General features: G+C 45.2%; 1 protein-coding gene and 1 long non-coding RNA gene across 2 annotated transcripts; one reads left to right on the top strand and one right to left on the bottom strand.

Moving 5' to 3' along the window:
- Positions 1 to 36,633: 36,633 nt before the first annotated feature.
- CYP24A1 (cytochrome P450 family 24 subfamily A member 1) lies at positions 36,634 to 48,045 on the bottom strand. The gene is made up of 12 exons (XM_075901168.2): positions 47,587 to 48,045; positions 47,169 to 47,359; positions 46,397 to 46,490; positions 45,851 to 45,947; positions 44,482 to 44,573; positions 43,383 to 43,494; positions 41,787 to 41,932; positions 40,990 to 41,156; positions 40,717 to 40,795; positions 39,758 to 39,952; positions 39,522 to 39,633; positions 36,634 to 38,583 (listed from the first exon to the last, which is right to left on the bottom strand). The coding sequence occupies exons 1-11, from the start codon at positions 47,857 to 47,859 to the stop codon at positions 39,523 to 39,525; spliced, it is 1,557 nt and encodes a 518-aa protein (XP_075757283.2). The 5' UTR covers positions 47,860 to 48,045; the 3' UTR covers positions 36,634 to 38,583; position 39,522.
- Positions 48,046 to 59,879: 11,834 nt separating this feature from the next.
- On the top strand, positions 59,880 to 65,531 carry LOC106732448 (uncharacterized). Its single transcript, XR_016347029.1, has 5 exons — positions 59,880 to 60,059; positions 60,234 to 60,309; positions 60,969 to 61,073; positions 62,717 to 62,842; positions 65,356 to 65,531. It is a non-coding gene; the product is annotated as an uncharacterized LOC106732448 (long non-coding RNA).
- Positions 65,532 to 71,798: the final 6,267 nt, after the last annotated feature.

Genomic DNA, 71,798 nt, shown 5'->3' with positions numbered 1-71,798 from the left:
ACTGGCAATATTCTTGTTAACAAATTTTGGAAGAGATATTAAACCTCATTCTTCAGGGTTTAAAACAATTTTCAGCTGAGGATTAGGAGGTGACAATGTGAGGAACACATTATCCTACGTCTGCCCAGTGAGGTTTCTTGAACCTTTCTCTGGAGAATCTGGAAACGGGACGCTGGACTTGATGAAGCACAGGCCTGACCCACTACAGAAGTTCTCATGTTCCTGTGTTCTGGCTGTTCTGAGAATTCAGACAGCACCCCTGATAACTGAGCTGGAAAAGCCTTCTTGATTTTGACCGGCAAAGGAGCACATTAACATTCCAACTTTGCTTCCATAGTGTAACCCGGAGGCATTGAGACCATGGACAAGGGGCAGTGAAGTCTGTTCTACAGCTTTTTAGCTCATGCCATAGCAGCATGTTGCTTTAGCCCTTATTGTCGTAAATTCAATCCCTCCTGCTGACTATGCTTTATAAGTGGCTGGGGGGGGGGGGGGGGGGGGGAAAGGGGAGGAAACAGAGGGGATGACTCATCAGGGATGAATTGCTGGGTGGTCTCAGAAGCTCAGGCCATGCTTCCTTAGCTGAGGGAAGTATGTAACCCAGAGGCACTAAGGACATGTCTTCACTCACCTTGCCAGAGTTTGCTCTTTTGGCATTTGATTTAGCTGGTCTAGTTAGGACCCATAAATCAAGTTCTGAGGGCAGGCCCCAGCCAGTGCCTATATATCTCATAGTCACAAGGAATAAGGGAAGCCAATGGGAGTATTTGCTCCTGTCAGCCTTCCTCTGTGTAGATGACGTCAAGCTCGGGTTAAGGTAAACCAACTCCACCTATGAATTTTATGTAGTTGGAGTTGTGTACCTTGATCTGACCTTCCAGGTCTAGCATAGACCTGGTCTGAGACCACTGACAAGGGAAAGTGAGGTATGCTCTCCAGCCTTAGCTGAGAGCCATTTGCCTTTTAGCTCATGCAGTAGAGGCATTTGGCTTTAGCCCCTAAATTCACAGGTTCAATCTCTCCTGACAATGACCAGGGTCGGTTAGCTCTATTGTAGTATTTCCAGCATAATATCCTGAGAAAATTATATTCTGCCACTTGTAAACCTGTGGGTTATTTTTTAACCATTCACTCAGTTCCAGTAACTACAACACTGTTAAGTGGCAAATAGTGGAGTAAACTGACTTTATTCTGTGCAAATAGACTTCCCACTTATAATTGGCCCATATACCTGACTCTACAGAAAAGGCTTTTGAATAGAGCCATAAAAAACATGTTTAGTTTCATCTGCAGTTCACTATGTTGACTTTTGTGTGATTTTTTTTTTAGAGTTAGGTTATGAAGTTCCGATTAGAAAGAACACAAAACCTCAAATAAAATTCAGCGAAAAGTGCTGAGTTCTTCCTGGAATCAGTCCAAAACTACAGTTTGTGCACAGTTTTCCACCTGAATCTATCAGTCAGCTACAGATTGGCTTTAAACTTGGCCTTGGGATTATAAAAAACACAATCCAGGGCATCTGGAAAATGTTACCTTAAAATTTGGCCTATGCACACTTGTTTGTACACCTGGTCTGTGCTCACCTGAAGCTCACCTAATCTGGTCTTAGAAGCGGGCAAAGGTTTGAGTATCAGGACCAGTGGTATACAACTCTACTTCTAACATTCCTTCCTGCACTACTATTGCCAGACAACAAGCAAGTCTCTGCCCTTCTATAAAAATATTTGTGCCTTTTTTCACCCGTGGCAGTCTGCAGTAAGTAAGGGGACTTATTTTTTAGGTCTCGGGAGGTGTTTTGGAATGGAAATGGGATACTCTGCCTTTCTACTCTGTAGCTGTCCGCTTTATGAGTATGTTCTCAGACCACACCAGGGAGTTCTTGGGAAAGAATTTCGGCCCCCTTAGCTGATTTCAGCTAGGTACAACTGTGCTAAGCTGCAAAACAAAGGGTTGCATGAGGGATGGGGAGAAGAGATGAAGATAGTAGAATGTAACCCAAATAGAAAAATCAAACTGAAAGTGGCATTTTTGTTATTTAATTGTCTTTAGGCTATGGACTAATAGTCATCTTATTAAATACCTTTTTTTGGCTTAAAGGCAGCTTTATGTCAGTTTCTAGTTCCAGCATGTACTTTATTATTAACTGTTTTATGTTAAACAGAACTGTCAAGGAGTAAAGGCGTAGAGTTGGCTAGTTAAACTGACTTATGATTCTTTTGAATTAGCCAAGCAGTTCAAAGTAGTTATCCCACACTAGAGAATCCAGGCTATAAATTTTTACTACAGATAAAGAACCAGACAGACTCTAACTTGATGTAAAGTGGTGCTGCTCCACTGACTTCAGTAAAAATACATCAGTGTACACAAGATCAAAAGCTGATCCTTTTTTAATAGTTGTTTTAGTAATATGATTTGGTTTTGTGCATCCAAAAGTTACTCTTTTAACAAGTCTCTTTCCGTGATAAGATGCCTTTACAAATAAAATGTATTACTTGTTTTCTAGGACTTCCAGCTGTGGGGTCATTAGGTGCATGTTGGAATTCTCACCTGAGGTTAATTATTTAATACAACTCATATGTCAGTGTTAACTCATTGCAACATCAGAACAGGTCTGACAGGTGACTCACACAGACTTCTTCTCAGTGCATTAGAATGACATATTCAGAGTGCAAAAAAGGTTCTAAAAGGGAGTTTTCCATCATCTCTTTTCCTGTTGTCTTGAGTGGTGTTATTGCCAGTTGTGTAAAATGATTAGCCATTGCTTATCAGAAAAATACTGCACTGCTCTATCTACTCTAGTCTGTGGCCTGGGTTTAAAGAGGACAAAGTAGTTATGGTATTTATAGTTAAAGTGTGACTTCAGTCAGAGGGAGCGTGCATGTAATGAGAAAATGGGAACAAATGTCACTGAGTGCAAGTGATAGAATTGTGTCAGGTCTGATCCTAGCTCCTCTGAAATGAATAGAAAGCATCCTATTGACTGCAGCAAGCTTGGGAAAAAATGGTCTCTAGCAGACAGGTAGCCATTTTAAACAAGAACATCCTAGAACTCAATGCACACTTTGCATGTGAAGAAGCCTGCCTAACACCTAAAATTAGACCCATGCTGGCAGAGAGCGATGGTACAATAGTTCCACAGGAGTCATCTGTATTTTATAGAATGCCTTAAATAATATTTCCCTTTCTTGTTTTTGTAAGTAAGATCATAGACAAGGGCTCTCGGATGGAAGGAGGCTGCTGAAAGTAGCCAGTAGATGTGTAATACTTTTTTTCTTGCCACTAAAACAGTTTATTTGTTTGAGAAACTCCTAGATAACTGAAGTCCTGAATTCACACTGGCTACAAATAATGGTGGATGCTCTCACACAGAATATTACCCCTGCCAACAGGTCAGTGTGTGTGACAGCTGGGTTTCTGGTCTAGAGCGAAAAGTGAGGTTGCAGTTCTGAATAATAAGAGCTACCACACAAGAATAGGCACCATTTGGGCACAGAGGCTATAATGCCCTGGAGCTAACCATTAACATCTCAGTAAGACTTCCGTAGAAAACATTAATAAAAGTGTAAAAATAGTCACAGGCAAAGGCAACTCCTTGTTATATTAGAGAGAGTGATTAATTGGGCCACACTTCCATTGGAGACTGAATGTTCCCAGTCAAGTCTAGGCTGGAAATACACACAGCTCTTTTAGTATACAGCCAACAGTGTGGGTTTGGCTATTGCATAGTAACACATTCTGGAATATTGGCCTTGTATTTTCCTGTCTGTCTCTGTAAGAGTTATTTATAGCTGCCTGCTTCTTAGGAAACAAACACCAGTATAAAATGAATACATGTACCACTTGTTTGTACAGTATGTAAAGCAGGTGACTTTGTAATGAAATTTGCGGGAAGTCACTTGGTGACCTTTTAGTTTTCTGTTTGGACAATGTGACCTTTTTGCTGAGCATTTAACCTGGAAGTTTGTTAGTCACAGGTTAGGGCCAGTCTGCAGATAATTCTAGTATGTAGTATCCCACAGATGTTACTAAAAAAGAAATAAAAGGAGAAAAAGATAGCAAGTGTGTGGCTATACAAAGATAGTATAGCTGTCTATTAGGATTATACTGTGGTGGGGTGGAGGAACACAGGTTTATGTTTATAGACTAAGGGTGATCAAAATTTTGCTAAAACTATTTTTCAAGACTGCTACATAAGAACGGCCATATGGGGTCAGACCAAAGGTCCATCTAGCCCAGTATCCTGTCTGCCGACAGTGGCCAATACCAGATGCCCCAGGGGGAGGGAACACAACATGTAGTCCTCACGTGATCCCTCCCCTGTCACCCACCTCCAGAGAAATAGAGGCCAGGGATACCATTCCTACCTGTCCTGGCTAATAGCCATTGATGGATGTAACCTCTATGAATATTTCTAGCTCTCTTTTGACCCCTGTTAAAGTTCTAGCCTTCACCGCTTCCTCTGTCAAGGAGTTCCACAGGTTAACTGTGTGCTGAGTGAAGAAAAACTTTTTTTGTTTGTTTTAAACCTGTTGCCTATTAATTTCATTTGGTGACCCCTAGTTCTTATATTGTGGGAATAAGTAAATAACTTTTCTTTATTCATTTTTTCTATACAAGTCATGATTTTATAGATCTTTATCATATCCCCCCTTAGTCTCCTCTTTTCTAAGCTGAGACTACTATTCACGAAAAGTGTCTGTTTCCTGTCGAAAAAGATTAATAAAAAAATGAGCGCCTATAATTTGAAGTGTTTTGGCTAAATACCAGAACATTTCCATTTGGAAATACTGCAGATATGCTGCCTGGGAGTTGTTCACCTACCTCTTGTCCCCATTCTTCTCTAAAAGCTGGGCTTCCAACCAGGCTCCCATGTGGGCTGCACTAAACATCACATGCACTAAACATCACATGGTCCTTATAGCTCCAAGGGGTCATTCCATCATCCAGGAATTGCCAAACCATAATGACACCATGACAATATTTTCTTTTTCTCTGCCAAATCCCCAACATCGCGGTGATTCATGGGGCGGAGGAGGATAGTGATAGTAAGCAAGCTCCGTGTTTCCATGGTGAAAGAACTTTAGGTGACCGTCTCAGTCCACTTTAGGTGTAATTGAATATGTAAAGACATAAGACTCTATGGTTCAGAGTATTCTTATGGCAAATTATACTTCAGGCACTCGGATTGCCACAAACCAGATGTGAAAACAGAGGAGCTCTGTTTTTGTTTAATTGGTGAGAACAGATTCCAGTGGAAATTCTAAATAAAACCAAGGGTAAATATAAACAAAAGAGGATAAATTTAGGGACCTTTCTGTCTAATGGTCTCTAAGGGATTGGATGGCCAGTGGAATGGAAATAGACACAAAATCTCTTCTTTCTTTGTGGTTGGTAGTGGTAGTGTAGTGAAGGGTAAATGGAGGTTAGTAGGAGTGAGGGAGGGGAAGAGTGGCTCTAAATAACCATTGTGGATTTGTCTTGATTACAATTTAAGGCAGTGATGTCTGGGCAACCTGCATCCCATGGGAGGCATGTGTGGCCTCTGGGACATTTTGTTGAACACTGCCCATGCACGGGGTAGCCAGATTACACTGGTTTCCATCCATGTCGGTTTTTTCTACTGGTTTTACTAACATGACACCCGTGTAAAGCAAGGGTACATGAAGTGAGGCGCGTGACTGGGAGAGCCGTGTGTTCTCTCTGCATCCAATTAAAGCACTATTATGGTTCAGTCAGCGCACCCCGCAAACTCTATGTACAAAAGTGCAGTTAGCAACTTTACCCTATCCCAGGAGATCATGTGGGTTCTGACAGTTTTGCAACCTGCTGAGAACCACTCATGTGGGCCACTCACTAGCCTAGGTTGCCCCATGCTGATTTAAGGTGTGGACTTAGCTAACATGTTCCAACTTCCCCAGCTTTGGACTTCATCTCAACCATTTTAGTAGATGGTGCTAAAGTTTGAGGCCTTTACACTCCTCCCCATCCTAGTCAAGAGATCTAGTTGAGCCAGCTGCCACTTCTTCCAAGAGCACATTATGTCAGCTATGAGGGTACGTCTACACTACATGCCTCTGTCGGCAGAGGCATGTAGATTTGTTTATTCAGCAAAGATAAATGAAGCCTCGATTTAAATGATTGCGGCTTCATTTACATTTACATGGCTGCCACGCTGAGCCGACAAACAGCTGATCAGCTGTTTGTCGGCTCACCGCTAGTCTGGACGTTCCGCCTGTCAACATCAAAGCCCTTTGTCAGCAGCCCCGGTAAACCTCATTCCACGAGGAATAACGGGGCTGCCGACAAAGGGCTTTGATGTCGACATGGGGAACGTCCAGACTAGCGGCGAGCCGACAAACAGCTGATCAGCTGTTTGTCGGCTCAGCGCGGCAGCCATGTAAATGTAAATGAAGCCGCGATCATTTAAATCGCGGCTTCATTTATCTTTGCCTACAACCCTAATCTACATGCCTCTGCCGACAGAGGCATGTAGTCTAGACACAGCCTGAGAGTTGGAGTTTGGTAATTTCCCAAAGCCCTGCTTCTTATGTGGAGGGCTGCAGGGGGCTGTATAGAGCCCACTGGGGTAATTCTCACTATAGTATTGGCCTGTATTTCCATAATAATGGGCAGGGCTCGACAAATGATTCAATCTACTCACCCGTGGCGAGTAGATTTTAAGCCGGCGAGCAGCGTAGCACGATCAGCACATGTGCAGCACGGTCTGCGCATGCGCAGCGTTCGCTTCCATGCGGCTGGTGAGCGGGGCTCGCCGCCGCTTGGCAAGCCCTGATAATTGATATGTCTAGACTGCATCCCTCTGTCAGTAGAGGGATGCAGATTAGGCAGGTTGACATTGCAAATGAGGCAGGTATTTAAATATCCCATGCCTTATTTGCATAAAAATGGCCACCATGTTTTGCCGATTCAGCACTTTGTTGATAAAAAGCAGCAATCTAGAGGGGGATCTGTCGAGAAAGAGTCTTTTTTGACAGATCCTGTAAACCTCCTTGCAGGAGGCATACAGGATCTGTTGAAAAAGGCTTTCTTTCTTGACCGATCCCCCTCTAGACTGTCGCTTTTTGCCAACAAAGTGCTGAATCGGCAAAACGTGGTGGACATTTTTATGCAAATTAGGCATGGCATATTTAAATCCCTGCCTCATTTGCAACGTCGACCTGTCTAATCTGCATCCCTCTGCCGACAAAGGGATGCAGTCTAGACATACCCAATGAGAAAAGATGTTTAATTTGTTAGAGCAGGGAATGCCTTTGCCCCCATTTAGCTAATATATATATGACCCTCAGACTAGTTAGGAAAGGCTTTCATAGATACATGATTCTGGCCCATATATATCAGCATAATCCAGGAGCAACTCCATTCATATCAAAGAAGTTACATGTGTATCAAGCCCCTGTGAGAGCAGATATATAGGTGTAAAAAAACCCAAACTAAAAAAAAAAACCCATCTTTTCTACCAATCATTATTTAAAGTAGAATGACAAGACTTGCTGAATCAGCTCAGAACTTTGCCTTTGGAAATGGATCACAAGGCAAATCCTGACTTTCTGTTTTTGCACTTCACTTTTGAGGAAAACATGCCAGTCAAACATGCAGCCTTCTGAAATTAGTTATATGTTTTCCTATTATCTTATTGTTATTCTTATAAGAGGAACACAGGTTCTTTTTCAGGGGAAAAGGCAATATTCCATGTTTATTGCAAATCATTCACACACACACAAATCCTGCAGCTGGTGTCATAGGGTATGTCTAGACTACATGGCTCCGTCGACAGAGCCATGTAGATGAGTTTACTAGACATAGGAAAATGAAGCGGTGATTTAAATAATCGCTGCTTCATTTACATCAAAATTGCCGCCACACTGTGCAATCAGCTGTTTGGCGGCACAGCGGGGCAGTCTGGATGCGCCACGGTCTACAAGAGAAGCCTTTGTCGACCGCTCCGGCATGCCTCGTGCCTTGTATCATTTGACTGGAAAATTGCTAATATGGTTGCTATTTTTAAGAAAGGGAAAAAAAGTAACCCAGGTAACTATAGACCTGTTAGTTTGACATCTGTAGTATGCAAGGTCTTGGAAAAAGTTTTGAAGGAGAAAGTAGTTAGGGATATTGAGGTTAATGGCAATTGGGACAAATTACAACATGGTTTTACAAAAGGTAGATCGTGCCAAACCAACCTGATCTCCTTTTTTGAGAAAGTAACAGATTTTTTAGATAAAGGAAATGCAGTGGATCTAATCTATTTCGATTTTAGTAAGGCATTTGATACAGTACCACCAGGGGAATTATTGGTTAAATTGAAAAAGATGGGGATCAATATGAAAATTGAGAGGTGGATAAGCAACTGGTTAAAGGGGAGACTACAGCGGGTCATATTGAAAGGTGAACTGTCAGGTTGGAGGAAGGTTACTAGCGGAATTCCTCGGAGATTAGTTTTGGGACCAGTCTTATTTAATCTTTTTATTACTGACCTTGGCACCAAAAGTGGGAGTGTCCTAATAAAGTTTGCGGATGACACAAAGTTGGGAGGTATTGCCAATTCAGAAAAGGATCGGGATATCATACAGGAAGATTTGGATGATCTTGTAAATTGGAGTAATAGCAATAGGATGAAATTTAATAGTGAGAAGTGTAAGATTATGCATTTAGGGATTAATAACGAGAATTTTAGTTATAAACTGGGGACACAGCAGTTGGAAGTAACAGAAGAGGAGAAGGACCTCGGAGTCTTGGTTGATCATAGGATGACTATGAGCCGCCATTGTGACATGGCCGTGTGTGTGTGTGTGTGTGTGTGTGTGTGTGTGTTACACAACTACCTCCAGTTTTGATCCTTTACTCAAGGATCGAAGTAGAACCGTTTATTTTTTAGGTAGGTAGTACTGAGTATAAAGTTCATGAAAAAATGTGGTCAAGAAATGGATTTTTGTTTATCATGCTCTGTGAGCCTGGTTACTCATTAAAGACTTTTTCTATTAATAGTGAAGCGGCGTTAGACTGTCAAGAGTGCGAGTTCACCTAGTGCCATTTGCTATTAAAGTGAGCTAAAAATACACTTGCAAAAGTCCAATCCAGGTAGAACTTTAATTTCTGAGTTAATAATATATACTATACTAACTTTATAACTCTGTGATGCTAAAAAGCTGTGCTCAAGGGTATTCATACATCAGCTCCCTTTTAAACTACAGAATAAATTACGATTTTTGGTGCATAGTCTCTTCTGTTTTTAGCCTTTCTTTTGGTGTTATTCCCCAGACTAAAAATAGCTCAATGTGTGGTTTGCTTACTACTGTTTTGCAACTATGAAGTTCTAGTATTTTTGCCAGTAGTTTGAAATGTGGCTCAAGGCGAGGGTCACAAGGTTTTGATGTATAGGAGCAGTACTGACTTTCCATTTAGCTAAAACTAGGCTAAAAATGTTCATTAAGGCAGACTGTAATCTCATCAATTCACAGACACTTACCTTTCTTCCTTCCCCCCCCCTCCTTCCTTCCTTCCTTACCTTCCTTCCTTCCCCTCTCCCCCCCGCATCCCCCTCCTGTTCTGAAATGTGATTTGTCCTTTTCATATGTGTTCACTTTTTTTAAATTGTATCCTTTGGTATATATGGTTGTGACTATTTTCTTCCACTATTTGATCTGAGGAAGTGGGTCTGGCCCACGAAAGCTCATCATCTAATAACCCATCTTGTTAGTCAAATGCATGCATCTGTGGGTCTTTGCCCACGAAAGCTTATGCTCCAATAAAAGCTTATGCTCCAATAAATCTGTTAGTCTAAAAGGTGCCACAGGACTCCACATCGCTTTTGCAGATTTAGACTAACACGGCTGCCCCTCTGATACTTGAGCCATGTTGTTTATCTATAGTTGTCATAAAGAGTACAGTAGTCCCAAGTAATTTGTGTTATTACAATATACCATGACTTTTTTAGTTCTTTTCATTTTTATCTGGTGAGGCAGTGCTTAATGCAGTAAAGAAATCAGAGCTTTTGACTCCGGGTCTGTGCTGATCTAGAGAGAGTCACAGAATGCGAGGACTGGAAGGCTATGTCTACACTCGCAGCTTCTTGCACGAGAAATATGCAAATGAGGCTAAGTGTGGAATATCGCTGAGCCTCATTTGCATACCTAATAAGCCGCCATTTTTGCAAAAGAGACTCTTGCACCAGAAAAACCCTCTTGTGCAATGCCACTATGCCGATTATTTTCAGGAATAATGGCATTATGCAAGAGGGTTTTTCTTGTGCAAGAAGGGGCAATGTAAACAGCTCATTTGCATATTTCTCGTGCAAGAAGCTGTGAGTGTAGACATAGCCAAAGGGACTTTGAGAGTCATCAAGTGCAGTCCCCTGCACTCATGGAAGGGATACATACCATCTAGATCATCCCTGACAGTTTGTCTAACCTGCTCTTAAAAGTCTCCAATGATGGAGAATCTTCAGGATGGATATTTGGCTTAATCCCCCCAAATTTTCCAGAGAAAAAGGAAGAATAAATAAATGAAAAGCAGAAAATACTTTGAAGAGCAGAGGCACAGTGACTATATCCCACTTTCCCCCGGTGAGCTGCAGCAGCAGTAAGTTGCAGGAGTCATGAATCATCATTTTGTCTAGACATACAAGGCAAGTTCCTTTTTCACCAACTGCTTAAGGAAGATTCTGGACATTTGGCATCTTTTCTTCTGTATCATTCCTAAAATATAAAATGCACTAAGGGTAACAGGTTCATGTACATCCCTCACCTTCCTGCACACTGGCCTGCTAGGGTAGGACAGCTCTACACAAACATAAGCAGTTGAGTCATAATGTGACAATTCAGTTGTGTGTATTCAGTGTCTGCTTTCATCTTCTTTTCCCCTGCACCGCTGTTAGTTTTGCTCACCTCGCGTCATGAAAGTGATGGCCCTGAATAAAAAGTTTGAGTGAGTGATGGCAAATAGGTGTAGGGCTTTGGCCCCACTGACATATGTTGTCTAAAAACCTGGCAAAGATTGGGATGATTCACCGTGGAAGGGAAGAACTTGAAGGAACTTGTTTGACTGAGAACGATTAGAAGTTGCAGGGAGAAATGATTAATCCTTGATTTTCAGCTGGTCATCTAAAATAACAACATGGAGACACCCATGAAATGAAAGGGCAATACAGTCAGAGCTCATAAAATAAAATGCTTCCTTTTGCAACATAGTATTAAATGCTATTGTTGGATTTTAAAAGGAACTTCCCACTTTAATAACTATGAATAATATGGGTAGATTCTATGCAAGCTAAGAATATAAGGCCAGCTATCAACATACTTATACACCAGGGATGCGTCTAGATTGGCATGATTTTCCGGAAATGCTTTTAACAGAAAAGTTTTCCGTTAAAAGCATTTTCGGAACAGTGTGTCTAGATTGGCATGGACGCTTTTCCGCAAAATCACTTTTTGTGGAAAAGCGTTCGTGCCAATCTAGACGCGCTTTTCCGCAAAAAAGCCCCGATCACCATTTTTGTGATCGGGGCTTTTTTGCGGAAAACAAATCTGAGCTGTCTACACTGGCCCTTTTGCGCAAAAGCTTTGTGCAAAAGGGACTTTTGCCTGAACGGGAGCAGAATAGTATTTCCACAAGAAGCACTGATTTCTTACAGTAGGAAGTCAGTGCTTTTGCGGAAATTCAAGCAGCCAATGTAGACAGCTGGCAAGTTTTTCCGGAAAAGTGGCTGATTTTCTGGAAAAACTGGCCTGTCTAGACAGAGCCCAGGTTCCAAACTAAACATAACTCAGAAAGGCAGGTTTTCCCCCATGATCCTGCAAACCTACAAAAGTACTCCACAATTCATGAGAGCAAGAATTGTGTAAAAGAAAGAGGGCTGTTTTTTTTTGTGTCTGAGGTTTCAAATGTGTCAACAGACCAACAACAAGATCTAACACTGGATAGAAGTCTAGTCTAAGGACCTATCTGGGACTGTAGGTTCTGACCTGAAGTCACTGAGGGTCTTCAGTGGTTTTAGGATTGGGATCTTGAGTATGAGAAGTGTATCTAATATTTTATTTTTATAACTAATGTAATATTTACGATCAGTGGAAATTAAAAAATATCCCCTTTCATGATCAAGTCTGTACTTAATGAAGTTCTAATTCACAGCTAAGCACTGACAAAGACAAGTAGTCTTGCTGGGCAAGATGGCTTCTTAGGTCAGTCAAAAGTTTACTGTAAGAACCATTAAATGAAGGAGGTTTCTGTCTTTAGATGTGTAACTTATTAGGGTTTTTCACATAGAGAAGTGTTATTACTATCTCATAACCAAGCTTCTGTAAGATTTTAGATGGCTGATGTACTTCAGTGATCATTAATGAAGAAAGAAAGAATGAGTGAGTTACAGATCTTATGCGGGAAGGGAGAGCTTTTAAGGAGGAATCAAGGGTATGTCGCCAGAGCCATGTAGATTAGTTTACTAGACATACCCTAAGGAAGCGGCGATTTAAATAATCGCCACTTCATTTAAATTAAAATGGCTGCCGCGCTGAGCCGATCAGCTGTTTGGCGGCACAGTGTAGTAGACTGGAGGCACCGCGGTCGACATCAAAGGCATTTGTCCACCGCCCCAGTAAACCTCATCCCACGAGGCATAACGCAGCGGTTGACAAACACCTTTGATGTCGACTGCGGAGCGTCCAGACTACAGCGCTGTGCCGCCAAACTGCTGATCGGCACAGCACAGCACAGCAGCCATTTTATTTTAAATGAAGCGGCGATTATTTAAATCGCCGCTTCATTTGGGTATGTCTAATAAACTAATCTACATGGCTCTGGTGACAGAGCCATGTAGTCTAGACATACCCCAACAGTTTACCTGGACAGTTACTATTCTCAGAGCAGCCTTGTGGTATTGCTGAATTATGCCTTAGAACAGTGTTTCCCAATTGGTGCTCCGCAGAACCCCAGGGTTCCACAAAGTGAAAGTAAGGGTTCCGCAAAGAGCTGGCACTCCCCCACCCCCTCTTAAACAGATGGAGGTTTTTTTTTTTGCTCGACCAATTCTGAGGTTCCTTGAAATTTTTTTAAACTGCAAGGTTCCGTGGCCAAATAAAATTGGGAAACACTGCCTTAGAAGAATGATGAATTACTGAGGTTGTATAGAAGACTTTAGAGACAAATGCTTTAGTACAAGCATCAGAGGGGTAGCCATGTTAGTCTGAATCTGAAAGAACAACGAGAAGTACTGTGGCACCTTATAGACCAACAGATTTATTGGAGCATAAGCTTTCGTGGGCAAAGATCCACTTCGTCTGACGAAGTGGATTTTTGCCCACAGAAGCTTATGCTCCAAAAATCTGCTTTAGTACAGTGTTTCTTAAACTTTTTAGGACTGAGGAACACCAAACAATACATTTTTTTATGGGGAACACCAAGGATTTTTTGGGGGGAGGAAAAAAAATCAGCCCCTAGGGAAAATTTGTCAAGCAAAACAAACAAAAAAAACCCCCACTGGACCAGGAGGGAGGGTAGAGGAATGTCTCAGGGCAGGGTGTCTGGCCAGGAGGGAGGGTAGAGGAGGGGACTTGGGGCAGAGAGGGTGCAGGAAGGGACTTGGGGCAGGGTGTCAGAGCAAGCTGGGAATGTGGGGTCTTGGCAGGGGGAGGGGAGTGAGGGGGGTTTGGCTGCAGGGACTGGGCATGAGTGGGGATGTGTACCTGGCTTGGCACCCTGCTGCAACAGGGCAAGCCTCCAGGGAGCATGCTCTTGTTCCTCAGGGGTGGTGGAGGAGAGCACAGTCCATCCCCTCTCCCCCCCCCCCCCCGTCCCCCGCCCCCAGCCATGCAGCAGGGAACCTACCACAGCTGCAGCACCAGGCCAGGCTTCCTGCTGGCAGGGCGGGGTGGGGGGGAGAGTAGAAAACCGACCATCTCCACCAGATTAAACTCTGCCACTCCCCCAGCAGGCTTGGGAGGGGTGCAGGGGAGAGAGAGCAACAGCACATGGGGGGCAGCAGAGCCCGAGTGCGCCCCAGGTGGGGGAGTGGCAGAGCCTGAGCCGGGTTCCCCTCAGACGACAGTTTTAAAACTTCGAGGTCCAGGAGCGGCTCCTCAGCTCTGGCCACCCCTCTCCCTCACCTCCCCCTCCCAGTAAAAGCTGCCACCTGCACACCTGGAGGAGGGGGAGGCCATGCAGCAGCAGAGGCCCCGTGGGACAGGCAGGGGGGAGGGAGGGCAGCTGCTGTCTACGGGCTCTACAGGGGGCGGGGGAGCAGAATTTTTCCTGTTTTCTCCACAGCACACCTCTGACTGCCTCTCAGCACAGCGGAACACAGCTTAAGAAACGCTGCTTTAGTATTTCTTGCACAGTAAGGCTAAAGCCAAAATAAGCTATGCAACTTGAGCTATGTCAATTGCGTAGTTTAAGTCGAAATAGCTTATTTAGGCTTTTGGTGCTGCCTACACAGCAGGAAATCTGAGAAAGAGCCCTCTTCTTCTGACTTCCCTTACTCCTCATAAAATGAGGGTTGCAGGAGTCAGAGTAAGAAGTCCTACAGCTCGACATAATTTTGACATGTCGCAATAACTGATGGTATTTTGTGGTGTAGAGGCGAACTATATTATTTCGGAATAAAATCAGTTATTCCGAAATAACACTGCTGTGTAGACATATCCTAACTGGGCTAGCAGGTCTTTTGATCAGGAGAGAAGATCTGTGCGACTAGACAACTTTCTGGTAAATCTAATTTCTTCTACCCATATTATTCATATTTTCAAAGCCCTATACAAATACTAGCATATATTATTTTTAAAGGGCACAGTGCAAGAAAGATGCTTCATCCACAACATATAAAGACAAACCAGATAATGTAAATAGACAATGTACAAAAAACAAAAAGCAAGGGATAAGCATGAGACCAGCAAATGGAGTTTTTCTGTACATTTCTGTGGGGATAAAAGGGATAGTTTTCTTTTGTGTTTTCATTGTTTAGCTCACACTTATTTGATGGGAAGCCAAGGGTTCATAGGCCATATGGACAGACATGAAGGAAGGGATATAGGAGGCATTAACTTTCTGGTAAGGAGGCCAAGTGGTAAAAGGCCTAGGCAGAGAGTAAGGTCAGTCAAATGGTTTGTGTGGTAGCAGGAGGTCAGTTGGGGTATGTCTACACTACAAAGTTAATTCGAACTAACAGACGTTAGTTCGAATTAACTTTGATAGGCGCTACACAGGCAAACCGCTAGTTCGAACTTAATTCGAACTAGCAGAGCACTTAATTCGAACTAGGTAAACCTCATTCTACGAGGAGTAACGCCTAGTTCGAATTAAGTAGTTCGAATTAAGGGCTGTGTAGCCACTTAATTCGAACTAGTGGGAGGCTAGCCCTCTCCAGCTTTCCCTGGTGGCCACTCTGGGCACCACCAGGGAAACTCGTCTGCCCTCCTCCCGGCCCCGGAGCCCTTAAAGGGGCACGGTCTGGCTACGGTGCCTGTGTCAGGTGCAAGCCTGCCAGCACCCAGCCAGCAGACCCTGCACCTGGCACGGCACGATCCAGCTACCCGCTGCCACCCAGCCCTCCGCCTCTTCCCGGGACCAGGCTGGCAGCTCCCGGTAGCCTGCCCAGGTCCACAAGAGGCGGGCGCCCACCTGGTCTAGTGCAGAGATCGTGAACCTCATCCACGACCTCCGCTCTAGGAACAGGAAAGTGGCCATCTAGGGCAGGATAGCTGCCAGCCTGGCCACCCAGAAGCAGGTTTGCATGAAAATCGAGGTGGTCCAGTGAGACCCCCGACCCTGAGCCCTGAGCTTAGAAAGGCCGTACTGGGTCAGACCAAAGGTCCATCTAGCCCAGTAGCCTGTCTGCTGACAGCGGCCAACACTAGGTACCCTGGAGGGGATGGACCGAAGACAATGACCAAGCCATTTGTCTCGTGCCATCCATCTCTAGCCTTCCACAAACAGAGGCCAGGGACACCATTTCTACCCCCTGGCTAATAGGACTCCATGGACCCAACCTCCATGAATTTATCTAACTTCTCTTTAAACTCTGTTCTAGTTCTAGCCTTCACAGCCTCCTGCAGCAAGGAGTTCCACAGGTTGACTATTTGCTTTGTGAAGAAGAACTTTCTGTTATTAGTTTGAAGCCTGCTACCCATCTATTTCATTTGGTGTCGTCTAGTCCTTCTATTATGGGAACTAATGAAGAACTTTTCTTTATGCACCCTCTCCACACCACTCGTGCTTTTATCTTATCCCCGTTCAGTCTCCTCTTTTCTAAGCTGAAAAGTCCCAGTCTCTTTAGCCTATCTTCATATGGGACCTGTTCCAAACCCCTGATCATTTTAGTTGCTCTCCCCTCTCCCACCCTCTCTCTTCCCCTCTCCCACCTCCTTTTCCCAGTCTCCCCCAGTTTTGTTCAATAAAGAGAGTTTCTATTTTTGAACATACGTGTCCTTTATTTTGTACATCAGGACGGGGGGGAGGAGCGAGGGAGGGGTAAGTGGAAGGAGGTGAGGGAGGAATGGGGTACGAGCCCCCGATGGGGAGGACTGGGGTGGCTCTGAGGGCTCCTCGGCGTGGAAGCTCTCCTGCAGCCCCCTGATTGCCCCCTCCCCCCGGATGGCAGCCTGCAGCAAGTGCAGCCAGGCTGATGGCCGAGTGCTGTGATGTGCCGAGTGTGGGCACTCAGGGCACTCCAAGCCGGGACTGCTTTGCAAGTGAGGAACCCCTGAGAACTGTCTGTCCGGGGTGGGGGTCGGGTCCCTTTAAGCACAGCCCTCGGCTAGCCTGAGACAGCAGGTCCACGCTCTAAGTCCTAATCTGATGCCCTGCCGGCACTGCTTCCGGCCATCCTTAACCCCGGTTCAGGGTCCACTCAATGTGGACATGCTAGTTCGAATTAGCAAAATGCTAATTTGAACTAGTTTTTAGGTCTAGATGCACTAGTTCGAATTAGCTTAGTTAGAATTAACTAATTCGAATTAAGTTAGTTCGAATTAGCGCTGTAGTGTAGACATACCCTTGTGTGGTAGCAAGTTGGCCAGGATTGCCAACTTTCCCAACTGGATGGGCTAGACACCAGTCCATCTGGTCGGGAAAACTGGCAGCTTTGTCCCTTTCTTTTGTCATCATCTCCCCCCGCCCATTCTCTCTCCTCTCATTTGCTCCCTCCAGGACCTTTACCCATCCATCTGTGCTTCTGACACTACTGTCAGATGTGGAAAGCCTTCATATTTTCTGCAGTCTTCATTACCACCATCTCTCTGTGCTTCTGAAAACAAAGTATCATCTAGGTATTTAGGTTGCTTGCCCTTTAAAGGCATGGCTGGAATTATGCTACCAAATAGTACAATATCAGCTTCCCTGAATAAATTACTCTGCAGTGTGTCAGAAACTGTTCAAATGTTTCTGTGTTGCTACCAGTCATTTTAGAAATGCTTCCACAGTTGATGATAAGGTATTTTTTGCACTTTGGTTTCATTTTTGCAAGAGAGAGTGCGTGTGTGTGCGTGCGTGCGTGTGTGTGTGTGAAGCACAGAGAGGTGTAATCTAATGGGCTGACCACAGGAATACGAGCCCCAAATAGTTGCATTTCCTAGGTACCATGTGTGACTTTGGTCAAGTGTCAACTAAGACTGGATGTACAGGCTTGTAGGGAATTTACTGTCTTCTGCTGGGAATTCAAAACTAATTGCTCAAGTGGGTAATTCAAATCAGGACAATTAACTCAGGAAATAATAGCTGAGTTACAATAATACCTCATTAACCTACTATGAGGTTCTTAAAGGATTTTGAGGCTCTTGCACAAAATGTTGTTAATCAGTTTATATTAATCCATAAACTGGATGATATGTAGAGGTGCCTCATAGCACCTCCTGTTACTCAAACAGATCTTTTCAAGCAACTACTGCCTCAGTTTACCCTCCTGCAGGTTTTCTGTCTCCCACAGGTTCACTTAGGTCAGCCCTCCATCTGGGTCACTCTAAAGTTCAGTTCCCTTGTAGGGGAACAAGAATCCAAGGAAACCAAAAGTACTTTTTGCCCAACTTGAGCTTCTCTTCAGTTCACCCTCCAAACTCAATTCCTGCATCTTTCTGGGTTACCTTTCAGACTCCTTGCTCTTGGATAAAGTATAGACACCTATGCTACTTCCCTAGAGCTGACCAGAACCTACTTCAGGACTTTTTTTACAGGAAACCATCAGGCTCCATAAAACTAATCTCCCCAAAAAAGCTTTCTCAGCCCTTTTATGAGGCCTCTGTGTTTGAAGCCATTATCTGACCCCAATTAGGCTGCGTCTACACTGGCATGATTTTGAGCAAATACTTTTAATGGAAGAGTTTTTCCGTTAAAAGTATTTGTGCAAGAGAGCGTGTATACTGGCATGTGCCTTTGCGCAAAAGATTTGCTTTTGTGCAAAAGCATCCGTGCCAGTGTAGACGCTCTCTTGTGCAAGAAATTGATATTACCTGTCTATACTGGCCTCTTGCGCAAGAACACTTGCGCAAGAGGACTTATACCTGAGTGGGAGCGTCAGAGTATTTGCGCAAGAAGCACTGATTTTGTATATTACAACGTCAGCGTTCTTGCGCAAATACTCGTGGCCAGTGTAGACAGGCAGCAAGATTTTGCGCAAAAGCAATCGCTTTTGCGCAAAATCTTGCCAATGTAGACACAGCCTCAGAGAAGCAGCTAATTAATTATGCCTCAGGTGCAGCTTACTACAATGTTCCTTGAAATGGGCCAGTCACTTTGGGGCAATTAGGTGTAATTTTTGGTTTGCTTTGTGCTAGGCTGCTAGAAATCATGCTAAGGATTCCCCTTATATCAGCAGAATCCCCAGGTGATGAAGCATGTGGTGTTATTCCTGTGAAAAAGTGGCTATGACCAAGGTATGCCTCCAACCTGGCCAACTGTTTGAGCAGCCTGTGGGGTTGTTCGTATCCACTGTTAATCAGGGTCCTCTGGGTTGGGCCTGGATTTGGAGAAAAGTAAAGCAGGATGATAGTTGCCCCCTTCTCTTCAGTGGTTCCAAATGCGTCTGTGCTGAGGACCTAGCATTCTGTGTCAAGTGGCTTTCCTCAGTCCACTGTATATTGATACTAATGCACAGCATCACCTCTTGTCCTCATTGTAACGGCGCTAGGATTACAGCTTGATTCATGAGTGCTGTATGCTGCCCCAGAGATGGCTGCATTTGGGGGATGACTGAAGTTGAGAGCAACAGCCATTCTCCGTAGGTAGTGCATGGCGGTGGCCTTTGGATGGGGACACAGAAGGAATAAAACAAATGGACCTGTTGCAGGGGTGGTCTAGGCACTCTGGAGTGCTCCATGATAGCATCCTGTGGGAGATGCCAGAGCTATGGCCTGACACACACTAGCCCTTTAGAGCAGGAGTGGGGAAACTAAGGCCCTGGGGCCAGGTGTAGCCCCTGGCTTGCCTGGATCTGACCCCCTAGACTCGGGGCTCCCTTAGCATTGGGGAGCCCATGTTGGTGCTTCAGGCCCCCCACTGTCCCACCATGGGGATGGAGCACACAACATCTACTAGCCTGGGCCTTCCTAAAGGTATCTGGGGAGTATCTTTCTCCTTCTTAGTTGGGGGCCATGTCATTGAGGGTTTGTTTTTAGTTTTGGCCACCAGCCCAAAAAAGTTTTGTCACCCCAGCTTTACAGGTTGGTGCAGGGATTGTGCGTCCACTAAAAGATTAATATTTGTGTTATCTGCAGCAGTGAACGTAACTTAAAATTTTATTGTTTTATTGCAACCCAGGTCTCTGCCAGCTCTTTAAATAGGTCCCTGCTGGCTTTTGCTCCAGCTCAGCCAGCTCTTGCTAAAGCTAGGCACCAGAATGCACCGCTTACTTTCACCTCTGGTCATCTGCATTTTAAAGAGAAAAAATCTGCTCCTTTTTCAAAGTTGGAACATGTAAATTAGCACCAGCAAAACACACATGCCCTGCAATGGTGCTTCACATACAGTTGGATGTGCACAGGAGTGAAACATGTTTGGTTTGCTAATGCTAGCTATTAAAAAGAAATGTGTCTTTTGCATTCTTTGAAGGCATACAGAGATTTTGCAATTCTGCAAGTTGCATAACATTTTTCAATTGAGTGGAAAATCCAAGATGCTCTTTGGTTTAGCCTTTAACGATTAAAAAAATCCCAGCGGCATGCCAACTACTTGTAAATTAATTATCAGGGAGAGGCTGCTCTTGAGGCTGCCAGTAATGGCTTAATAATAGGTCTAGGATGCCCAATTAGTTGAGAAATACAAAACAACATGTTACTACATATAACAGCCCCTTTTTATGGAATGCACTTTGAAGCTTTATCAGATTCCTTGAAATTAAGTCAGTGGACTCACATTTCATAAGGAGCAAGGTATCTCTGGAGTTCACTAGTGGGGCTTTTTTTTCACCAACAACTTGCAAATGTAGCCTGGAGATAAAAAAGGTTGCAGCCTCAGGTATCAGAATACAGGATCTCCTGAACCCAGAAAAATCTAAATGTAAAAGAAAGTGCTTTTATCTCCTTTATGGAGCCAACAGGCTAGAACCTGGGCCCACCAAATGGGCTTTATGCTGGTCCAGCTGTGCAAAGCAGATGTAAAGACGGTTTAGGTGGCCAGCTATAAATTCCTCAATGATATAGAAAGCTTTGAGACTACTCTTGGTGATGTCAGGGGCTGAACTCCCTCAACCCCTGGCTCGACCCCAAATCGGGGTGGCATAAAGGTCGTGTATAGCCACATTTGCTTCTGTACCAAGTCGGGCCTAGCTCAGGGGTGGGCAATGATTTTCAAAGGGGAGCATTCCAAGAATTTGAAAAGTGGTCACGGGCCTCACTTTTCTACTATATTAATGGATGGGGTGCAGAATGTGGGAGGGAGTTTGGATGCAGGAGGGGGTTGTGATCGGGTACAGGATTGGAGTCCAGGAGGGGGTTGGGGTGCATGAGGCAGTGCCTGGTGCAGGTGCTGGCGAGGAGGTGCTTATGGTAGGCTACCTGCCTGCTGTGGCCCCAATATGCTGTTCAAAGCTGCTGGCTGCTGAGGCAAGTGTGTGTCTGTGGGCTTGAGGGGACGGGGCAGCAGATCTCTGCACACTGCCCATGCCCACAAGCACTGCCCCCGCAGCTCCCATTGGGCTGAAACCTGTGAGCATGGTTATGGAGGCAGAGGCAATGCATGGAGACCACTGCCTCCCTCACCCCAAAGGTGCGCACATAGAGACATGCTTGCTCCAAGAGCCAGCCTTTTCGAGCACCATGTGGGGCTGTGGCAGGCAGGCTGTCTGAGCCCCCCTAGGGGATGTGGGACATTAACAGCCTGGGTTGCTAGATGGTTTAACCAAAAATTTCAAACACCGCCCTCCGCCCCGCAAAAAAAAAAAAAAAAAAAAAATCCACCAGGGAAAAAATTCTGTTGAGAAAAAAAAAGGGGAAACCAAAGTTGTTGAGCTCAAAAAAAGAAAAAAAAAAGGGACCCTGAGAGTTAAGAAAAATAAATAAATAAATTTAAAAAACCAACGTGGCCCCTTTAAGAAATGCTTTTGGGGCATCTTGCCTCCCTGCACTGGGCCGGCCAGCTCCCCTGCGGAACCCCAGTAAGCACCCGGGATTTTCACCTCCTTGCTGGGAAAAAAGTCAGAAAATACCTAAAATGTCCTGTATCTGGTATTTTCTGACTTTTTTTCCTGAACAGGAGGAGAAAATACTCGACTGTCTGGGTCGATACCAGACACCTGGCAACCCAACTGGAGAGTCATGGTGGGCCAGATCCAAATGTTTGGCAGCAGTGGGCCATTAGTGTAACTGAGGTCAGATTCTGTCTCTATGGCAGGAATTTGAGTATCTGGCAATGTGCAGGGTATGGTTTGCTTTAACACCTTCCTTCCAGTTAGTTTTGTACACGTAGAAACCATTTTTCCATCTTACTTATTCCCCATGACAGTGAAACTCCGTTTTGGTGCAAGATCCAGACCATCCCTTTTCTTCTCCCCTACCTTCTTTTAATGTGGAACAGCCAATTGTTAGCCAGCACAGCAACAATATACATCTCATTTTAATTATGTTGTATTTGATTTATTACCAGGCTCCTGGACACCGAATTGTGATGGCAGATGCTAACGTATCAGTGCTATGCATACTAATTTCCAGTGGTGTAGGGAACAGAAGATTATTCCTTCATTCTATTTCTGCTTTAGTGCCACAATGCGCTGCATGTGAGTTAGTGGCTGCCTTTGGTTTTCCTCCTTTCCTGACTGACATTGCAGTGCTCTGAGTTCATTGAACACGTTTAACAATTAAAGGCAAAGCGTTCTAACTTGTCAGCCAGAACATGCCCAAGAAAGTCAAGTAGAATTTGCTGGGATTGTAAACCACATTCCATTCCACACTTGTTTTGACACTGTTCTTTGGAGCGAGGTATTTTGTATTTCATAAGGAAGCACTTTTTTTGCTCTTCTCAGCATGGGGATAGGTTCAAAGTAAAAGCCAGGATGAAATTCATATATGAGTACAGGTTGCATTTCTATAAACTGAAATTCTCCAGGATCAGAGAGTCCTGGCATGCTGCAGAGGATGGGGGGTAAGAACCTAGCACGATGCGGAGGTGGGGGAGGTTTGATGTGGGAGTGATCCAGCAAGCCAGGAGGAAGGCAGAGCAAGGGATGGGGTCAGAAATGATCTCTCCTGGTCTGGCAAAATCCCTCACCTGGGACCAGTCAGGACCAAAGGGTGCCGGACCAAGGAGATCCAACACCTAGTGCTGTGTTTCTTGAAAATATATATTGGTGTGGTTCAGTAGAGAACTGGGTTCCTAATATGGTTTGAAGATATACCAATTGGCCTGCTTTTAATAAAGAATTTATAGGGTCTGATTCTCCTATCATTATACCAGTCTGATACACATGTCACTCCACTGGATATAGTGAATTTACTCCTGATTTACACCTTTCTAAATGAGAACATAAGCCCCTGGCATCCAGCCCTGGGTAAAGTGATAATAATATGCAGCTCTGATGTAGGAGATATCAAAATAATACCTAGCTCATCTCATCAGCTGATCTCAGAGCACTTTACCTGTGAGGTCAGTATCATTATTCCCATTGTACTGAGGAAGAAACTGAAGCACAGAAAGGGGAAGTGACAATGGAGGAGGTTTTAATGGATAATTGAAAGCAATAGCTGCACTTTCAGGGATGTCAAGCCAAGCATTATTTTAGTCACAGAACAGTTCAGCTTTTCTCTGCCTTTTTTTAACACTTCTGCCAATTGACAAAGTATAGATTTTAGAAAATTTTGGTTTCATAACACTTGTGGTTGAAAAAGGTTCTTTCCAAAGCCAGTGACTGGAATTTGCTTATTGATAAAGCCACCCACATGCTGGGACATATCTAATCTTTCAGAGCTACCTTCACACAATGTTCTTACTTGCCAGACAGAGTGAGAACACTCACAGTCACTCCATAAATAAGTCCCTATTGTTTGAGCTCCCAGAAGTCAAATACAGCATGCCCTAATGAAAATCCCCTCTCATCTGAAGGCTGGAAAGTGTGAAAATTTTGGGTAGGACCTATGAAGGGAAATGGAGAGTTTGCAATGCTCAAAACCTCACTTAGCAAATAAGTGGGTCTGACCCACGAAAGCTCCTCACCTATTAAACCATCTTGTTAGACTTTAAAGTGCTACACAGTCCTGTTTTTTGTTCAAGAACAACACAGACATCCACAAAGCCAAGTTAGTGCCTAGACTGGGCATAAAATGAATGGGGAAGGTTTGGTACCTAAGACCAGTGCTGTCCTGTCCATAGGACAATTTGGGGCAACTGCCATGGACTTCTCACTTTGGGGGACCTATGGGGCCCAGGGCAGCCTGCGGGATTACCAAGTGTTGGGCCCAGCCCCTCATTCACAAGTGGAGGCAGAAGCCGGGGAAAGTGGAAGAACCAACCTGCTCTGTGCTGCCATCTCTCAGCTGAGTCGCTCTGCTTCACCATGGTGGCGGAAAGCAGACCACCCTGACCCCGGCCCACTCCACTGCAGCTGGGAGTCAGAGGGCAGCAGGCTGGAGCTGGGTTGCTCCACTTGCCACTAGTGAGTATAGGAGGGGCCTGACCCTTACTGCTGGTGCCAGGCCCCAGTAATCCCCTGGGTCATGTTGCTTGGGGAGAGAAGATTGGGAGGAAGAGGTACAATAGCCATGAGAAGTGTGGGGGAGAGCAGAGGCAGATCTTGGCAAAGGGCTGGAGTAGGGGTGGGATGGGGCAGAGCAGGAAAGAGGTGGAGGGGGTTGTCTCAAGCCCTGCATCCCCCAAAGAATGGTACTAACTAAGATGATGCTCCACAATAACCTAAACCAGCCAATGGAAGAAGCGGACCAGAAGCATGTGTTCTAAGCCCCACCCATCTCTTGGAGAGAAGCACCTAAATCCAGGCAGCTGGGCAGCACCCATTGCTGCGTAGTGATCTATGAACAGGCACCCGCCCCGTGGCGTTAGACCACTTGGGCACACAAGGCGTGTTTTGAGAGAGTGGGTTAGGGCTTGCCCTACAAGGCGAGGAGGTGATGGTGGTGCAGCAGCCCACCTGTAACTTGCAGCCTAGGGGAAATAGCACTCCCAGGGATGGGGGAGAGCCATGTTCAATTGGACAGAGAAGGAGAAAGGAAGTGAATGGGGTCTTCCACCTCTTAGGACTCTGCTCTGTGAGGGTGTGATCTGGTGCCCCCTCAATCCCTCCTCTACTGAAACTGTTCCACTGTGGATAAGTAGTTAGAGCAAGTGAACTGCACCCCGGATCTCTCACATGAATGTCCTCGCCACTCAGTGACAGTCATTCTCTCTCTCTCTCTCTCCCTTTGGCCTACTGACAACCTTCATTAAGAATTTGCAGTAGAACAGCTTCAACAGGAGACGCGGAGGGAGTCTCACAGCAGAGTACCCCATAGCTCAGTAGCTTTACAGCTGAATGCTCTAATCACTGGGCTAAAAGTTATCAGGTGGCATCGCTGCTGCCTTTGACCAGATTTTGATGGGCCTGACAAATTATGTTTCCTCCAAGTATGTCTACCAGATCAGGCCCCTGCATGCAAGCTGGGTGGCCATCTTAGGCACAAGATAGGCAGGCCCACCAATGTGGGGACAAAGTGGGCAATTGCTCCAGGGCCTGGCAATTTCAAAGCAATGGTGGTGGCCAGTGTCCTGGGCCCTTTACTTTGCTGCTGGCATGCCACACCTCCGGGCAGGTCTAAGGGCTGAAGGGGGAGATGAGATGCTGTGCTCTGGGCAGCTCTGAGGGCTGGGTGGTGTCAGCTCCATCCCTCCCACCCTCAGTTCTGACCTTCCAGAAGCGTGGAGCTGGCCCACCCCCAACCTTGTCCAGGTCACACAGAGGCTGTTGGCTCTGCTGGAGATAGGTGTCAGGATGCCTAGAAGGAGGTACAAGCATGCATGTTCAGAGTCAGGAGCGTAGGTTTTTAGGGAACTTTGACCTTGAAAAAGTTTGGCCACAAGTGAGTTTGGGCACCCACCACACTTGGTGGTAGTTTTGTGGACTGTAGTGGAGGCAAAACAGGAGCTGGGGTGGCAAAGTACTTTTATGGAACTCACCCTTTGTTACTACTTTCCTAAGAGTTGATCCTGGATACTAGACTCAAACAGGAACCTGGCTGCATAGGAGTGAGGGGGAGATATCAGGAACCTCTTTCTTGCGCTCTGTGGTCTGATTGCACCACCAAATCCTGTACATGGGGGAAAGAAGCTATCACTGGGCTCTGACTCATCCTTCTATGTGGGTGGATGTGGAAGGGGAATGTGTGATTTTGGCTCCAACTCCCCTACTTTATCCAGGGAGCCAGCACAGAGTGGAAAGCTAGGTCACAACATGGGTTATACCCTGCTTTTGAAACAGACCAGCTACTTTCTAGTCTGCTGAAGAATGGATCGTAAGGCTCCAAAGCAGCTCTCCAAAGAGTTTTCAAAATGTCAGCTGATCTTGTTTTGAAGGCAAATTTGCATGCCTTCCCATAAATATTGTACAAATGAGTTTGCAGGCAGGAACGTTCATGGAGCCAGCAAATGTTAAGCCTAGAGGGTATGTCTACACTACCCTCCTAGTTCAAACTAGCGGGGTAGTGTAGACATACCCGGAGATATTCATGAGTGGTGAATTTTTAATTTAGAAACTGAACAAGTGATATTTGCAGCAATTGCACTCATATATGTACCAAGTTAAAGCTAATCAACACAGCTCCAACTCTGAATTTTACACAGCCAGTACTCGGAAGGAAGAGCTTGCAAACTACCTGATGGAGCAATAATTTTTCCCAGAAATTGGGGTTTGAAATAAATAAACATTTTGTGGAAAAACTGCCACTGGCTAATGGATGGTCTGTGAAAAGAAAGAGATTCAAAATGTGCTAAGTAAATGATCCCTTATGAATTCTTTCCCCAGAACTAATTCAAAAACAGCACACAGTGATGGAATGTTTTTCTGGAAGATGATCAGACTTTGTTACTGCGTTTATAACTGTTGACATTATTGTTCACCTCTCTCATAACACTAAGAAGTTGGTTATCTGCCATGTCTATTTCTTTCTTAATAGCTACAATCAGATTTTAATCTAAGTTGCATGACACATACCTGCATGCATAGCAGAAAGTTAACTGTTGTGCTACATACATCTTTGGGGATGTATGTATTATACAGGGCAGGTTTTCAGCTGGAACACGTTTGCATAGCTCTACTTCCTTTACAGCTGAAAATCTGGCCCTTCATTTGCAAAGTTTGTAGAGTCTGTCTGTTAAAATTAGAGGAAAGTGAATTAATATTCCTATTAACCCATCCCAATGAAGCATTTAACATGGATTGTCCAATTGTGGTCAATGGGACTCCTCACTTTGAAAATTAAGCATGTAATTAAGTGCTTCGGTTAATCAAAATCCTTGAGCTGAAGCAAACTTTTGAGTCATTGACACTAGTTAGAAGAATTTTCAAGACATAAAGTGGATTATTTGTCAATTAAATACAACATCAGTGGGAGTATGATCAAGCTTAAGTCAACACTGACATTTATTTCAAAGGGACGAATAAGGAATTAATATACTTACTAGTAGGAAAAAATTAGGCTAGTACAAAGTACTAAGCATGTGACTGCTGCATTAAAAATGTAAAATAGTGTATAATATCTGATTTACAATAAACATAATAATAAAAAAGATACCACATTGATGGCCTTGAAAACTGCACTTCTTTTTTTGCCTACAACCACCTAGGGTGGGATCTTTAAAGAAACTCAGGCCTTGCAATGCTAAGTGTTGTGGCTCCTAATTTTAGGCACCTAGAAAATCACATGAACAACACTGAGCCACAAAACTCCTGTAAATGGGGGGGGAGGGGGGATGGGCACTTTCAACTGCGCTCCACAGAGCCATGCTTGATGGGGAGCTGCCTCAACCAGCCAATGACAGATGCTGATGAGCGGGGGTTATGCTAACCCTTGCCCCTCAACTGGAGTTAGGTGCCTAGGTCTGGGCTGCAGGGAGGTGCTTGGCTCTGCTTAGGGAGTCAAGCAGGCCTGCCAACAGCAATTCCAGACCCCAGCACAGAACAATCAGTGGTGCCCCCGCCCCTCTCTCTTGGCCAGAGCTGAAAGCCCCCTAACCCAGAGAAAACCTGAGCACGGTCACATCCACGTTCCCCACCTGCCTGGAGGAGCCTCAGACAAGCTGTAGCCGCACCTGCCCTCCCTTCCCCCGACCCAACCCAGCAGTATTTGCTACTCAGCCAATCCAGAAATGTTATCGGGCATATCTAGAGCATCTTTGAAGAGACACTTTTCCCCAGAGCAGGCTGAGTCTGGGGAAGGGAGGAGAGGCATGGCTGTGGCTGACCCAGGGCTCATCTGGGCAGGGAGAGGAGCACTCAATGCTTCCCTGAGGGATCAGGGGGCCTGTGGCCAGCCTGGGGTTCCTCTGGTGGCGGGGACGTGCTTTGGGCTTCTGCAGGTAGGGAGGGGAGAGCTTGTGGCTGTGGCCAAGGGACGGGGCAAGAAGGGTCTCACAGCTTAGCCACAGGGAAAGAGTGCGGGTGAAAGGAGTGAAGCCAGGGCATAGCCTCCTCCAAGGAGGGCACCACCTGCCACCACGTGCCCATGCCTGCGGCCCCGCCAGACAATTTAAAAGGGCCCAGCAAGGCTCCAGGCTGTCACTACTATGGCAGTGGCTGGGCCTCCAGGCCCTTTTAAATCACCCAAGCCCCTGGGCAATTGCCCCCTTTGTCCCTCCCCCTAGTCCCCAACCTCTCATTGGCAGGCCTGGATCATGCGCCAGGGAAAGACAGGCAATCAGCTGCCTACATTGCCTAAGGTTGCCAGATGGTGTCAACAAAAGTACCAGACACACGTGACATTACATCACAATCTACATTACATCTCATGTAGAAAATACCAGACATTTATATTTTCTCAATTTGTTTCCCGAACAAACAGCTCAAATACTGGACTGTCCAGTTCACAACCGGACATCTGGCAACCCTAATTGCATCTGTGTCTGAAACAGAACAGCTGGGTGGGTTGGGGTGAAGAAGAACACCTTCCTTACAACCTTTAACTAGTGAGTAGGGTACTCACCCAGGAGTAGGTGACCCCTCAGTTTGTCACCTCGCCTTCTCCTAAGGAATCTACTACTACTCGGGTTAGTCACCTAACTAGGTAGTTATAAAGTCATTCCATAGCTGTCAGCCGACGGTCAGGGCAGTGAGTCCCTTATGACCGGCTGAAGTTCTTTTAAATTGTGCTTGGTTCTGTTACAGCAACTGAAGGAGTCAGGTTAAAACTTAAACAGTTACTATTTTATTGTTACAGGGTAAACTTAGTTGTTAAATGCTACTGCTGTGTTACAGATAACACAGCCACTACAAAGGACAGGACAGAAATTACACTAAGAAGTCACTTACAGGTACCATGAAACCCTTTTGGTTCTCTGAGCTCTTATTAAATGCATACAAAATAGACACCTAGCAGGTATATATTCTCACCCCTGCATTCCAGACTTGGCGTGGCCAGCGTCTTTCTCTCAAACCCTCGGGAGGAAGTAGGGCGAGGTTGGGCGTCCCACAGACCTCGGGAGACAATCAATACCTGCCAGCAGGTGTAGATGATTGGAGCTCAAATGGGGTGGGCTACTAAACCCCTCTTTATACCCCTTGGGTCATGTAGGCTTCTTCCTGGTCTCAAGTGGCCAATTAGGAAAAATGGCTTTGAATGCCAAGTTTCCCACAAAGGGTGCAAAGCATAATTCACACCTGGGAAAATGCAGACAAGGGGCACCTCTGGTATATGATGGGTGAAGATTCCTCTTCTGGGACAGTGCAGGCGTGTCAATTACTGGTACTAGCCATCAGGATGGCGGGAGGCCCCGGGTCGTCAGCCCATTTACTGTCTGGTTTCTGTTTATGGTAGAGTCAGGGACAGGCAGCACACCTGTGTTCCCAGGGCATCAAAGGCTGATTGCCTTTCTCTTGATCTCTGGGGGGGGGAGGGGTGGAAACCAAGATGGGGTTCGTGTCTGGCTACAATAGCCTAAGTGGTTAGGGCACTCTCCTAAGAAGTAGTAGAGCCCAATTCAAATTCCAGCTCTTTCTCCTTATGCGGAAGAGGGACTGTTAACCTATAGTAAGCTAAAAGCAATAAGGGAGGTCCTCTTGCTCTTCCCCACCCCAAGCTGTTTTCTGTATCCTTCCCTCTGGATATGTCTACACTACAGGATAAGGACAAATTAAGATACGCAATGTCAGCTATATTAATTGTGGAGCTGAAGTGGAACTACCAACTTTTGGCGCTGTCCACAATGCAGGAAGTCAAAGGGAGCACACTCTCCCTTCAACTTCCTTTACTCCTCATGGAAGCAGGACTACCGGCATTGACCAGAGCGCCTCTCGCAATTTGAATTAGCATGACTTCAATAGATCTGCTAATTCGAACCCTGGAAGATCAACAGCAGCAGCTTCAATCTTCATTGTAGTGTAGACTTATAAGAAGCCAAATCCAGTTGGCACACTCTGAGATCTCTTACTGGATTGGGGCCCCTCTTGCAAGTTAGGCACCCAAGCATCAATCTTGGCCAGTTTGTGAATCAATCTGGGTTTAAGCTGTTGGATCCCTGTCATGAAGCAGCAGTATTCATGCTCAGCCAAGAGAGCTGTGCTACAGCAGGGGTGGCCAATCCATTATAGATAAAGAGCCAAAATAGTGGTGGACATAGCGCAAAGAGCCGAGGGAAAAAAGTTGTCGAGCAAAAAGAAAAAAAAAGGACGCTTCCCCTTTAAATGAAAAATCCAGCTTGGCTTTTTAGCCACATCAGGCTCCTGTCAGCCAGCGCCATCTTGCTTTACCACACCAGACGGCTCCCCTGCACCTGCTGAGTACATGGAACTGGGGGCCGAGGGACCTTTGTAGGAGTGCAGGGGCAACTTCGTGAGCCGTGTGGTGAAGAGCTGCGTGCGGCTCGTGAGCTGTGGGTTGGCCACCCCTGTGCTACAGCCTGGGCACTGAGTCAAAACTTAGGGCTTGTCTTCACTTACCCTGAGATTGATGCTCTGGAGATTAATCCCCCAGAATTTGATTTAGTGGGCCTAGTAAGAATGTGCTAAATTGACCACTGATGGCACCCCCATTAACTCCAGTACTCCGTGTCAAAAGGCATAAGGAAAGTCAACGAAAAAGTTTCTCCCATTGATCAACTGAAGGTATGTCAACTCCAGTTACTCTATTCTCATAGCTGGTGTTGTATATCTTAGGACGACTTTCTTTGGTAGTGTAGACCTGGCCTTAGGCACCGACAGGTTTGGCTGGCAGCTAAGTGGGAGTTTTGTGGATCACAGTGGTGCCTAAAAAGTGTCTTAATACCTCTCTGGGTTGCACCCATACAGCATAATCAGCAATGGCTTTAGCTTGTTCCAAATCATCACACCTATGCACCTGAAGCATACCTAGAAGAATCACCTGTGAGTCTCAAGGACTATTTCAGCCTCCTCTATCACTCTTATCCACTGAGAATGTTAACCTGGGTGCCAAAGAATACCGTGTATTTTAGAATTTCAGTGTCTTTCCACTCGATAAGAGACTGGTCCCATTAATTCCTTTGAGGAAACAGGTTCAAAGCTGCCAGGAGATGGTATTGACTTTCAGTTAATAAGTATCCACAAACTATGAATCATCTCAAATAAACAGTTAACTGGGTCGATTAAGTTCAAACAGGTGCCCCAAAAGTGAAAGGTTCCAAAGCCAATTATTAATCCTTGGAGCCAACCCATTTTTTTAATATGACAATTAACTGCCTTGGATTCCTCAGAGATTTCTTAACATGAAAGTCTAGCCTGGTTATTCGTTTTCTGCATCATTTGACATTTACCTATTTCCTGGTAAAGTTGATGCCTGATGTACTTTTGGCTCCCTTGCAAAGTATCCTTGCCTTTGAGGAACACTCTAGGTAAGTTGATGCAAAGGTTGCTAGGAATTAGCTGATCAAAAACTGGGAAAATCACAAAGTTCTTGGAATGTCCAGGTCACTAATTATTATACCTTTGAGAAATCTGGGTGATAGGACATGGGTGATTATCATAGCTCGAACATTCTGGTACATTGGTATGAATTTGGATTAACCGCCACTGAATTATTCTTGATTTATACCAATGCAGTTGAGAGCAGAATTTTTGAGTCTTTTAAAATCTCTGGATCTTTTAAAACAAATAGATAAGAGCTTGCACCTGTGATTGCCTTAAAAAGTTAAATAGGAACATATGTGACCAGCTAAGGCAGAGGAGGCAAACTACAAACTGCAGGCCACATGTGGTCTGCCAGACCCTTCTGTCCAGCCCCCAAGCTGCCAGCCAAGGAAGCTATCCCTCAGTCCCTCCCTGTCTGTCCCCTCATCCCTGCCGCCTCAGCTTCCATAGTGCCTGGGCGGCACGCTCACTGCGCTACCTGTCCCGATACTCCAGGCAGTGTGGCTGCAGTGCCTCCTGCTCCAGGCTGCACTGTCAGGGCGTGGAAAGCAGGGGGAGTCCTGGAGGAGCAGTTGTGTGTGGGGAAGAAGGGCTGACTGCATAGGAGGTGGAGAGATCCAGAGGGCAGTCAGGGGAATGCAGAGCAGGGGGGATTGGATAGGAGTCAGGAAGGACAGGAGGGCAGTCAGGAGCGTGGAAGAGGAGGTTGGATAGGGGCAAGGGCTGGGCCATGCCTAGCAGTTTGGGAGGCATAACCTCCCCCAGCCTTCCCTACAATTTCTGAACCCCAAAGTGGCCCTCTGGCCAAAAAGTTTGCCCACTCCCGAGCCAAGGTATGCTCAGAAATGAACCAATAATCCTGATTCTGTTCCCACTATCATTAACTAAATTTACACTGGTGAAACTCCTTTGACATTAGTGGAGTAACACATGGTTTAATGGAGAGTAAGCAAGAGGGCACTAACTCTCCATGGCTGTGTCTAGACTGGCATGATTTTCCGGAAATGCTTTTAACAGAAAAGTTTTCCGTTAAAAGCATTTTTGGAACAGAGCGTCTAGAGTGGCCTGGACGCTTTTCCGCAAAAGCACTTTTTGCAGAAAAGCATCCGTGCCAATCTAGACGTGTGTTTCTGCAAAAAAGCCCCGATCGCCATTTTCGTGATCGGGGCTTTTTTGCGGAAAACAAATCTGAGCTGTCTACACTGGCCCTTTTGTGCAAAAGCTTTGCACAAAAGGGACTTTTGCCTGAATGGGAGCAGCATAGTATTTCAGCAAGAAGCACTGATTTCTTACAGTAGGAAGTCAGTGCTTTTGCGGAAATTCAAGCGGCCAGTGTAGACAGCTGGCAAGTTCTTCCGGAAAAGCGGCTGATTTTCTGGAAAACCTGGCCAGTCTAGACACAGCCTATGTTTATCTGAAAAGAGGGATTTTGAAACAGAACTGGTGGCAGTTTAACTCCACAGTTCAGCCAGAGACATCCTTGACTCAGCAAACGAGGAGCAATTTTAGCAAATGGGCTGCTTGTTCTGCAAGTAACCCTCAGGCTGTCTGTATCAGCAGAATGGACACGTTGTTTTACGTAGGATTATATCTTCTTCTCTTGAAAGATCTCAAACTATCCCCTGCCATCCTGCAGGGCTTTTGAATGACGTTAGTTCACTCTGGAGAGAGTGAACGGGTCGAATCTAGTGAGATCACACTGCTGTGTATACTGGGAAGAACAATGTAGTGTTCAGACTGAAAATCTGCTGTAGATGTAAGAAGCAGAGTCATATGACCTACTTGGTATGCACTAGGTCCTGATAAGAATGCAAATAGTGAAAGAGATTGCAGGGGTAATTTGACAAGTTCCAAAGCATGCAAAGGTCTAAACTGTAAGCTAGTACAAGTCCTGTGAATGGAGTGGAGATTAAAAGATTGAAGGATGGATTGCTACACTTATTTCCCAAGGTCTTTAGAAATTGTTATGCAAGCTTATAGTATCTCTCAACAGCTAGTAAAGGTAGCCCCAGTACTATCAGGGCAATACTGCTTCATTGTAATTTAAGGGTATACTTAGAGCTAAAAATGTAGCTCTACACAATGTACACAATGGAGCCCTACACAAATATAAAAATGTCATATCTGCTCCTCATCCAGATCTGCAATCCGTGATCCGGATTTTACTTGTATCCATGTGACAAATCTGGAGCAGGGAGGGAGCGCTGATGAGCAAGGAGGTTAGCAGGGAACATGCAGGCAGTAGTCTGGGGCTCTGCAGGTTAGCCCTCACCAGGCTGGCAGGGAAAGGGGAGTCACCAGTTCACAGTCAACCTGTGGAACTTTTTGCCAAAGGATATGGTGAAGACTAGGACTTTAACAGGATTCAAAAAAGAGCTAGATAGATTCATGGAGGTTAGGTCCATCAATGGCTATTAGCCAGGGTGGGTAGGAATGGTGTCCCTAGCTTCTGGAAATTGGTGACAGGAGAGGGGTCACATGAGGATTACCAGTTGTGATCCCTCCCTCTGGCACATCTGGTATTGGCCACTGTCGGCAGACAGGATACTGGGCTAGATGGACCTTTGGTCTGACTCAGTATGTCCATTCTTATGTTCTTATGTTTGTGTGGAAGCTGGGCAGGGTCAGCACCCCCCTCCTTCAGGGAGATTTAGGACACTGCATCTTGTGTCCTTTTCCTGCCGGCAGTTCAGGGGCCTGCAATAGTGCCTCCCCCGCGACCTGGCAGCTGGGTGCGAGGGAGACTCCAGTGCAGGTGTCTGCTCCACTATCCATGGGTATCCACATTCAAGGATATGAAGTGGGTATCTGTGGATATGCAGGGCTCTAGGAATACTCTGGTGCTATGGTTTATTACTATCAGAGGAGGCAATGTAATAGGAGTGATAGAGATTACAGTTACTCTTGGGCTATGTCTAGACTGCAGGCTTCTTTCAAAAGAGGCTCTTTCGAAAGATCGCATCTAGACTGCAGGCGGATCTTTCGAAAGAGAAATCCGCTTTTTCGAAAGAGAGCACCCAGCGAGTCTGGATGCTCTGTTTCGAAGACGGCCTCTTTACATTGAAGAACGCCTTCTTTCGAAAGAGGAACTTTCGAAAGAAGGCGTTCTTCCTCATGAAATGAGGTTTACCGCCATCGAAAGAAAAGCCGCGTTCTTTCGAAATAATTTCGAAAGAACGCGGCTTGAGTCTGGACGCAGGGGAAGTTTTTTCGGGAAAAGGCTACTTTTCCCGAAAAAACCCCTGAGTCTGGACACGGCCTTGCAGTCCATTGACTTGAGCGGAGTTACATCAATTTACAGCAACTGATCTATGTAATTTAGACAATCGTACTAGCAGGAACACTCTAGAATGTAGCCATTCAAAGGCACTAACAAGTGTAGAGGTATCATTGAACTTTTGAACTCCCAAAACTGAGATTTTACCTAGAGGTTGTTTAGTGAAGTAGATTTTCACAATCAAGCCCAAAGGGAATGGTATGAATTTGTTTGAGAAAAGTACCACTGCATTAGTGAAAGTTATACCTCTACAGACAAGAACTCTTTGTTAGTGTGAACATCAAAGCCATATCTATACTTACCTGTGGATCGACAATCCAGAAGTTGATCTTCTGGCATTGGATTTAGTGGGTCTAGTAAAGACCCACTAAATCAAGCACTGAGGGTGCCCCCATTGATGCCCTGTACACCTATTCCTCATGAGGAGTAAGAAATGGTGATGGGAGTGTTTCTCCCATCAACCTACCGCTGTGGGGAAGGCGGCAAAGTTTGAATTAACGTATGTCGACTCCAGCAATGCAATTAACATAGCTGGAGTTGTGTATCTTAATTCAAACATATCCCCTAGTATAGGCCGGGCCTAAGAGTAGCAGCTTTTTGCAAGGCTTCTAATGGCATAAGCCTTATCACATCTGCTTTGTTAGTTGTTTAGTTATTGCACATATGAGAACCAAAATCCTCTTAGTCTATGACTAGTTCCAATGTAGTGTTGGTAAAAAGCCCATGAACAACATATATTGCATCATTTTGAATAAATTGGGAAGAGACAGAAAATTAATTGGAGGTTTATGTGTCAGCTGATCTGCATTTGTCATTCTACATGTAACTATGTAACAATTTGGGGAATCAGTCTGTGTACAACTGACAAATTTGGTCTTACATGAAATTGTTACAACATAGAATGCCTCAATGTATGGTATCTGTCTAGGCTTGGATATGTCTCTTGTCAGACCAAAGAAAATAAGTTGGCTAAAGCTAGACTCATTCCTCTATCTTCTCTACATGAGGTGGAAATGGTGAGTGGAAATTCCCCAGAAGAAGAATAAATGATCCAGCTGTCAGTGGTGGGACATGAACTTAATTCTCAGAAAGCTTTGGACTGCAGAGAGGAAGAGATTAATGTTTTAGTATCAAGAGATACTATTTAACAGAGAAAGAGAGGGTATGATTCTGAAGAGAAATTGCAGAAAGATCCTGATCACCTCAGAGGTCTCTGTCCTAAGCCCAAAGGACTCTCCAGCATTGTGAATAACCAGAAAGGAAAATGAATATTGGTGTTTCTTATTTTTTCTGTCTTGTATTAAGCAACAAGTAATTTGTTTTAGAATCCTTGAAAACCACAGTGTGTCTGTTTGGTTTGTTATCACGTGCCCCTAACAAAGTGAACAGTTAACCCACAGTGAGCTCACAATTGGCATACTAGGGGAAGGTATGAAGTATGAGGGGACAGAACTAATCCCAGGACCTTGGCAATTGGGCAAGTGTGTGTGTGTGTGTGTGAGAGAGAGAGAGCTCTCAAAGGGATGATAGAAGCTCCATACCTTAGGCATGTGCCTAGATACTCCTGATGGAACAGACTTGGACTTTTCAAACTCAGAAAGTTTACAGCATAGAATGCCCAGTGAGGTGAGCCTCAAACACAACAGCCTTCTGAATGGGAAGCCAGAGGAAGCTCTATTAGAGCTCTGTGTGTGATTATAGTGGCATCAGATTTTCTCTCATTTTATGGGGATAAATAGGGCCCCAGTATTGATAATTAGAGATTTCCAGAGCGGTAGAAAGTAATTATTCAGTAAGCTAGAGAAACTATTTCATGTAAAGTACAGTGAAAGAATCACCATATTTATTATATTTAGTAAGAATGGAAGACTTGTTTTTTCCCCCAAAATTAAACTGTTTTATTACAAAATTGCACAGGAAAAGCAGGATGTTCACAATTTTCTTTATACACAATAATAGTTATTTGAAATATGACTATAACCATCTCCTAAAGAAAGAGAAACAAACCTTTCTAAGAGGCAGACAGTTATTAAGACTTTACATCATCTTAAAGCATACAAATTAAAAAATAACTTCTTTTTTAAAAAAAAGCAATGTACATAATATACAAACGCTGTATTAGAAAGGAGCTACACCTAACTATGTAAGGGGAAGTATGCTATTGAGCCATTTTAGGTATACTGTATTGCATCAGACAGAGGGCAATTACCACTTCAGGCCCATTGATACAGACACAGGTACTGAAATCCATGTGTAGTTTCACAAACCATGATCCTCCCCATAAACAACACCCTTTGAAATATTTATTGTTGGTGGTACTTTAAAGTACCTGTATTTTTCAGATCTTATATTGCTCATCTGGCAAAATGCAGCCCCTGTTAACTTCTTAATTTGTATTGCAGTAACTCCTCAAGGCCCTAGTTAAGTGGCCTCTTTGTGCTTTGTACCGTTTACACCTACAACAAAAAGACAGCCATTGGCTGAGAGAGCTATAATCAAAGGATGTAACGAGACACAGATTGGGAGGATTAGGGCAGGTGAGAGAACAGGACCATAAGCAGAGAGACAATTATGATTAGTGTAATAAACAGCAGTCACTGCACATTAGCTGCCTAGCCATTTTCATGTATTGTGAAGGTCAGAACCCTATGTTAATGGGGTTGCTAGGGCTGCTATTAGACTTGTGGAGGCCTGGGGCTGAAACAAAAGCTGGAGCCTCATCACCAGGCTCAAAGCCAAAGCTCCAGGGCAGGGATATCAGGTTACAGTCTTCCCTCACCCCCATCCAGGTAGTGGGGCTTGCGCTTTGGTCCCTGCTTCTAGGGGTCATATAGCATTTTTTGTTATCAGAATGGGGTTGCAGTACAATGAAGTTTGAGAATCCCTCAGGTACATGTAACCATCACCAGGTGGATTTGAACTTGGGAGCTCTAAAACCAAGTATAGGAGCCTCTACCGTCTGAGCTAAAAGCCAGCTGGCTCCCTGCCCATGCTGTAGAGGCCTTTTGATCTTAACTGTTGCTGTGGACTAGATACCACTTGCATTGCTCAGTAACCACACTAGGAGTGTGGGTTACATAGGCATCACAGTGAGGCAGGGTTCAAATAAATTAACAAGTCCATGTAAAAGGCCTTGATCTTATTTTCCTTGTATAAAGAGTAGAATCTCTTAAGGGGGCAATGTATTTCTGTTACTTTCCTCTTTAGTGCTTTTGTTAAAAGGTCACCTGCAGATGGAAATCCTCAACTAAATCCACAAAACAGGGGCAGACTGGAAAAGAACAAGGCAAGATTTCTTTACCCTGTCCCACCTCACCCCCAAACTAGCAGGTCCATCACTCATGCCTTTTTTCCCAAGGAGATATCCTTTGTGACACACATAGAATTGAGACTAATTCCTTTCTCAAACCCTGAACAACTTCCAGCTTCCAGATTTTCAGGTAACACTCTTCACTCAGTACTGACTAGCACCCAATGCTGAGTTCCACAGCCCACACTAAAATGCTCAAACCAGAAAATTCCCTGAACTTTGTTGTCCTGTGAGCCCACAGATGCAAAATGTGCACAATACTTTTGTTCTTTCATTTTAGGACTGTGAAATGCATTTCGAAAAACCTGCTAACTCTGACACATTTGCATGCAGTGTAAAGACTAGGTGAGCTTTTCTTCACAGTATTTCTGGCCTTCTCAGTGCTTTCCTGAAGGCATGTCCATGGCAATTTCCCCCACGGCTCATGCCTGCTGGCTTTGGCATTCCAGATTCACATGTGTTGTCATCAGAAAAAGGCAGTAATAGCATAGTCCTCAGTCCACAGAAGATCTGGATAAACAGAGAGTCCATTCATATAATGAACAGTTCTGTACAATCAAAGAATACGTTTAGCATATTGTTTAATTCTCATAGGGTAAATTTTGTTCTTGTCTAATGGATTAGTAAAAGGACCCATTCCACTTAAATCCCTATTTTAATGGCTTGGTTCTATCTCCTGTCTAACTCTCCATGAAATCTAATTTTCCAGTTTACATTTGGCTTTAGTACAAGCTAAATCAGGCATGTGTACAGCCAATCTTATAGTATTTTGACTATGAAATCTCACATAAGTTCATGGTACTTTGGCACCATCAGAATCAAAGTGTAGCCTTAACTAACCTTGAATCTGAACTCCAAGCTCTAATCTGAATCCAGCCTCCTGGACTGGCCCACCTTTACTAACAGTTCAAGTGTTATGCAAGTGAAGGTCAAGCAATTTTATTCCTTATATGGTGATTTGCCTTTAATGACAGCACCAGTTGTTTGCCACTGGTGAAACTAAATGGGCCAACACTTTGATTTAATACATTAGAAAAATATTGTTATTTTCAGGACGAAGTCTTCTAGAAATGCAGAAGAAAACCATTAATTGGATTCCAGCTAATAATTGTTATACATGGAGGAGTGGGGGATGAGGAGCTAGTTTTCGCTATCTGTCTGGAGGACAGACATAGACTGTTATGGGCCACTGTACTTAACACAGTCAAAGACTGGAAAGTTATATCAATCTGTTATGCAATTCGTAGCTTCTTTTGTAGTTTACAAGAATTACTTAAGGGCAATGAAGCACACTGACTTTTAAGAAATGTGATTCTTCATGCAGTGATGTTAAATTGCACAGGTCAAATTCTGTTATGCCTAAACAGCCCCCCTGTCTTTAGTAGTGGGTACTACTACCTGGAGCAGAACTGAGTCTACTATGTCCCAAAGCCACTTATCCACTTTACCTCATCGTCTTTGAAATGCAATGGGAAGCTTTCGGCTGGGGATCAATATTCCTGAATGCAGAGCTTCGACTGGCTTATTGTCAGTTGCCACAATCTGATATTTGCGAACAAGCTGTAAACACAAAAACATGAGTTACAGGAGACCAAGCATGACTTTGGCTCAAGATATGATTGAAAAATTAGGCTAATCAGACCAGTTGCAAGCAGTTTAAAGAAAGTTATAATGCAATATTTACCCAGCAAAGGGCTAAATGAAGTTGCAGTTCAGCCAAGCGACGCCCAATGCACATCCTCTTCCCAATACCAAAAGGAATATGAGCAAAAGGATTTATTATATTCTTCTCAAGCCAACGCTCTGGTTTAAATGTAGTCCAGTCACTGAAGTACTCTTCATTGGATCCCAAGGCATGGCTGTTTAGCATCAACACTGTCTGGAAATAAAAGCAGTGGGAAAAGTTCAGTTAAGAACAGGTTTGGAATAACTGAATAAGTCATTTTGTATTAATGGAAAAAGCTGATAAAAAAGGAAAGCAAAAGTTATTTTCTCAAAAAGTAATGTAGTACTTTTCTGGGTATATCAAACAATCATGAAAGAGAAGACAAACATCAATGGAAAATATGAAGAATGTCTTGGAATCAACACTACAATTCTTCGGAAATATGTTAACTTCAGTTTCAGTCTAAGGCGGTGCAACTGCATTAAAGCCAAGGGCGTTATACCAGGACACATTTTTAAGAGAGGAGATTAGATAATTATAGTACTTTCTCCATGCTAGCCTTTTAACCTATTGAGAACTGCCAAATCTAAGGTGAAAAATAAGAAATAGCAGAATGAGGGGTTGGTGAGGTGGACCACAAAGAGTAAAAAATGAATGCCTGAGATTATCCCCTTCAGTGAAATTAATGCCTTAATTTATAATCCAATGTTATCCATTTCAATGGCTTTCAGTTTCTGAGAAATCTTTAATATTTATCATTTAAGTCAACATTGAATGCCTTCATCTTTTTAGGCTGCCAATGCTAAGCTCATGACTATGCTGTCTAAATGCTTCAAAAAAGCATTTACATGATGGGAACTAGTCTGCGACCAGCAAACCATCAAGAGACATTTTCAGACTGGAGTGGTTACCTTGTGTTCATAATTATATTATAAAATGCTTATTTTAAGATACCTACAGTAACAAATTGTACTCACCCCTTCAGGTAGCACATAGTCCCCAAGCACTATTTCTTTGTCAAGTGTACGAGTGGTAAATGGCACAGATGGTGTTATCCTACAGTAAAATACATACAATGAATTAATCTACCGTGATTTTGCCTCATCATAGATATGGATAATATTTTAATCTGAATACCTACGTGGACATTTTGAAATTATTATACTTACTGGAATACCTTTCCCCCTTATGGCATATTAGTCTCACAGAGCCCATTTTGATTTACTCAGAAATTATGTAAAGAGTTTTACCTCATAGATTCTTTCAGACATGCTTTTAGGTAAGGCATTTTCTTCAGGTCCTCTGCATTTGGACTCTCGTTAGCAGACACTGCACTCTGTATTTCCTGGAAAAGCTTCTGTTGGACGTGTGGATAGCGTGAAATGTTATACAGAGCCCACAGTAGACTATTGGCAGTCTGAAACATGACCAGAAGACAAGCATGAGCTGTGTATGCATAGAGAACTCTAATGACAAAACCACCAGAATATTGAGTAATATGAGCAGGCCAGTGGACAGGGAAGGACACAGGGAGCCATGGGCCTGGCAATTCAAAAGGGCCTGAGAGTCCTGGCTGTTGCTGCTGCTACTGGAGCCCTGGGCCCTTTAAATCATGCTGGAGCTCCACATGGTGCGCTCTGAGCAGCACTGAAAGGCTGGTGAGGGGAGGTGAAACGCACTCCAGGCATTGCTGAGGGCTAGCCCCAGCCCTGCTCCTTCCACCCACAGAGCTGGGCACCCCTCTGCCTTGCCCAGAGAGAATATCAGTTCCATATTAGGTATTTGAAGTCACCCTTAGAGACAGAAAGGTTTGTTAGAGCTGGAAAATTAGCTACCTGCTATGATACTAATTTCAGTTACTGTGAAGATGCCCATACTCAAAATGGGACTAACAACAAACAGTCACAGCTCCAGGTGTGTAATCTTGATGTGCACTGAATGTAGGTAAGGGCCCTCAGTCTGGTATGTGATAAGCTATCAGCAATGACAGCATTCAAACAACAAACAAACAAAACAAAAAAACTTTTTGAAAACAAACTAGTTTTACCGTTTCAACGCCTGCAATCTGGAACTCTGTGATAGAAGCATACAGTTCCTTCTTGGAGAGCTCACTCCCAAAATAAATGTCACACAGGAAATCTTCACTGGGGTTGGCAGAATATTTCTCTAATCTGTTGTCAATTGAACACTTGGCTGGAGATAGACAGGGAGAAAGTGATTAAAACATTGCTAAAATTCATAAAAAAATTGATGGTCAGGAGAGAGGAGACAATGTTTATTGAGCCACCACCACCAAAATAATATTGCCCTTTTCCTGTGGGTATCCCGTCTCCCAGTGAAACACCCACGTTCCCTCTTTGATAAAAATCAGGGATGGCTGGAGGAAACTACTGACAATTAGAAGGCATTCAGCCTGATAGAGGTATGAGAGAAATCAATGACTTTTTATGTAAGCTACACATTCAGCTATGAGTACATGGGTTGCTGCTAACATAAGGATAACGTACATTGGCTTGGCTTTTCAAAGGGGACAATGGGATTTGGAAGCCAACGAGATTTGGACGTTGAGCATAAAAGTATCCTAGTTTTTTAACTGGAAACTTTGCAGTGTGTTTAACTCTGTGATAGTAAATCTTTGATTCCAAATTGATAAAGACTTTTTTTTTAAACATAGTGTGCCAGATTTTGCCATCCTTATTCACCATGAGTTGTACTTGGCTCCACGAATAGCTTCCTTAGAACTAGTTTATGAGAGAGGTTCTATTCAACACAAGCCATGGTGTCAGAACTCGCTCCTTATGAATGAAGAAACTTTTATTGTTTGTTTTTAAAGCAATGAAATGCGCATGCACCAAACTGGGCGTGGTGAAGTAGTGTCTATTTTCCTCCTATCATACAACAGATCTGAACCTTACAGATGAATCACTCACTGTACAACAGTGAGAATAAATATTCTGGTCAATATTAAATAATCTGAGCTACGAAACCTTGCTTAATTTTTAACATGAATAATCACAGGCTGAAAGATGGTGGAAACCTCTATCTTAGTCTGAGGATATAGTATCTTTTGTTAATTTCAAAGACCAGTAGAACCAAAGCCAACAATAAGAGCTGTTAAAAAAAAAACCAGCCAGTGCTTGTCACTTCAGGAGTCTCAGGACCTGCATTTATAAAGTTATTGAATTTGAGCTCTATCATAAATATGTATTAACTCTTAGCATACATCTCTCTGTAGCATGCAACCCCTTGTCTCTCAAGAACAGCCTTAAGATGGTATGCTCTGCTATCTATGGTTCTCAAATACACTGCTTTCAGTCTATTTACCTCAGTTTCAAAGGTGGAACTACTAATTATACTGTTCCCTTTCCAAAACTGATGGGTTTTCCCTATGCATCATGTGTTTACAGAATAGAGCAAAGGGTTAGTCATAAGGAAAAGTCAAATAAACTTTGCGGGAGCAGTATAAACAGTGCTCTTCCTACAATCTGATTAGAAGTTTGGAGTAAGAAGCAAAATATGTTGCATTTTGTGAGAAGGTCAGCAACCAGCAGTTTTGCAATGTAACAACAATTATAAGTGAGTGAATTCCGAGTAAGAATTCCCAGGAGTTCATAAACATGTGGGTTTTGTATTTAGAAATTACCTGTTTTAAAGATACTGTCCCATGCTTTGGTATGAGCTTGCCAGATTTTTGTGTTCAGATTTTTGTGAAGTGCAACAGGAGTCACCATCATCATCCCAAATGTACCCATCATCTGTAATGAAGAAGGAAAACACACCTTTGTTCCTGAAACAAAATACAGGACTATGTAGCACTTTAAAGACTAACAAGATGGTTTATTAGGTGATGAGCTTTCGTGGGCCAGACCCACTTCCTCAGATCAAATAGTGGAAGAAAATTGTCACAACCATACATACCAAAGGATACAATTTAAAAAAATGAACACATATGAAAAGGACAAATCAAATTTCAGAACAGAAGGAGGATGGGGGGGGGGGGAGGTAAATGTCCTTTGTTCCGTGTGAGTTATCTCCAGCCAATTATCATTAGTGAGCAAAAGTGGATTAAAAAAAATCTCAAAGTAATTCAGAATTGTGCTTCTGATGGGGTATCTGTCCTGGACAGAAAGGATTCACAGATGAACTAGGTCCACAGCAAGTGTGCTATAAATAGTGGGTAAGCACACACCAATTGTGCACAAAATCCCCTATATCTGCACTGAGTGATTTTAACAATCTCACATAGGTGTGATACCCCAACTAAGGTAGTAATTTTGCATCATATGTGCCTATTCTATTGAGAAAAGATGTAATCAGTAGCCCAAACATGTTTCTAGGGTTGGTTTATTATTTTATACTATTTTTGGTACAGTTTAGTCAGAAGGCAAATTTAACGATTAGATGCCCAGGTACCTGCTTTGAAGCAGGTTTGCAAGTGCAAGTTGTAAACATACAGGCAGTGTTTGAAAAAATGTGCCTGAAATTCATGTCTGTTTTATTATGTGCCCTGGAAATTATGTAGTGAAACAACATAAAACAAACTCACTAATTCCGCACGTTGATTAAAAAAAGAAGAGTACTGTTTCAGGAACTGTGTTTGTACATAGAGCAGACAATGAGCAACATGCTTAAAGCTAAGGTCCAGCTCTTCAAAGCAGTTTAGACACCTAATGCCCACTGATTTCAACAGGAGTTAGATGCCTCATTGCCCTTGAAGATTTGGCCCAAAGCCTCCTCCATACCGTTTTTACAGCCTTGATGAAGTTTAGGCTTTCTTCTCCCACCTCCTGTTGCAGGAGTCCAAACCTCTTCCCATACAACACCAAGCAGGTACCTGCCATTTAAAATATATACACATTGTTTCACAATAGCATCTAGATGAGTAGCCACCACTTACTCAATTACCCTTCTGAAAAAGAGTCTTAGTTCTAATATATATTCTTATTATGTACCAACAAAAGCCTGTCACATGGAGGTATGAAAGAAATACTTCAAGGTCATTTAAGATTCCCCCCATACCAACTGACTCAGACATAATGGGGCTCCAATACTGAGCTAGGAAATCTAGTCATGGCACTCACAGGAATTAGAGTTCTTTCCAGTGCTACTGATCCCTTCCTTTGAGTGGCATCTCTTACATTACGTCTACATAGCATCATTATTTCGGAACAACTTTAGTTATTCCGAAATAACAAAGAGCGCATCTATACTGCAAGCCTTTATTTCAAAATAATGTTGAGCTGGAGGACTTCTTACTCCGACTCATGGTAACCCTCATTTTACAAGGAGTAAGGGAAGTCGAAGGAAGAGTGTTTTTCCTTCGATGTCCTGCTGTGTACACAGCGCCAAAAGACAAATTAAACTATTTCAACGTCAGCTACACAATTGACGTAGCTGAAGTTGTGTAGTTTATTCCAACTTTACCTGCTGTGTAGACGTACCCTTACCATCATAGGCATCTTATTTGCCAAATGAGCTAATGGATTCCCTAATGCAAATATAAGGAAATTTTGAATGTCTCATCAAAGACATCATTCTGAGCTTTTAATCAGAGCTTTATTATCAAAATCTATTGTTGACATTGTTTATTAGCAAATGTAAGAGAATCAGAAATTAGAGATGAGGCAGCCCTTTTAGCCATATTTACCACTAGCACAGGATTATTGCCTATAGTCCAGGGGAAGACAATAAGCAGCCTGTGGGCCTGATGAGGTTTGCCAGGGATAGCCCTTGGCAGGCTGCTGCCAGTTTACTTACCTATGCATCCACAGATACATCCGCTTGCAGTTCCCATTCACTATGCATCACCATTCTTGGTCAGTGGGAGCTGCAGGAAACGGTGCGGACTGGGACACCACTTTCTGCAGCTTGCATTGGCCAAGAACAGCAATTTATGGCAGCTGTCCCATGACTGCTGTGGGAGCTGTAAGCAGCCATACCTGCAGACACAAAGGTAAATAAACCACCAGCAGTCTGACCGGGGTTAATCCTGGTGAACTGCGTCTGGCCCATGGACTACTCATTGTCCAACATGGTACTGTTGACAATGTTTAGCTCAAATGTAAATGTTATATCAATATCTAATTTTCAATTATAAAGAAGAAAACTTACTTTCAAATGACCATTTGTTGAACTCTGAATATATGTCTTCAATTTCACCATTGTGGTTGCAAAGCTCATCTATTCTATGCATGAAATCCATCAGGACCTAAATGATGGGAAAACAAGATTTGGAACCAAGATTAGTTTCACTTGATCCTAAGCTTATCTAGGATGTTCTTATGTTCAACAGAGAGAATCTCAAAGCAGTGGATAAACATTTTAAAATATTTTTCTATTACAATTGTAAATTCTGGTGGACTTGCATCACAATAGATCACTAAAGCAACAAATAACTAAAGCAACAAATTTAGGGGAAGACTACTGCAAAGCAACAGTGATTTTCTATGCTTCTTATGGTGTCTAGACGTTGACCATGGCTTAGCCACCAGCTTCTCAGTTTGTTTTGCTTCGGAATCAGCCTCTTGTGTTGCTTTGTGTACAGTTTTATTCTGAGTGATATAAGAAAGTGTACTACCTCATGTTGTAATAGTTGCATATAAAATGATTAAATTGGACAGGAAAAAAAGAATTCACACAACCTTTAGTGTGAAGTACCTCATTGACAGTGGTATCCAGTTTCACGATTTCTGTGGGCTTCATTAACTTCTTTTGAAAGGCACTTCTTATTCTCTGCCAGTCCTGTCCTTCTCTAGATAAGAGGAAAAAGGAGCAAAGTTAAAAACGAAGCAAGACAAATACATTATGCAACAAAACATGCTGCTACCTTAGCTTAATCAGACCATTGCCAAATGTGAGCATATATTCTAGCAGCCTTAAGGTATCATTACATCTTAAGCACACTTTAAAAGTAGGAAAAAATAAAACGAATCAATTTCCAATAAGAAATAGATCAAATGTGTAATAACAAATTGTCTCTGATTAACGATCATGTCATAAGTTCAGAGGAAAAGAACTTCCAGGGGATACGGTTGCAAAGATAAGCTAAGGCACAGCCGGGCTGCACGGAGACGAAATCTGACCTGTGTAACGACAGTGGGAGGTTTATAGCATCACTACGGTGTAAGCAGATTGGAAACGGCTTTTTGCTGGGAGAGGCACGTGCCTTGAGCAAGGCAGAGCCCTTGAAAACAAGATCTGTTTTCCTCCTCGCTCTGTGTACACAGCCTGCCCGAGCAGCGTTATCGGCGTGCGGCTACTGCTCCCATTCTCCCTCTTGGCATCTTTGATTTCCCCGAGTCCCACCCGGTATCTGCCTTCATCTTCACAGTGAAGCGGGGCTCACACTGTGCCGCAGGCTTAAACGGTGCCTGGTGTCACTGGGCGGTGTGGCTTGTCCCCCCACGCTGGGATCCCCGGCTCCACTTACAGGATCAGGAGTCCGTAGCCCTCGCCTCTGTAGTCTCGGTAGGCTTTCCAGGGCTTGATCTCCAGCCTCTGGGGGTGAGCGCTCTCCTTCCTGTACAGCGCTTCCAGCAGGCACGGGGAGCCGATGTGGACGCAGTCAAAGGAGCCCAGCTTCATGCGGAAAATCTTCCCAAACTGCCGGTGGTAGCCAGCCTAGGGCGGGGAGACCCCAGCAGCGGGAGAGACCCAGGTGAGCACAGGCAGGAACCTCGCTGCGATGCTCTCCCCTCCCCCCCCCCCCCCGCGGGGCCCAGGCCAGGTCCAGCTGGACCCAGGCAGCCCCCAGGCGCGGGTTAGCCACTGCCGCACCCCCCCCCCACACACACACACACTCAGCGCGTCCCCCGCCGCCCCGCCAGCCCCACTGATGGGATTTTTACCAGCGTCTCGTGCTGCCTCTTGAGCCCCCCTTTCCAGAGCACGCCCGGCAGGCTGCCCAGCAGCGGCCAGTTGGTGGGGCCGGGCAGGGCGGAGAGGGGGTGTCCCCTGCAGTGCGGAGCCGGCTCGCCCGGCACCACCTCTTCCGCCTTAGGGTGGAAGGCGCAGGCGGAGGAGGTGGGCAGGCTGGGTTGCTGGGGGTGATGCTGCGGGCTGGCATCCCGCAGCGCCAGGAAGGGCCTGAACAGCGGGGCTCTCTTCCAAGGGCAACTCATGGCTACGGGGGGCGGGCGCAAAACGGGGGTGCTGCTAAGAGGGACCTGGCCGGAGAGGCAGGTGGGGGGCCTGCCTGTAGGTGGCAGAGGGGTCCTGGCTGCAGGTGGCAAAGGGGATCCTGGCTGGAGGTGACAGAGGGGTCCTGGCTGGAGGTGGCAGAGGGGGTCCTGGCTGGAGGTAGCAGAGGGGTCCTGGCTGGAGGTGACAGAGGGAGTCCTGGCTGGAGGTAGCAGAGGGGGTCCTGGCTGGAGGTGACAGAGGGGTCCTGGCTGGAGGTGGCAGAGGGGGTCCTGGCTGGAGGTAGCAGAGGGGGTCCTGGCTGGAGGTGACAGAGGGGTCCTGGCTGCAGGTGGCAGAGGGGGTCCTGGCTGGAGGTGGCAGAGGGGGTCCTGGCTGCAGATAGCAGAGGGGGTCCTGGCTGGAGGTGGCAGAGGGGGTCCTGGCTGCAGGTAGCAGAGGGGTCCTGGCTGGAGGTGACAGAGGGAGTCCTGGCTGGAGGTAGCAGAGGGGGTCCTGGCTGGAGGTGACAGAGGGGTCCTGGCTGGAGGTAGCAGAGGGGGTCCTGGCTGGAGGTGACAGAGGGGTCCTGGCTGCAGGTGGCAGAGGGGGTCCTGGCTGCAGATAGCAGAGGGGGTCCTGGCTGGAGGTGGCAGAGGGGGTCCTGGCTGCAGATAGCAGAGGGGGTCCTGGCTGGAGGTGGCAGAGGGGGTCCTGGCTGCAGATAGCAGAGGGGGTCCTGGCTGGAGGTGGCAGAGGGGGTCCTGGCTGCAGGTAGCAGAGGGGTCCTGGCTGGAGGTGGCAGAGGGGGTCCGCAGGTAGCAGAGGGGTCCTGGCTGGAGGTGGCAGAGGGGGTCCTGGCTGGAGGTGGCAGAGGGGGTCCTGGCTGCAGGTCCCACTCTCGCAGAGATGCTGCAGCCCTCTCTCCCGCTCCGTGGTTTCCCATAGCCTGGCCGAGGTGTATATATAGCACTTGGGGGTGCCTGTTGGACTTTAATCTGGGGCCAATGGGTGCTCTGTGTGGGGCGGGTCGGGACTCCTGTGGCGTGGCCCCGGGACCTTGCGGCGGGGCGGGCGGCTCGTTCAAGGGGTCAGCTGACTCCGGGGGCGGGAGCGTATAGTCAGCCAGTCCCCCTCGCCCTGCGGGGCTAAGCGCACGGCCACAGCTGACTGCGCTCCCTTGGCTTCCGAAGCCGCTCGCGCTAGCAAGGGGCGCGCGGGAGACGAGGGCGGGCAGGATGTGGGCAGGGGGCCACAAAGCGGCCAGAGGCTGGTGCTGGGAACACCAGCAGAGAGCCAGGCAGTACCCGGGGCGGGAGCTGGGACAGGAGAGGAGAGGTCCGGCCGGAGGAGCCGGAGAGGAGAAAACATCCACCCCAGTGCCCCGAGCCTTGGGGGGAGGGATTTTTTGTGAGGTATCTGGCAATCCTACGTCCTGACCAGGCCAGGCAGATCTCCAGCTGCAATGGTAGCTCAGCTGCCTACAGAGACATACTTCACCCATACACCAGCTTGGTGCCCACAGCTGCCTTGGCTGTCTTCGTGTCCTAGTCCGCTGAGACAGGTGTGACATCCCTGCCGTAGCCCCTCATGGCACTTCGGCCATTTCTCTTCCCTGCAGGCATTTACTTTGGAAAAACATTCAAAAATAACGGGCTGTAGTCAGGATAATCACCAGCAGGAAAGGAACAGTTAAAGCCAACTCGAGAGAGGTAACATTTTTGGTTTGGAATAGGCTGCCTAGCATGGAAAGAATTCAATGACATTTCATCCTTGAAATAAATGGCATCTCTCACCAGTAGGTTGGATTTTTAGTTCCATAATTTTTCTCAGTGTAAAAATGGATTAAATCATATTTATTTTGTTATTTGTTTGGAGAGTTGCAACTATTGCTTGTCCAAAGGAGAGATGATGATGATGATGATGATAAAGCGGAGAGAGAGAGAAAGAGCGAGCGAAATGAGATATATGGATAGCATATAGCAGAGGATAGATTGAGAAACAGAAAATAACTTTTCAGAGCACAAGAATAAAGGTCAAAGTCCAGTATCCAGAGAGTTTTTCCCCTTCTGGATCAGTACCACATACACATGGGATAAGGATCAAGCTTGTATTAATAATGAAAATTATTAATAATTATTATTATGCCAATATTTTGAATTATTTCTGTGTCATCATTTTTTTAAATTGATTGCTTGTCAAGTCAGTTAATAATGAAAGAGTGGATCAGCTTGAAATATTCAGAATAGTGCTATGGACAAAAAATACCTGTGACTGAGTAACTCAATCTTATATTTTAATGATTTTGTTAAGATATATATTTAAATACATTGTCATTATACACAATAATGATAACATTTATATATTAATATGCATGCAACTAAAAACTTAGATGAATCACTATATTAATGTTTATATTGTCAAATATTACTTATTTAGGTCCATTTTTTAAACTCAGATTGTAAACGTCTAAAATTAAAAAGCAATGTATAAAGATGAGAAATAGCAAATTCTGATATAGAGCCATTCTTTCTTCATATTTTGCTTCCCAAGTGCCTATGAACAAATAAGTGCAGTTAAAAGTGATACGTCTACAGTGTTAGTGTTTTCTATCACTTGCAAATTCCCTGATAAGAAACAGTTTGATACTGCTGCAGTAGCAAAATCTGATGGGAAGCAATGATAATACACTCTGCTACCCTATATCTGAGGGACCTGGCAGTTCAAGCCGGGACCTGGCACTGGAGACAGTGGGGAGGTGAATCAGTTCAAAGCGTGTGTATGTGTGTGCACTTATCTCTATTCCTCTCACAGGGCAAGAACCAGCAAGGCTGCAGCTCTGTAGCTGCCAGCAAGAGAGTCACGTGCAATCCAGAGGCTTTGCACAAAGGGCAGATGCTAAACTATTAAGGCTTGAACCTTCTTTTACCTCTCTTTATCTCTGGTTGCATTAAATGTGTCAATATTTATCCCCCCGACTCATCCTCCTTTGGCATTTCTGCCACTTTCTGGATGGCTGAAATGTGCATGGCATAACCAGACAGCAATAACTGGAGACAAGGGGGGTTGCCTGAGATCTCCCTGGAGATAAGCATATAAAGAATATTTGTCTTCTCACAATTGAACCAGTGAAGAAAACAAGTGTTGAGGGATGTGGGGACAGTGATCACTACAGAGATAAAAGAGTGACAATAGGGCAACATGAAACAAAGACACAAAGCCTCCCATCTTTGTTTTATTATGAATTCTTTAAAACATTAAAGCAAACTCCCACATTCACCCCTACCTTTAGCAAATTCATTGCCTGGGAAAGACACTAGACAGGCTACCTGGATCATGGCAGAAACCACAGAATCAGAGTATGTCCGGAGACAGACTCTGCCAAGATGGCTCAGAATTATAGAGCTGGACAAAGGGTTTTCAAAATTTTGACTCCTCACTCCTCCCCCAAAGGCAGGGGGCAAAAGTGGATTATTTTGTATGTGATCTGTTGTTAATTTTCAACCAGTTCCACTCAAAACTACTCTTTCTCCAGGCCTAAATAGTGATGGGAGAGGGGGCAATCAGTCTCTGTGCTGGTTTAATAGGCAGCAGCTTTAAAACAAATAAAAGGAAGTTCTTCACACAGTGCACAGTCAACCTGTGAAACTCCTTGCCTGAGGAAGTTGTGAAGGCTAGTGCTAGGACTATAACAGGACTATAACAGGGTTTAAAAAAGAGCTAGATAAATTCATGGAGGTTAAGCCCATTAATGGCTATTAGCCAGGATGAGTAAGGAATGGTGTCCCTAACCTCTGTTTGTCAGAGAGTGGAGATGGATGGCAGGGGAGAGATCATTTGATCATGACCTGTTTGGTTCACTACCTCTGGGGCACCTGGAGCACCTGGCATTGGGTACTGTCAGCACGAGAGGCATGGGGAGCTGCAAGCCCTCTCAGCTGTTTCCAGCATATGGAGATATACCCATCTCATAGAGCTACAAGGGACCTTGAGAGGTTATTGAGTCAAGTCTAGTTACCTACCCTCATGACAGTACCAAATACCATCCCTGACAGATTTGCCCCAGATGGCCCCCTCAAAGATTGAATTCTCAACCCTAGGTTTAGCAGGTCACTGTGCAAACCACTGACCTATCCCTACCCCCACCTGCTACTTAAAAGGCTCTCTTCTTCCCTGAGGTTGCATTGCTAGCAGCCCTGGGGGAAGGCAGCAGTCCTTTAAATAGAAACAGCTGAAAGGTCTGCAGCTCCCCGCCCTCTAGAGGATTGCCCGACTGCGATCCCTTTCAGCTGTTTCTATTTAGAGGGCTTGTGTCTTCCCTACGGCTGCTAGGCAACACCTTAGCGCAGTTTGGCAATGCACTGGGGGAGCTGCAAGCCCTTTCGGCTCTTTCTATGTTAAGGGGTCTTGTGTTCCCCGGGTTGCCTGACAGGCATAGAGAAGGCACCAGAACTTTAAATAAAAGCACTTAAAAGGGCTCGCAGCTCTCCCAGTCCTCTAATGAGTTGTTAGGAAGCCAGAGATGTGAGCCCTTCCAACTGCTTCTATGTAGAGGGCTCACCTCGTGGGTGGCTGCCCTGCCTGGCAGTCACCCAGCAGGCGCAAGCCCTTTAAACAGAAGTAATTGGAAAGAGCTCACGCAGAAGCATGAGCCCTTTCAACTGCTTCTATTAAAAGAATTTGTGCCTGCTGGGCAGCTGCCAGGCAACAGGTTAGCAGTGGGGGGGATGGCTTTGTTCTCTTCTCCTTTCACATATGTGGTGGACAATGCTTCAAGTGACCTCCAAATTGAGCTTATTGACTTGCAGCGTGATGCCCTGCTTGCAGAGCAATTCAAATCATCACCACTTCTGGAATTTTATGCATCTCTCAGTGAAGAAAGCTTTCCAAAGGTCATGTCTCATGTACAAAAGATGCTTGTATTGTTCGGATCAACTTACATCAGTGAGCAGACATTTTCTGTGATGAAATTCAATAAATCAAAGAACAGATCTTCTATCGCTGAGGACCACACTGCAGTAGTGTTCTGCATTGCAACATCAGAAATGACATCTGATTTCACGTTCCTTGTTAATGCCCAACATAGACTTTCTTCTTCACACCGAATTGCATTGTTTCTTTTATACTTAAAATTAATGCACATAAGTTGCATTAAACTCAGGTGGGCAATAAGTCAGATGTGGCTTCTGTCAGTGCTTAATAACCTGTGCCTCTGCAGAAATGGCCATTTAAAGCTCCTGTTGGCTATGGATTGCCATTCCTAGCCCATGTGAGCTGTAGGAGGTGGTGTCCCAATTCAAGCAATGCCCATCAGTAGAGATGGTGCTCCATGGTGAATGGGAGGTTCAAGCAGCTATACCAGTGGAGGTACGTGTAAATAAAGCATTGGTGGCCTGCCGGGGCTAGCCTTGTGGAACCGTGTCCTCTCCGTGGGTCGGATACTGCCCACCACTGATGTAACTATAAGTTTAGTGTTCATGTTGTTGTTATTACAAATGTTACAAGTGTTCTCAAAATGTTAGTGTTATTATTACAAATTTCACAAGTTTTTCCTTCTATGATAATCGTTGGATAATGTTGTATGCAATTTATTATTAAAATGTAATTACTTTGTGATGTAAAAACCATATTGGCATCTTTTTACAGCACACGGACTGCCTCTTCTGCCTGAGGCCCTGCCCCTTCAGCTTGAGGCCCCGCCCTTCCGGGTTGGCCCTTGGACATTTCTGAAATTTGTAAAGTTGGCCCCCTTCAAAAATTATTGCTCACCCTTGGTCTGAGGTCTGTGACATACAGTCAAGCAGCTCCAATTAGAATCATAGAATCATAGAATAATAGGACTGGAAGGGACCTCAAGAGGTCATCGAGTCCAGCCCCCCACCCTCAAGGCAGGACCAAGCTCCGTCTACACCATCCCTGACAGATGTCTATCTAACCTGTTCTTAAATATCTCCAGAGAGGGAGATTCCACCACCTCCCTTGGCAATTTATTCCAATATTTGACCACCCTGACAGTTAGGAATTTTTTCCTAATGTCCAATCTAACCCCCCCCCCCCCCCCCCCCCCCCCCCCCCCGCTGCACTTTAAGCCCATTACTCCTTGTCCTGTCCTCAGAAACCAAGAGGAACAAATTTTCTCCTTCCTCCTTGTGACACCCTTTTAGATATTTGAAAACCGCTATCATGTCCCCCCTTAATCTTCTTTTTTCCAAACTAAACAAGCCCAGTTCGTGAAGCCTGGCTTCATAGGTCATGTTCTCTAAACCTTTAATCATTCTTGTCGCTCTTCTCTGTACCCTTTCCAATTTCTCCACATCTTTCTTGAAATGTGGCGCCCAGAACTGGACACAGTACTCCAGCTGAGGCCTAACTAGTGCAGAGTAGAACGGCAGAATGACTTCATGAGTTTTGCTTACAACACACCTGTTGATACAACCTAGAATCATATTTGCTTTTTTTGCAACAGCATCATATTGTTGACTCATATTCAACTTGTGGTCCACTATGACCCCTAGATCCCTTTCCGCCATGCTCCTTCCTAGACAGTCGCTTCCCATCTTGTATGTATGGAACTGATTGTTCCTTCCTAAGTGGAGAACTTTGCATTTCTCTTTATTAAACCTCATCCTGTTTACCTCTGACCATTTCTCTAACTTGCTAAGGACATTTTGAATTATGTCCCTATCCTCCAAAGAAGTTGCAACCCCACCCAGTTTGGTATCATCTGCAAACTTAATAAGCGTACACTCTATCCCAATATCTACGTCATTGATGAAGATATTGAACAGTACGAGTCCCAAAACAGACCCTTGAGGAACTCCACTTGTTATCCCTTTCCAGCAGGATTTAGCACCGTTAACAACAACTCTCTGACTACGGTTATCCAGCCAATTATGCACCCACCTTATCGTGGCCCTATCTAAGTTATATTTGCCTAGTTTATCAATAAGAATATCATGCGAGACCGTATCAAATGCCTTACTAAAGTCTAGGTATATGACATCCACCACTTCTCCCTTATCCACAAGGCTCGTTATCCTATCAAAGAAAGCTATCAGATTAGTTTGGCATGACTTGTTCTTCACAAACCCATGCTGGCTATTCCCTATCACTTTATTACCTTCCAAGTGTTAGCATATGATTTCCTTAATTACCTGCTCCATTATCTTCCCTGGGACAGACGTTAAACTGACCGGTCTGTAAAGGGTAGTGGCACATTAATCCATATGTTACAGGGCAGCAGTCCTGCTGCTTCAGTATTCCTGAGGAAACACTGACTGATAATGGACATCCTATCCTGGTACTCAGAGCTCAGTAGCTGGGACACATCAGGGACCTGGCAGCAGGGGAAACCAGATTTAAAGACACTTTGTGATGGAAAGAATATTTATATTAAATAGCACCCCATAACCTGCTCACCAGTCACACACTCTGAGGAGCTCAGAACATCCTATCACTTACACAGCTTTTAATCTATTGATTGTGTGCCATGTGAACTTTTTTATCATTCTACATTTTTAATAAAAAGGCCCTACAGAAGTCTAAGTGTTTTTTTTATCAAACAAACTTGCAACTGTCCCCAAAAAAGGTATCAGAATAGTCTTATAGGATCTATTTTCCATAAACGCATGTTGACTGGCTTTCATTATATTCCCCTCCTTTAATTCTTTATAAATTGTATCCTATAACAGCCACTCTATTCTCTTGCCAGGACTGATATTAGAATGGCGGGCCTATAGTTACCCAAGTCATACTGTTTACCCTTCTTAAACACTGACACAACAATAGCTTTCTTCCAATCTTCTAGAATAGTCCTAGCATTCCAAGACTTATTGAAATCAACACTCACTATCCAAAGATGTCCTCAGCCAGCTCTTTTACAACTCTTGGATGATAATTATCTGAATCAGCTCATTTAACAATCTCTAACTTTAGTAGCTACTGTATTGCAGTATTCCTTCCATTCTACTAATATCTCTGGAGGAGATCAAACGCTATGACTTCACCATCATATTGTCCCCAGAAATTCTGAGCTTCTGATTTACATATATTGTCATCATCTACTTCACCTTTCTTCCATTTGGTTAATATACAATGTTTTACAGCCACTTTTACTTCTCCTCTCAACCAAGTTGATTTTTATTAACCAATATGGCCTCCTCCCTTAGTTCTGCATTTTTGGGCATCTGGTGAAATGTTCTTAAACAATTCCTATATATCCCTTTCATTGTTCATTGATTAAATTTACTCCTGAGACTGGAGCTCCTCCCACCTTGCTCTCTAGTGAGTTCTGTGGCTCTCTGGCACCTGGGGTGGATGTGATGCTCTGGATTTTGAGTAGCACTGTGCTGCAGTGTCTGCATTGCACAGGCACTTTCTTGGTGCTACCTACCCAGTGCTCACAGAGATAAAAGCACAGCACTGGCTATGCCCATCTACCTGGCAACCTTAATGAACAGCATCCCCTGATTCTGAATAGTATCCACTGATCCTTGTCACCCCTGTTGAATGTGGAAACAGCCTCTGTAGAGCAGGATTACCCAGTTCATGCCATAAGACCCATTATCTTTCCCCCATGCAGTGACAATGACCTGCCTTCAGGAGAGACACTGATGGTTTAAGCTCTATGGACAGTTTCCTTGCTGAGTGGAGAGAACCACAGAGCATCGTGCTAGTCATGGGCATAATCCCCAGGAAAACAATCCCATAACTGCCCTGCCCCCTATAACAGTCAAGGCCTCTGCCAAACACGCCTTCCTCACAATTCTGCCCCGGCTGGGCCCAGTAGATTTCAGACAAACTGAGGGCTGGGCCCTGCACGGGGCAGGTGCAGAGTGCCAGGTGCAATAAACCAAGGTATAAAGTGCTGCGCACAATGGGAGAGCAGGGGAACCGGATGTTTACTTCACTAGAAAGCTGCTGCACGTCAACCAGGTCACTCCTGCCTAGCATGGAGCTAACTGCTCATTAGCACCATGAGGAACATGCTTAAACCCTGGCCATGTCAGACACACCCTTTCGCCTTCCATGCTCTGCTCATTTATTACCCTGTCCTCTTGTGAGTAAGGCCTGGCAGATGGGTTGTGCCTAGCACTTATCCGTGTTTGCACACACAACCTGAACTTGTGATGGGAAATGATCAGCCTCCCAAGGAATACAGCCCAGTCCTGTATGATCATATTTAACAATACTTGGCACTTACACCGCTCTGGTCATCAGCTGATCCCAAAGGGCCTTACAAAGGAGGGCAGGGTCATTCTTCTCATTTTACAGCTGGGGCAAATGAGGCCCAAGGAGGGAAATAACTTGACCAAACCACTCAGCAAGCCAGATCAGAAAGAGAGTTTTCAACTCTGAGGGCCTCTCCCATGCTCCACCCTATTAAGCCATTTCCAGCACCCAAGGGCTATGTCTACACTGCCGGGTTCTTGCGCAAAAACATCTTGTGCAAGGGTTCTTGTGCAAGAAGTCTTGCACAAGAAAACCTCCACACTGCCATGTGCGAGATGTGCTTTTGCGCAAGAGCTCCCATGGCAGTGTGGATGCTCTCTTGCACAAGAAAGCTCTGATGGCCATTTTAGCCATAGAGCTTTCTTGCGCAAGAAATCCCTGCCAAGCGTCCACACTGCCCTCTTGCTTACACCTGATAAAAAAGAGCATAACTCTTGTGCAAGAAGCCTTTTCTTACCATGCCGTACTGTAAATGTCCTTGCGCAAGAGCGGGTGGGCAGTGTGGCTGCTCTGCAGATTCTTGCACAAGAACAGCTGTACTAGACATAGCCAAGATGTTTCCATGTAACCCTTAGAAGAAGAAATTCCATGCGACTGCTTCAAACATCTGAGCTGCACCTGCAGCCTTCAACACTGCCGCATTTGGTTAGTCCATGTCCATCAGCAGCTTGATTTTTCCTTCCTCCATGCTCCAGATGTACTCAGCTTGTGTGAAATGACCAGATTGTGAGCCCAATGCCATAAGGCTGTGGCACAGTGCCATGCTATCTAGGCTTTGTGGGTGACTTTCTCTCTGACAAAACAGGAAAGGGAACTTTCTCCAGCAGACTGCACAGCCAAGTCGACTTTGGAACTATTTCTAAATGAAATGCTTAAGCTCCACATCCTCTTTCCTCCGGCAGTTTGTGTCTACGTGCCAGCATCTGCCTGCTTGTCTGATTTTGGAGCCTGCTGGTACAAAAGCGTCACCATGTGGCACTGGCAGCTAAGCCCTTGATAATTATGGCTTGGATGGTGGGAAGGGTTTCTGTGTGTGATTTGTGGCGTTCAAAAGAAGGATGAAGGGTACAAAACCAGTGCATGAGTGGGAGATTTAATAGCCATAGCAGGGCATTTCTGTGAGCACAGACAATTTTCCTGTAATGTTGAGCTAAAGAAAAATCCCCAGAAGAAATTGGCTGATCATAAAGTTACTGAGCCCAAGTTTTGTTGCTCCAGGGTCTCTGTCCACTTGCCCTGAATAGCACTGCTGCTCACAGTTGTCTTTAAAGAGCCCCCAGCCCTGGCACAGACAGGCACAGGGGCTCACAAAGGAAGGACGTGACCAGTGGGTTCCCCAAGGATCTGTACTGGGCATTGGCCATCCCTAGGGGGCAGAGGGGACCAGGACAACCCCTCTCCACCCAGGTCCTGCCCCCACCCCACAGTACCCCTTCATTGCCACCCTTCTCTTAAGCCTTTCCCCTGCTCTGCCTCTTCCTACCCTTGCTCTGCCCTCTCCCACCCCCGTTTCACCCCTTCCTTAAAGCCCCTTCCCCCAAGTGACATGACCCAGGGAATTACCAAGGCACCTGTCCTGGGGCCATTGCCAGGGTAAGACCCCTGCACTCACTTCAGTGCTGGGAGCCAGAGTAAGCCAGTAGCCCACTATGCTCTGCTCCCCTGATCCTTTGCTACCTAGGGGAGCGGAGCCAGCTAGGGCCGGGTCACTCCACTTCCCACTATCACAGTGAAGTGGAGCAACCCTGCTCAGAGATGGAGATAGAGCAGAGCAGTCTTCTGCATCCGCTACTCTGCTTCTCATGGCTCCCATTGCTGCGGTGAGTTCATGGGGTTACACCCTTGCTGCCGGCCACAGACACCCAGGTAACCATCCCGGTCACCCTGGCTCCCACAGGCTAGCATCCATATGAGGGACTGTCCCATCCATAGACAATTGGAGCAGTGCTGTGGGGATCCCCAAAGTATGGGGCCCAATGCGGCCACCCCAAACCATCCTATGGATGGGACAGTTCTGGTGCTGGGACTTGTGCCCTTCAATGTATTAACTAATGATCTAGAAAAGGAGGTGAACAGGGAAGTGGCACAGTTTGCAGATGTTACAAAATGTGCCTCTATCGCATGAGCTAAAACCCAACTGGCTCTCAGCTGAGGCTGTAGAGCAGACTCCACTCTCCCTTTTTCAGTAGCCTCAGTGCCCCTGGTTTACATAGGCATAGAAATCACTAGGCTGGGGTTATTTGATTTCCTACCAAGGATTTTGTCCTGTAGAATCACTAAGGCTTTGGAGGTTTCTCTCTTTAGGTTTCCCTTTTCTTCTTTCCCTCCCTTTTTCTCTTCTTCTCTTGCCCCCCTCTTCTCCCGTTCCATTCTTCCTTGCTCAGGTATGTGTGTGTGTGTTGGGGGTTGCTGTAACTCGGGGAGGCCCTCACAGAGAGGTGGGGCTAGGAGAGCTCTCGGAGACTAATCCCCTCCCGTGGTGACCCAGGCCAGCCTTTTGGACTTCTGCTGAGACCCCTCCATCTCCCAGCTCTCAGAGTCTTGATGCTGATTAGCTGAGCAGGTGGCTATTGACAGGAAGACTCTGATCCTTTTGTTCTCTTTAAGGCCAAACAAATAACATGTATTTGACCGTGCTGCTTCTCTGCAATTATTATCTCTGCACAGTTTCTGATTCTCTCTAATGTGCCAGTTCTTCTCAAATACTTGCTGAATAATGATTATGAGCAATTGCTGGTCTTTACCTCATTTGAGAGCACTTTATTCTGAACAGTCAACATCAGCCTTGCAGGGGAGGGGTGGGTGCTGCAGTGACACCACAAAGGGCTGTTGTAGGACCTCGGCCTATTGGGGAAAGGTAGTAGTGACCTCACAAACAGGCCCTGACATCAGCCAGGCAGGACAGAGGTGCAACACAACCTCAGAGACACCCCCTTTTATGGATGGCTTTGTGGGAGGCCATCCCAAAGATGTGAGTCTGGAATTGCTCTGAGATGCATCCCCTCTGCTGGTGATCTGCAAAGACGTCTCAGCCTCCTACTTCTCAGAGTCTTGATGCTGATTGGCTGAGCAGGGGGCTACTGACAGGGAAGAGAAGTTTTCCCAGTTTCCCAACTGTGATTGATGATTGTCCCTTCCTTTGCAGCTTGGCACGAAGCCTTGTCTGACCTCAGGCATGCCATGGTGGGGAACCTGCTGGCAGAGTCCCCAGATACAGAGAGGTAGGTTCCAATACATCTTGGGGGTGAGTATGGTCAGGAGGGGTAGAGGCAGTGCTACCTTAGTGCTGAGGGGAACTGGAAACTGAAGACTGGAAATCCATTTTCCAGTCTGTCCTCCTAGCATGCATCGCAGTGAGCCATCTTTGTCCAGGGCAGTGCTATGTTGGGCCCTTCCTCCTTCAGGGACAGGGAAAAGAGATGGAACTTCAAGTCAGGGCTCTGTCTGGCTCTGGAAATGAGAGTCTCCAACTCCCTACATCCACACAACCTGCCTTGCTCCCACCATGAGATGCAGGAGATGGTGCTCACAGAAGAGTCATGGATTCTTTCGTAGGTGGGCTTGAAGGGAGTCAGCTCTTTTCCCCTTCTGTCACTGAGATTTGGCAGGAGGTGGGGGGAATTGTCCTCACAGTCTCTCTCCTCCTCTGACTAAGGGCTTTCAAGCCAGTAAAGGGTAAGGAGTCTGTCTACATCCTGATGAGCTGTTCATGAATCAGTTCAGAAAGGGTGGGACCAATCCCAACACTGAACATTGTCCTGGTCTAGAGAGACAAATTGTGACAATCCCCTTCTCAAGCTCCACGATCACTTTGAGCACAAGGTCTCAGCCCCAGGGGTGTGCACCAGTCTATTGATTCTTACCTGCTTCCATTCCCCAGTCTGTCAATGTCTGCAGCAGGCTCAGAGAGTCTCAGGAGAGAGCCAAGGCCATAAGGAATAGTAGAACCACATTCTGATTCACCATCCTTCTCCTTGAATGTGAGGTAAGTGACTTCTGACCCCAGTTTCCTGATGCCAGGTGTAGGCAAGCTGGCTCCGATAGGCTGTAGGACCTGCAGCCGCAGGAGTTGTGGGTTGGGAGTATTCCCTTGGGAAGGCAAAGTGAAAGCAGGGAATGAGATAGACTTGAGTCAAGTTCATCTTCTCCTGCTTCAGTGGAGATCCTGGGACTTTAAGGGGGTCATGTTCCAACCCCTGTTCCAGCCAGGTTCATGCCTGGCCTTGGGTCCCTTCTTGTCCCTTCTTGTCCTCCTGGAGCAGCTGGGGTGCAAGTCGTCATGGAGGGCCCTGCTCACATCCCTTTGCTCCAGGCTCCCGCGGGGACAGAAGGAGTTGAGGGTTTAGCTCTAGCTTGTCTCCCCCAGTGTGTTCACCAGAGGGACTTCAGGAGAAAGACTCCTGGCCCAGGGGAGACTGGGAGCTGATGTTATGCTTAAACGAAGCACGCAAGATCTTTTATAGGGGAAAAGGCAGTACGCTGCATTTATTGAGAATACAACAGTAGCATATGCTTTTCTGTCACTCACACACACAAACACCGTACACACAGTCCCGCCAGATGATGCAATAGTTACCAGTCCAGAGTCTGGATCAATCTAATGGCCAGCTAGATCAATCACAGAGGGGGAGCAGGGCCTTTGTCGGTCATGGTCCGATGCTCCTCTGGAGTTGGTGGCAAGACAAACCCAAAGTTCCATAGCAAGGCACCCTGCTTTTATAATACTCTTCTCTGTTGAAGACTATGGATTCTGCTGTGTCAGTCTGTGTCCAGTGTTTTATCTTTTGATGTCAGTCATTCCCAAAACATTGCCAAGAGGCCCATCCTGTAATCAATTGTCTTTTGGGGGTGCTTGCTTCACTTGAGAGTTGTCAGTCTGCAAATCTGATCAATTCCTGGCCATGGGTACATACTGATGGTTCCTCTGATGCCGATAAGTCTATTTTCACCCACGCTTCACCCCTCCTTTCTTGGCCATCTGGCTCTGAGGATAACCGTCACACCTTTATCTCGACACATACATACCACTTTCACACATAAACAGGGGCGGATGATAATTTTACAGGGCCCAGGGCAGCGCCGCAGGGCCCTGGGCGGCACAATTTCACGCATCCACCTCGGCAGCAGCTGACCAGAAGTAACGTTTTGCGCATGCGCCTCGGCAGCAGCCAACCAGAAGTAGCATGCGAGGGGTGCATGCACGGGGTCTATTGAAGCGTGGAGCCCAGGGCAGCCGCCCCGCTCGCCCTGCCCTCTATCCACCGCTGCACATAAACAATCTCTACAAGGACCTTCAAAGAAAATAAACAAAGCATCTCATATTGGGCAAAGCAGAAGACATTGTAAATCAAACAATTAAAACTTCAGCCTTCAGCCTTCCTCTAATCTCATTAACATAGACACAATACCAAAACCTCTGTCTCTTTACTTACTAAACTCACTAAGCTTTAATACAAAGAAATATATGTCTTACTAAAGGGCTTAGTTTAATGAAATATTTATATGATAATGTTACCTTACATTGCTACATTATTAAACCTAAAATACAAATATAAAAAGAATAAAACTTTCTGTTCCAACACTGATAATAGAATTCTGATGGAGCCTCCTCTCCTTCCCTTCCATTAGAACTCAGCACAGTTCTCTGAACTTGGCGGCTTAGCTGAAACTGTCCATCAGTGACTCAGCTAAGGACATCAGCTGGCTGGCCAGCGAGGCAATTTACCAGCTCTCCAAAGTACTGCTCTGCTAGAGGTAAGGAAACCCAGCTAGGAAATGGGACCCAATAGAAAAGTGACACTGACAGAAGCCAGGCAACAGGACCCCTCAAGAAATGGCCCACCTCCCATCTGAGACTCTCCTCCATTGGGTAACGAGAGCCCTGTTGAAACTTGCCAAATCCTCTGGGTATGTCTACACTACCCTCCTAATTCGAACTAGGGGGGTAATGTAGGCATACCGCACTTGCAAATGAAGCCCGGGATTTGAATTTCCCGGGCTTCATTTGCATAAGCGGGGAGCCGCCATTTTTAAAACCCCGCATCCTCGTGGAGGTGTACCGGTAGTTCGGAATAGGAATCCTAGTTCGAACTACCTAGTTCGAGCCCCGTGTAGCCGCGCTGCACAGGGTTCGAACCAGCGGGGTTTTAAAAATGGTGGCTCCCCGCTTATGCAAATGAAGCCCGGGAAATTCAAATCCCGGGCTTCATTTGCAAGTGCGGTATGCCTACATTACCCTCCTAGTTCGAACTAGGAGGGTAGTGTAGACATACCCTCTGAGATTGGCCCCAGCTGGAGGATGAGTTTGTCTCTTTCCTTCTCCTCCTACTCCATTTAGGATCAGCCCCCTCACCCCCTTGCAGGCACTAAGGATACTCCACCCACCATAGGGAGCCCTGCTATTCTGTGCGGATAGAGATGCAACCCAATGGGAATGGAAGAACACAGCCACCAAAACCAAGAAGCTGCTAAGGAACAGCTGGCATAGGGAGATCAAGGCAACAGGAATACCTACAATTGGTGGAAGGGGGTCTGGCACTGGTGCTCAATAGAGAGGAAGATGAGTCCATCCCAGGCTGTCAGTTGCCACTAATCTTCATGATTCCTCAAGGCATCCAAGTCTCTGACACACCCTTGTTCTCTTAAGACAGGATTACATCACAGCCATGGTGGTGTGCCAGCTCCACTCCATCTGATCCTGTCACTACGGGCTTGAGGCTCTGTAGGGACTGCCACTTCTAAGGTGCCTCTGATAGGTTGTAGAACCTCACATTGGGCCAGGAAGCTTTAGAAATCAAACCTGATCTACTGGAAGGCCTTTCCTTCCCTCGCACCTCTGCGGAACCTGCTTCGGCTGGAGGAAGAGTTTCAAAGGGAACCTGTCATGGGGTGTGCTTGCCTGCATGCTACCTCAGAAACCAAAGGGTTAATCCAGGCACTGCTAGCCACTGCCTACTGGCAGGCTAACAACAGGTGGGAGGATCAAAGGGGAGGGAAGCAGACTGGCAGGGCTGCTAAAGAGGAGTGAGCAGGCAGGAGAAAAGAACCCCAGTCAGCAGACTACTAGAGAGGCATCCAGTGATATTTTAGGCTTTGTCTACATGGGAAAGGTTTGCAGGTATAGCTAGCTAGAGGGACAAATTCCTTTATTGTAGATGCATTTTGTAGCACAAGAGTTCTTTTGATGTACTAGTTCCCAACATGGTGCCCGTGGGTGCCATGGCGCCTGTGGGGGCATTTGTGTACACCCGCCAAGTGCTTGGGGCTGGCCTGGCCCCAGGCACATGGCGCGTGCATGGTGCCGGAGCTGGTCCCGGGCGCAAGGCGCATGGTGAGCGCCGGCCCCGGGAGCGCCGCGGATTGGCCACCTGCACTCTGGGTGCGCGGCGCATGGGGGGAACGCCGGCCCCGGGCGCGTGGTGTTTGGAGTGGGGCACTGGCCCTAGGCACACAGCACTTGGGGGGGACCACCGGCCCCGGGCAGGCGGCACTTGGGGTGGGGGGCGCCGTCCCCAGACGCTTGGCACTTGGGGGGGGTGCTGGCCCCGGGCACGCAGCGCTTGGGGGGGGGGAGCGCCAGCCCCAGGGCTATGGGGGGGCCCCACCCCCGGGCGCACAAGTGTCCCCACCCTCTGGCGCCCGGTGGGCGAACGGCCATGGCCCCTGGCGCCCGGCAACCTCAAATGGTTGGGGACCACTGTACTAGTTGAATGTATACTAGTTTCTTGAATGAAATAAACCATGCTGGCAGAAATGGCTTTTTTGTGGGTATAACTACATCTGTTCAAGGAATGTTTACCAGCACAGCTGTGTCAGCTGGGAGTAATTTTTTTCACACTTTGACAAGCTATGGTGACAGAATGCCTAATGTAGACCAGGCCTTACACAGATCTCCCCAATGCAAAACAGCATAATTTACATTGTGTAAAACTTTCTGACAGTCTCTTGGCATGCAAGAAAAATACACTGAGGTCTGGTGATGGTGAGAGGGTCAAAGGTGGCTCTAACGCCAACTGGAAAATGTTGAAAGGTTTTGTGGAGACATTCTGGTTTCAACATAGTTTTTGTCATGAGGGGGGGAGAGAGAGAGTAATAAGGGGTGAATTATTTTTTTCATAATCAGGCAGGACAAGAATGTGAACCTGAGTCTCCCACACCAGGCCCCTGACTTTTTTGCAAACTCAAAGATGGCGTTCTGATGCCAAAACAGGCATTTTGACACAAATCTGTTTTCACAAAACCATTCTAAATCTTTTGTTTTCATCCAGATGAGGAAGGGGCATGGAGTCTGTTGGATCTTCCCAGACCTTTCCAACAAAAGTATCATTCAAGGGAGAGTACTTCAGCTGCCTGCCCTGTTTCCACCAAACAAACTCAAATTCGTATCACAGAAAATAAACTATGGTCTACAACTGACAAACTAGTTTTACTATCCATGATGTGTTAAATGCCCAAAGTAAAAATCCTGAATAGCAAAAAGTGAGATTGGGCTCACATTTTCAGAACTTAAGAAACAACAAATAGTTTAGCAGCACCTTAAAGTCTAACAAAACATGTAAATGGTATCATGAGCTTTTGTGAGCACAACCCACTTCTTCGGATGAATGGTGTATTAAAAGTCCAAATCCAAGAATAAATAGGGAAATGGGAGAGGGAAGGAAGGAAGGGGGAAAATAGTGAATTAGAGTGTTCAAGTTGCAAGAAGCCAATGAGAACAATTTGCACCTTCTCTAAGTACCCATTGTTTAGTTGGTTAAGTCATTAGGATGTGGAAGGTAGTGTGCTAGCCAGCCAATGTCTTTATTCATACCTCTGTGATAGGAATCAAATTTGTAAATTAAGTTAAGTTGCAACCCTTCCCTATGTATTTGGCTTGTGGAATTGGCCTGAAACAATACAGTGACTTTGTGATCCATTAATGAGTGCCCAGGCAGGTTGAAGTGTTCTCCAACAAGTGTTTGTGTGTTGCGTTTTCAGATACCTGATTTGTGTCCATTAATTCTTTCCCGTAGAGATTGTCCAGTTTGGCTATTATACATGTCAGTGGGGCATTGCTGGCATTTGATGGCATAGATCACATTAATGGATGTGCAGTTAAATGAGCCCCTGACATAGTGGTTGATGTGGTTGGGTCCAGTGATGAAATCACTTGTGTAGATGTATGGACAGAGTTGGCACTAGGGTTGATTGCAGAGGTGGATTCCTGGATGATTATGATGGAGGTGTGCTGCGTGGTTACTGGAAAGATTTGTTTGAGGTTAGAGGGTTGTCTGTACACGAGGATTGGCCTTTCCCCCAAGGCCTGTGAGAGTGAAGGGTCATTTTCCAGGATAGGTTGTAGATTGTTGATAATGCATTGGAGGGGTTTAAGTTGCAGGCTGTAGGTGATGACAAGTGGAATGCTGTAGTTTTTCTCTTCTTGGCCTGTCTTGAAGTAGTTCATGTCTGGGTACTCTTCTGGCTTTTCAACCTGTTTTTTCACTTCTCCTTGTGGGTATTTCAGTTTTTAGAATGCTCTATATAGTGTTTGTCTCTGTCTGTGGGATTGGAGCAAATCTGGTTGTATTTTAGGGCTTGGCTGTAAACAATAGATTAAGAAATGTGTCTAGGATGGAAGCTAGAGGCATGAAGGTAAGTGTAGGTGCCAGTAGGTTTCTGGTATGAGGTGGTGGAAATGTGTCCATCATGTAATTGTACTGTAGTGTCAAGGAAGTGGATCTCTCATTTGGACTGATTCAGGCTGAGGTTGATGGTGGGGTGGAAGTTGTTAAAATCCCTGTGAAATTCTTCAAGGGTCTCTTTCCCATGAGTCCATATGATGAAAACGTCATCAATGTAGTGCAAGTAGAGTAAGGGTGCTAGCAGGGCCAGATTAAGGGGGGCGCTAGCCGGGAAGCTACCTGGGGCGCCAACCTATGGGGGGCACCCGATTGCATCTGTAAGGTGTGCAGCACGCCGGGGGGCGTGGCTGCGAGGCGCCCCTTAGAGCTGCAATCAGGTGCCGTGCACCCGATTGCAGCTGTAAGGTGTGCAGCAGGCCGGGGGGCGTGGCTGCAAGGCGCCCCTTAGAGCTGCAATCAGGTGCCGCGCACCCGATTGCAGCTGTAAGGTGTGCAGTGCACCAGGGAGCGGGGTCACGCATGCGCCGTGCGCCCGGGGCACAGGAATGGCTCGAGCCGGCCCTGGGTGCTAGAAAGCAAGAGCTGAGGAAATACTCAAGGTCAGCCACAAAGATGTTGGCATAGTGTGGGGCCATGCAGGTGCCCATGGCTGTGCCACTGACTTGAAGATACAAATTGTTTCTGAAACGGAAGTAGTTGTGAGGACAAAGTCGCAGAGCTCTCTAACCAGGTGAGAAGTGCTGATATTGGGGATGGTGTTCCTGATAGCCTGTAATCCGTCTTCACGTGGAAAGTTGGTGTAAAGAGCTTCTACACATTTTGTAGTTTCCTCAGGAAGTCATTGGTGTGTCGAAGATAGCTAGGTGTGCTGGCAGCATAGGGTCTGAGGAGAAAGTCAATATAGCCAGATAATCCTGTTGTAAGTGTGCCAATGCTTGAGATAATGGGTTGTCTGGGATTTCCAGGTTTGTGTATCTTGGGTACTGTCATCAGTCAGGGTTTTGGGATTGTCCCGGTGCATTCCTGACAGGTCCTCTACTCCGTCGGTGATGGTATACTTTCGGCTGCATGAATGCATGTGTGCGCTCCCTTTATCTAACACATTAGACTCAATGCACTTGGATCAACACAGGAAATCTCTGAGAGCCCCCAGAAACCACAGATTCAGGCAAGGATGAAACCAGTCGAGCAGGTTTATTGCCTAATACTATGCATTAACAGTTGTCAGCAGAAAGTCTCAATGCCAAACCACTCTGTGTTCTGAGAGGGTACGTCTAGACTACAGGCTTTTGTCGACAGAAGACAAAGAGGCTGTGTCTACATTGGCACCCTTTTCCGTAAAAGGGATGCTAATGAGACACTTCGGAATTGCAAATTCTGCGGGGATTTAAATATCCCCCGCGGCATTTGCATGAACATGGCTGCCGCTTTTTTCCGGCTTGGGGTTTTGCCGGAGAAAAGCGCCAGTCTAGACGGGATCTTGCAGAAAATAGGCCCTTTTCCAGAAGATCCCTTATTCCTACTTTCAAGTAAAATGAGGTTTACAGCGGTCGACAAAACTGTCTAACGTTATGTCGACAGAACTCAGCGGCAGTGTAGACGCAGGTATAGACACACCCTTAAGTGTTAATAATGTTCTCACCTACAAAAGTGCATAAAGCACCCCCCCCAACCGGGGTTGGTCGGAGTTTACCATTTGTGGCGCCCTTTTATAGACATGTACAAACAACTTACATCATTTCTTTACATACCAGGTTGCCACCCTCTGTTGCGTAGTTACCACCCCTCACCTTGTAGAAGGGGGGCTTATTTATTATCCTTCATGCTGTCAACTTTGACCCGGTTCTGTACCTAGGTCGGTATGTACATTAGTTTTTGGGGAGTTTTTGGTACCAAGACATTTCTTATTAAGATGTTCTACTACTCCCCTCTGGCTTATCGTCTGTACTCAGTGCTTCCCTATGTCCTTCCATACTCGACCTAACTTACACAATCACACAATCATCAATACGGCCTCTCTCTTGGCTCCTGTGTTACCGAGCTAAAGTCTTGCTCACTAGATTCCAGACCTGTTGCTGTTTTTATGTTACAGGCCTTTATTCAGGCCTGCTGATTCCATGTTACTGACCCTCAACTTACTATAGGTAGCAGATAGAAAACTCCTGGTTGGAGATGAAGGGGGTATTTGTGTTTTCAGAACTGTGAACTTAAAAATGATTGTGTTTCTGTGCCTAATTTCCCTGTGCATTTATGTATGCAGCTGCAGGCACATGACTATTTAGTTGTCCAGTCGGTCATTTCACATGTGCAGTTCCTGCAATTGCAGAAACTTGAACCAAAGGTGACACCACCTGATTTGTTCATTGAGTAGCCTGAAATGTTTGTGAGCTTCAGGGGGTAGCTAAGTTAGTATGTTACAGAAAAAAACAACAAATGGTCTGGTAGCACTTTATAGACTAACAAAACATGGAGATGGTATCATGAGCTCATGATACCATCTCTATGTTTTCATAGAATCATAGAATCATAGAGCTGGAAGAGACCTCAGAAAGTTATCAAGTCCAGCCCCCTGCTCTAGGCAGCACTAATCCCAACTAAATCAACCCAAGCCAAGACTTTGTCAAGCCAAGACTTAAACACCTCTAGGGATGGAGACTTCACTGCTTCCCTAGGTAACCCATTCCAGTGCTTCACCACTCTCCTAGTGAAATAGTTTTTCCTAATATCCAATCTGGACCTCTCCCACCACAACTTGAGACCATTGCTCCTTGTTCTGCCTTGTTTTGTTAGTCTATAAAGTGCTACCAGACCATTTGTTGTTGTTTTTCTGAAATGTTTATGTAGCTGTTTCACTTTTACTCTGAGGGATGATATTGATTGACACCACACAAAATCTTCTGGAAGCAAACTGGTACAAATCTGAAGTTTACATTTTTATAGGCTGCCACAAGCTAATGTGCAAAACAAAGGACAATGAGTATATTGTTCTTAGGGGGCTGGGCAGGGCTATCAATAAATAATTACAATAAAAATAAGAAAATACTTTTCTTAAACTTGTTAATTTTAACACAAACAAATTCCTTTTGTCTGTGTTTTGAACAACCCTTATCAGGATGGCTTATAATGTATTTGTGAGGGATACTTTCATAGCTCATTTTCATAAAATATACAGACTTATTACTGATTTACTAGATTTAACAAGCTTAGCCCCCTGAGGCTTGAGTAAGTAACATTCTTCAGAAAGTTGTGCTGGTTATCAGAGGCTCTGTTCTGAGTCAGTACTGAACTCAGAGACCTAATGTGCTGTTAGGAGCCACTGTGTGACAGGGTTTGTCATCTTTTGAATGATATACAACATCATGGTTGTGATCACTTATGACTCTTCAAAAGAGAAGGACATTTAATACCCCTGTTCAAATTCCAAATAGTTAATTACATCTGGACTATTTAATAATAGTTAATTACACCTGTAACTTCCTCCTGCAGTGTCAAAAGAATCAGGGACTTTTTACTTTCTATATTACCTACAATGCCACATAAGAGTGTATTTCACCCAGGGCGGGGAGAGGGTAAATGAAGCAATTCTAGTGTTTAGTCTGTAAACTATTTTAAGATGAAAGGTCCCATAGATATGTAAAAGATACAATTATTCCAGCTGCATGTCTCCATGGCCACATATAAATGAACTAGAATTTTGATTTGCTAATTGTATGGAACACAGTGTATTTTGACATCATTCTTTCCATTAAAACTACAAAAAGGCAAAAAAATAACCTCTGCCTTTACCATGAGTCAGCCAAAAGGCACTTAGGCCATACTCCAGTGAACTCAATACCCTCTGGGCCACATCCTGGTTATTTCTATTCATGTGGATGTACAGCCGAGATTAGAGCAAGCTGCTTAAGCAGCTCACCAGATAAACCCTCCTGGGATCCTACTGTTTCTTTCAAGTCAATGCTTATGCATGGATTTCTCTAGAGGGATTTAAAATTTCCTACCTATCTTACCACTGAATGCAAATAGCACCATGGGAAGAACATTTACCATATTTATCTCTTTATTTGGTCAAGCATCAAATTAGAGCATATGTCAGATACTCACTGGGAGTCACAGGCTTTCTCCCAGGGTTCTATGGGGGTCTATGAAAAAAGCAAGAAAGAGCCTCTACTGATTAAAAGATCCTGAATTTTATTTACACTAAAGTTGGAGAAAACGGAGTGTGCAGGAAACTTCTGTACGTTATAAAAAAAACGGGGTTTTGTAAACATTTTCATTTTCTTGAAACTTTTCCAATTACAGTTAAGAAGCAGAGGAGGAGGGTTTAAAAAACAACTCAAAACCATGGTTAGCATGTAGTTACTGTAGGGGCAGGCACTTTGCAAATTCTGATGATAGCTAGCTAGCTAGACTCATGAATTTCTAACTAAAGAGCACTCCGTGGCACAGACACTAAAGTTTGTTTTCTTTTACAAATAACTATTGTCCTTTTAGGGAAATTAGGGGAAGGAATACCCAACAATGCACAGCTCGTATTTTGTTAGAGCCATATAGAATTCTACTTTTTGAAGTGTGAGTTTTGACATACATCTAGAACTTATGGTAGGGTTCATTTTGGTAAAATTAATTTTCCCATTTCCAGTACACATAATTGCAATGTATGAGGTGCTTGGTATCTGTATCTATATTTGATTTTTTGCAGCTAGAGTCCATAGTCAGCTATAATTTAACCAAAGATATGTCCTGGGACGTATAGGGTGGGTATATTAGTAATTAACACAAAGATATGAAAATGGGAAAATAAATAGGACCAGCATTAGAATATGAATCAAACTCATTTTGCTTATTTTCTCTAGATTTATTACACTAGGATCTGGGGGACATAGGGAATCTCCAGTCATTGCACTGTTATTGGTACAATTTAAACAGTGGTGGAAGTTCTAGAATCCATGATGGGGTGTTTTTATTACTGTCATCTATTGTGCTAGGACAGTGTTTCTCAAAGTGGCCTGCGAAACCACTCTGAGAAACCTGCAAACTGGCCGCTGAGGTGTTTTTATTTAATGGCTCCATGGCCATAGAGTCTTGAGGCT

Source organism: Pelodiscus sinensis, chromosome 17 (assembly GCF_052426305.1).
Source record: "Pelodiscus sinensis isolate ZL-2025 chromosome 17, ASM5242630v1, whole genome shotgun sequence".
Classification (NCBI taxonomy): Eukaryota; Metazoa; Chordata; order Testudines; family Trionychidae; genus Pelodiscus; species Pelodiscus sinensis.
This window is presented reverse-complemented; position numbering and strand designations above follow the sequence as displayed.

Excerpts from the sequence above, each read along its gene's own strand:
- CYP24A1 (XM_075901168.2), bottom strand. The coding sequence starts at position 47,859 with ATGAGTTGCCCTTGGAAGAGAGCCCCGCTGTTCAGGCCCTTCCTGGCG. Across the intron at positions 45,948-46,396 it reads TGGATACCACTGTCAATGAG|GTCCTGATGGATTTCATGCA; the intron begins GTACTTCACACT and ends CCCATCATTTAG. Across the intron at positions 43,495-44,481 it reads TCATCAAGGCTGTAAAAACG|ATGATGGGTACATTTGGGAT; the intron begins GTATGGAGGAGG and ends TCTTCATTACAG.